The 72089-nt window shown below is 45.3% G+C and overlaps 2 protein-coding genes across 2 annotated transcripts; both read left to right on the top strand.

Annotated features, from left to right (window-relative positions):
• The first annotated feature begins 34424 nt into the window (after window positions 1-34424).
• Window positions 34425-34955, top strand: LOC138370132 (transcriptional regulatory protein AlgP-like). Its single transcript, XM_069334121.1, has 2 exons — window positions 34425-34436; window positions 34524-34955. The coding sequence occupies exons 1-2, from the start codon at window positions 34425-34427 to the stop codon at window positions 34953-34955; spliced, it is 444 nt and encodes a 147-aa protein (XP_069190222.1).
• Window positions 34956-35286: 331 nt separating this feature from the next.
• Window positions 35287-35679, top strand: LOC138370131 (transforming acidic coiled-coil-containing protein 3-like). Its single transcript, XM_069334120.1, has one exon. The coding sequence runs from the start codon at window positions 35287-35289 to the stop codon at window positions 35677-35679; it is 393 nt and encodes a 130-aa protein (XP_069190221.1).
• Window positions 35680-72089: the final 36410 nt, after the last annotated feature.

The raw sequence follows: 72089 nt of genomic DNA, 5'->3' as shown, positions 1-72089 counted from the left end.
TGGTTGGTAGTGTAAACTGCTGCCCCAGCAGAACCTTTTTCTTGATCAACTGATCCGTCTGTGAAGATGTGAGTCGTTGTAGGTCTTGAGATGGTTTCCATTTGTTGTTGTATGACTGCTTTGAGCCTCTGCGAGTCACATGCTAATTTTTTAACTGGTAATCCTTCAGTGATTATCTTTAGACTCGATTCGTCCCATGGAGGAGGCTGTCGAAAGTGCCACCACTTACGGGCATGAATAGCCCGTAAGTGGTGGCCCTTTTGAGCCATTACCAGTATCAAGAGTTGATACTGAAGATCTGTGGAGGTGCGACTGCACCCTGCGTGACGGGAGATGTCTTCCGTGATTTACCATTCTTTTGCAAAGGCTTATATACTCATGGGGTAAGGTGGTACATGACGTGATTGAGATGAACAGGTAGATGAGACATAATGGATATGAATAGACTATTACATGCATGAACATAAGCTGCATATGTTCTTGCTTTTACTGTCCCTGTGTTGGTTCGGGGTCTTGAAGTAGATAGAATGTATTTATGTGTTAACTGGCTGTTGATTGCTGGTCTTGATTTTTGTATGTGTAGGAGCTCGCTAATGTCCAGTCTTCTGTTGTCGTTATACCTGTCGATTTTTTCAGTGTTGGTTGTTAAGATGTCTCTGGTGAAGGTCTGGTTGTGTGAGGAGATTATATGTTCATCTATGGAGTCCTGTTGTTTGTGCATTGTTAATCGCCCAGAGGGAGACGTTGAGGTCTTGCCTATATACTGAGATCTTTGGGGCTGACAGTCCCCAAGTGGGCATGTGAAAGCATAAACGACGTCGGCCTCTTTTAAGGCGTTCTGATTGGTGTCTGGAGACTTCTTTACGAGTACGTTGGCGGTGTTCTTGTTTTTGAACTAGATTGTTAATTGTATCTTCTGATCTGTGTCTGTAGGGATAACGTCCCTATCAATAATATCTTTTAGGACATTTTCCTCCGTTTTATGAGCCGTCGAAAAGAACTTCCTGTAAGACAATCTAACAATCTCCAATTATATGGTTTTACAAGAACTTCATTTCCACGGCTCATAAAACGGAGGACAGAGTTCATTCTAATGGAATTGTTGTGCACCATTATTATTTTTATTTATTTCAATATTATTATCATTACTTTTAGCAATAATATTAATATTATAATCATTAGTGCAGTGATTACTATAATTATTATTATTATTATAATGGTTATTAGTATTAATATTATTATTGTATTATAATTGTATACGTGAGAACCAGCATGGTCCACAGGCAGGAATTAAGGGAGGCTCCCCGCCACAATAGCAGATAATGGGCGCGTTGTTTACTGTTATTGTCAGAGCTGCCAGACGTACAACCAGATGTGTGAGAGAGAGAATTGATAGGGAGACACATAGAGAGAAACAGGGGGAGAGAAGGAGATAGAGAGATAGACATAAATAACGAACGAAAGAGTGAGGGAGGCAGAGGAAAGGAGAGAGAGAGATACAGAGAGACAGAGGCAGACAGAGTGAGAGAGAGAGAGAGAGAGAGAGAGAGAGAGAGAGAGAGAGAGAGAGAGAGAGAGAGAGAGAGAGAGAGAGAGAGAGAGAGAGAGAGAGAGAGTGAGAGAGAGAGAGAGAGAGAGAGAGAGAGAGAGAGAGAGAGAGAAAGAGAGAGAGAGAGAGAGAGAGAGAGAGAGAGAGAGAGAGAGAGAGAGAGAGAGAGAGAGAGAGAGAGAGAGAGAGAGAGAGAGAGAGACAGAGAGAGAGAGAGAGAGAGAGAGAGAGAGAGAGAGAGAGAGAGAGAGAGGGGGGGGGGAGAGCTAGAGAGACAAAGAGACAGAGAGACAGAGAGGCAGCTCAACAACTCACACACAACACAGCAGTTACATTGCCTTAACTGTCCACCACAAACAACAAAGAGAATGGGAGTATAACATTAAATTAGACAACCTTTGATACTATAAATTTCCTCCGGAATGAAGGTCTTGGGTCGATAATGCTCGGTAGGATTACACCCCATGTACAAGGGTGTTCATGGGGCGAGGGTGAGGTTTATGGGGCGAGGGTGTGGTTTATGGGGCGAGGGTGAGGTTTATGGGGCGAGGGTGTGGTTTATGGGGAGAAGGGTGAGGTTTATGGGGCGAGGGTGTGGTTTATGGGGAGAAGGGTGAGGTTTATGGGGCGAGGGTGTGGTTTATGGGGCGAGGGTGTGGTTTATGGGGCGAGGGTGTGGTTTATGGGGCGAGGGTGAGGTTTATGGGGCGATGGTGTGGTTTATGGGGCGATGGGTGAGGTTTATGGGGCGAGGATGTGGTTTATGGGGAGAAGGGTGAGGTTTATAGGGCGAGGGTGTGGTTTATGGGGAGAAGGGTGAGGTTTATGGGGCGAGGGTGTGGTTTATGGGGCGAGGGTGTGGTTTATGGGGCGAGGGTGTGGTTTATGGGGCGAGGGTGTGGTTTATGGGGCGTAGGGTGAGGTTTATGGGGCGAGGGTGAGGTTTATGGGGCGATGGTGTGGTTTATGGGGCGATGGGTGAGGTTTATGGGGCGAGGATGTGGTTTATGGGGAGAAGGGTGAGGTTTATGGGGCGAGGGTGTGGTTTATGGGGAGAAGGGTGAGGTTTATGGGGCGAGGGTGTGGTTTATGGGGCGACGGTGTGGTTTATGGGGCGAGGGTGTGGTTTATGGGGCGAGGGTGAGGTTTATGGGGCGAGGCAGTGGTTTATGGGGCGAGGGTGTGGTTTATGGGGCGAGGGTGTGGTTTATGGGGCGAGGGTGTGGTTTATGGGGCGAGGGTGAGGTTTATGGGGCGAGGGTGTGGTTTATGGGGCGAGGGTGTGGTTTATGGGGCGAGGGTGTGGTTTATGGAGAGGGTGGAGGAAGAAAATAGAGGAGTGAGGAACGTAGACATCATTAGTATTAATTGAACGTTGACTGAACGTCCGTAATATTGACGGAACGTCGGAAACATTGACTGAACGTCGGTAACATTGACTGAACGTCGGTAATATTGACTGAACGTCAGTAATATTGACTGAACGTCGGTAATGTTGACTGAACGTCCGTAATATTGACGGAACGTCGGTAACATTGACTGAACGTCGGTAATAATGGCTGAACGTCGGTAATATTGACTGAACGTCGGTAATATTGACTGAACGTCGGTAATATTGACGGAACGTCAGTAATATTGACTGAACGTCAGTAATATTGACTGAACGTCGGTAATGTTGACTGAACGTCGGTAATGTTGACTGAACGTCGGTAATATTGACTGAACGTCGGTAACGTTGACTGAACGTTACTGCACCACGTTGCGTGGTGCAGTAACATGTTGTAGTAGCCTGGAGTTGTAGCGTGGTGTAGTAGCCTCTTGTAGTAGCCTGATATAGTGGCGTTTTGTAGAAGCCTGGTGTAGTAGCGTGGTGTAGTAGCCTGGTATAGTAGCGTGGTGTAGTAGCCTGGTGTAGTAGCCTGGTGAAGTTGCGTGGTGTAGTAGCGTGATATAGTGGCGTGGTGTAGTGGCGTGGTGTAGTAGCCTGGTGTAGTGGCGTGGTGTAGTAGCGTGGTGTAGTAGCCTGGTGTAGTGGCATGGTGTAGTATCCTTGTGTAGAGGAGTGGTGTAGTAGCCTGATGTTGTAGCTTGGTATAGTAGCCTCGTGTAGTGGCGTGGTGTAGTAGCATGGTGTAGTGGTGTGGTATAGTGGCGTGGTGTAGTAGCGTGGTGTAGTGGCATGGTGTAGTATCTTTGTGTAGAGGCGTGGTGTAGTAGCCTGGAGTAATAGCCTGGTGTAGTGGCATGGTGTAGTAGCGTGGTGTAGTAGCCTGGTGTAGTAGCCTGGTGTAGTAGCGTGGTGTAGTAGCCTGGTGTAGTAGCCTGGTGTAGTAGCCTGGTGTAGTAGCCTGGTGTAGTAGCGTGGTGTAGTAGCCCGGTGTAGTAGCCTGGTGTAGTAGCCTGGTGTAGTGGCGTGGTGTAGTAGCCTGGTGTAGTGGCATGGTGTAGTAGCGTGGTGTAGTAGCCTGGTGTAGTGGCGTGGTGTAGTAGCCTGGTGTACTAGCCTGGTGTAGTAGCGTGGTGTAGTAGCCTGGTGTAGTAGCCTGGTGTAGTAGCCTGGTGTAGTAGCGTGGTGTAGTGGCATGGTGAAGTAGCATGGTGTAGTAGCATGGTGTAGTAGCCTGGTGTAGTAGCCTGGTGTAGTAGCGTGGTGTAGTAGCCTGGTGTAGTAGCCTGGTGTAGTAGCCTGGTGTAGTAGCCTGGTGTAGTAGCCTGGTGTAGTAGCCTGGTGTAGTAGCATGGTGTAGTAGCGTGGTGTAGTAGCCTGGTGTAGTAGCCTGGTGTAGTAGCGTGGTGTAGTAGCCTGGTGTAGTAGCCTGGTGTAGTAGCCAGGTGTAGTAGCATGGTGTAGTAGCATGGTGAAGTAGCATGGTGTAGTAGCGTGGTGTAGTAGCCTGGTGTAGTAGCCTGGTGTAGTAGCGTGGTGTAGTAGCCTGGTGTAGTAGCCTGGTGTAGTAGCCTGGTGTAGTAGCATGGTGTAGTAGTATGGTTTAGTAGCCTGGTGTAGTTGCATGGTGTAGTAGCCTGGTGTAGTAGCCTGGTGTAGCAGCATGGTGTAGTAGCATGGTTTAGTAGCCTGGTGTAGTGGCATGGTGAAGTAGCATGGTGTAGTAGCATGGTGTAGTAGCCTGGTGTAGTAGCCTGGTGTAGTAGCGTGGTGTAGTAGCGTGGTGTAGTAGCCTGGTGTAGTAGCCTGGTGTAGTAGCCTGGTGTAGTAGCCTGGTGTAGTAGCCTGGTGTAGTAGCATGGTGTAGTAGCGTGGTGTAGTAGCCTGGTGTAGTAGCCTGGTGTAGTAGCGTGGTGTAGTAGCCTGGTGTAGTAGCCTGGTGTAGTAGCCTGGTGTAGTTGCATGGTGTAGTAGCATGGTGAAGTAGCATGGTGTAGTAGCGTGGTGTAGTAGCCTGGTGTAGTAGCCTGGTGTAGTAGCGTGGTGTAGTAGCCTGGTGTAGTAGCCTGGTGTAGTAGCCTGGTGTAGTAGCATGGTGTAGTAGTATGGTTTAGTAGCCTGGTGTAGTTGCATGGTGTAGTAGCCTGGTGTAGTAGCCTGGTGTAGCAGCATGGTGTAGTAGCATGGTTTAGTAGCCTGGTGTAGTGGCATGGTGAAGTAGCATGGTGTAGTAGCATGGTGTAGTAGCCTGGTGTAGTAGCCTGGTGTAGTAGCGTGGTGTAGTAGCGTGGTGTAGTAGCCTGGTGTAGTAGCCTGGTGTAGTAGCCTGGTGTAGTAGCCTGGTGTAGTAGCCTGGTGTAGTAGCATGGTGTAGTAGCGTGGTGTAGTAGCCTGGTGTAGTAGCCTGGTGTAGTAGCGTGGTGTAGTAGCCTGGTGTAGTAGCCTGGTGTAGTAGCCTGGTGTAGTTGCATGGTGTAGTAGCATGGTGAAGTAGCATGGTGTAGTAGCGTGGTGTAGTAGCCTGGTGTAGTAGCCTGGTGTAGTAGCGTGGTGTAGTAGCCTGGTGTAGTAGCCTGGTGTAGTAGCCTGGTGTAGTAGCATGGTGTAGTAGTATGGTTTAGTAGCCTGGTGTAGTTGCATGGTGTAGTAGCCTGATGTAGTTGCATGGTGTAGTAGCGTGGTGTAGTGGTGTGGTGTTGTAGCGTTCTGTAGTGGCATGGTGTAGTGGCATAGTGTAGTAGCCTGGTGTAGTAGCCTGGTGTAGTAGCGTGGTGTAGTAGCCTGGTGTAGTAGCATGGTGTAGTAGCCTGGTGTAGTAGCCTGGTGTAGTAGCCTGGTGTAGTAGCCTGGTGTAGTAGCATGGTGTAGTAGCGTGGTGTAGTGGCATAGTGAAGTAGCATGGTGTAGTGGCATGGTGAAGTAGCCTGGTGTAGTAGCGTGGTGTAGTAGCGTGGTGTAGTAGCCTGGTGTAGTAGCCTGGTGTAGTAGCATGGTGTAGTAGCGTGGTGTAGTAGCCTGGTGTAGTAGCCTGGTGTAGTAGCGTGGTGTAGTAGCCTGGTGTAGTAGCCTGGTGTAGTAGCCTGGTGTAGTAGCATGGTGTAGTAGCATGGTGAAGTAGCATGGTGTAGTAGCGTGGTGTAGTAGCCTGGTGTAGTAGCGTGGTGTAGTAGCCTGGTGTAGTAGCGTGGTGTAGTAGCCTGGTGTAGTAGCCTGGTGTAGTAGCCTGGTGTAGTAGCGTGGTGTAGTGGCATGGTGAAGTAGCATGGTGTTGTAGCATGGTGTAGTAGCCTGGTGTAGTAGCCTGGTGTAGTAGCGTGGTGTAGTAGCCTGGTGTAGTAGCCTGGTGTAGTAGCCTGGTGTAGTAGCCTGGTGTAGTAGCATGGTGTAGTAGCGTGGTGTAGTAGCCTGGTGTAGTAGCCTGGTGTAGTAGCGTGGTGTAGTAACCTGGTGTAGTAGCCTGGTGTAGTAGCCTGGTGTAGTAGCATGGTGTAGTAGCATGGTGAAGTAGCATGGTGTAGTAGCGTGGTGTAGTAGCCTGGTGTAGTAGCCTGGTGTAGTAGCGTGGTGTAGTAGCCTGGTGTAGTAGCCTGGTGTAGCAGCCTGGTGTAGTAGCATGGTGTAGTAGTATGGTTTAGTAGCCTGGTGTAGTTGCATGGTGTAGTAGCCTGGTGTAGTTGCATGGTGTAGTTGCGTGGTGTAGTGGCTTGGAATAGTAGCCTGGTGTAGTAGCCTGGTGTAGTGGCCTGGTGTAGTAGCTTGTCATAGCCTGGTGCAGTAGCATGTTATAGTAGCCTGGTGTAGTAGCGTGTAGCAGCCTGGTGTAGTAGTGTGATGTAGTAGCCTGGTGAAGTAGCCTGGTGTAATAGACTGGTGTAGTGGCGTGGTGAAGTAGCCTGGTGTAGTAGCCTGGTGCAGTGGCATGGTTTAGTAGCCTGGTTTAATAGCCTGGTGTGATAGCATGGTGTAGTGGCGTGGTGTAGTAGAGTGGTGTAGCTGCTTGTTGGAGTAGCTAGGTGTAGTTGCATGGTGTAGTAGCGTGGTGTAGTGGTGTGATGTTGTAGCGTTCTGTAGTGGCATGGTGTAGTAGCATGGTGTATTGGCGTGGTGTAGTAGCCTGGTGAAGTGGCGTGGTGTAGTGGCATGGTATAGTGGCATTGTGCAAAAGCCTGGTGTAGATGCGTGGTTTAGTGGCGTGGTGGCGTAGCCTGGTGTAGAAGCGTGATGTAGTAGCGTGGTGTAGAGGCATGTAGTAGTAGCGTGGTGTAGTAGCATGGTGCAGTAGCCTGGTGTAGTGGCATGGTGCAGTAGCCTGGTGTAGTGGCATGGTGTAGTAGCGGGGTGTAGTAGCCTGGTGTAGAAGCGTGATGCAGTAGCGTGGTGTAGTAGCATTGTGTAGTAGCCTGGTATAGTAGCGTGTTGTAGCCTGGTGCAGTGGAATGGTATAGTAGCCTAGTGTAGTAGCGTGTAGTAGCTTGGTATAGTAGCGTGGTGTAGTAGCCTGGTGTAGTAGCCTGGTGTAATAGACTGGTGTAGTGGCGTGGTGTAGTAACCAGGTGTAGTAGACTGGTGTAGTGGCGTAGTTTAGTAGCCTGGTGTAGAATCCTGGTGTGATAGCATGGTGTAGTAGCATGTTGTAGTGGCGTTGTGTAGTAGGGTGGTGTAGTGGCGTGGTGTAGTTGCGTGGTGTAGTAGCCTGGAGTAGTGGCGTGGTGTAGTTGCGTGGTGTAGTAGCCTGGTGTAGTGGCATGGTGAAGTAGCCTGGTGTAGTGGCATGGTGTAGTTGCGTGGTGCAGTAACATGTTGTAGTAGCCTGGAGTTGTAGCGTGGTGTAGTAGCCTCTTGTAGTAGCCTGATATAGTGGCGTTTTGTAGAAGCCTGGTGTAGTAGCGTGGTGTAGTAGCCTGGTGTAGTAGCCTGGTGTAGTAGCCTGGTATAGTAGCGTGGTGTAGTGGCCTGGTGTAGTAGCCTGGTGTAGTTGCGTGGTGTAGTAGCGAGATATAGTGGCGTGGTGTAGTGGCGTGGTGTAGTAGACTGGTGTAGTGGCGTGGTGTAGTAGCGTGGTGTAGTAGCCTGGTGTAGTGGCATGGTGTAGTATCCTTGTGTAGAGGCGTGGTGTAGTAGCCTGATGTTGTAGCTTGGTATAGTAGCCTCGTGTAGTGGCGTGGTGTAGTAGCATGGTGTAGTGGTGTGGTATAGTGGCGTGGTGTAGTAGCGTGGTGTAGTAGCGTGGTGTAGTGGCATGGTGTAGTATCTTTGTGTAGAGGCGTGGTGTAGTAGCCTGGAGTAGTAGCCTGGTGTAGTGGCATGGTGTAGTAGCGTGGTGTAGTAGCCTGGTGTAGTAGCCTGGTGTAGTAGCCTGGTGTAGTAGCGTGGTGTAGTAGCCTGGTGTAGTAGCATGGTGTAGTAGCGTGGTGTAGTAGCGTGGTGTAGTAGCCTGGTGTAGTAGCCTGGTGTAGTAGCCTGGTGTAGTAGCCTGGTGTAGTAGCATGGTGTAGTAGCATGGTGTAGTAGCGTGGTGTAGTAGCGTGGTGTAGTGGCATGGTGAAGTAGCATGGTGTAGTGGCATCGTGAAGTAGCGTGGTGTAGTAGCGTGGTGTAGTTGCGTGGTGTAGTAGCCTGGTGTAGTAGCATGGTGTAGTAGCGTGCTGTAGTAGCGTGGTGTAGTAGCCTGGTGTAGTTGCGTGGTGTAGTAGCGTGGTGTAGTAGCCTGGTGTAGTAGCCTGGTGTAGTAGCGTGGTGTAGTAGCGTGGTGTAGTAGCGTGGTGTAGTAGCCTGGTGTAGTAGCCTGGTGTAGTAGCCTGGTGTAGTAGCCTGGTGTAGTAGCATGGTGTAGTAGCGTGGTGTAGTAGCGTGGTGTAGTAGCGTGGTGTAGTAGCCTGGTGTAGTAGCCCGGTGTAGTAGCCTGGTGTAGTAGCGTGGTGTAGTAGCCTGGTGTAGTAGCCTGGTGTAGTAGCCTGGTGTAGTAGCATGGTGTAGTAGCATGGTGTGGTAGCCTGGTGCAGTGGCATGGTGAAGTAGCATGGTGTAGTGGCATGGTGAAGTAGCCTGGTGTAGTAGCGTGGTGTAGTAGCCTGGTGTAGTAGCCTGGTGTAGTAGCCTGGTGTAGTAGCATGGTGTAGTAGCATGGTGTAGTAGCCTGGTGCAGTGGCATGGTGAAGTAGCATGGTGTAGTGGTATGGTGAAGTAGCGTGGTGTAGTAGCGTGGTGTAGTAGCCTGGTGTAGTAGCCTGGTGTAGTAGCATGGTGTAGTAGCATGGTGTGGTAGCCTGGTGCAGTGGCATGGTGAAGTAGCATGGTGTAGTGGCATGGTGAAGTTGCCTGGTGTAGTAGCGTGGTGTAGTAGCGTGGTGTAGTAGCCTGGTGTAGTAGCCTGGTGTAGTAGCATGGTGTAGTAGCATGGTGTAGTAGCCTGGTGCAGTGGCATGGTGAAGTAGCATGGTGTAGTGGCATGGTGAAGTAGCCTGGTGTAGTAGCGTGGTGTAGTAGCCTTGTGTAGTAGCCTGGTGTAGTAGCCTGGTGTAGTAGCATGGTGTAGTAGCGTGGTGTAGTAGCCTGGTGTAGTAGCCTGGTGTAGTAGCATGGTGTAGTAGCGTGGTGTAGTGGCATGGTGAAGTAGCATGGTGTAGTGGCATGGTGAAGTTGCCTGGTGTAGTAGCGTGGTGTAGTAGCGTGGTGTAGTAGCCTGGTGTAGTAGCCTGGTGTAGTAGCATGGTGTAGTGGCGTGGTGTAGTGGCATGGTGAAGTAGCATGGTGTAGTAGCATGGTGTAGTAGCGTGGTGTAGTAGTCTTGTGTAGTCGCCGGGTGTAGTAGCGTGGTGTAGTGGCATGGTGAAGTAGCATTGTGTAGTGGCATGGTGAAGTAGCCTGGTGTAGTAGCGTGGTGTAGTAGCCTGCTGAAGTAGCCTGGTGTAGTGGCGTGGTGCAGTGGCGTGGTGTAGTAGCATGGTGTAGTGGCGTGGTGTAGTGGCATGGTGTAGTAGCGTTATATAGTAGACTAGTGTAGTTGCCTGGTATAGTGGCGTTGTGTTGTAGCGTGGTGTAGTAGCCTGGTGTAGTAGCCTGGTGTAGTAGCCTGGTGTAGTAGCATGGTGTAGTAGCATGGTGAAGTAGCATGGTGTAGTAGCGTGGTGTAGTAGCCTGGTGTAGTAGCGTGGTGTAGTAGCGTGGTGTAGTAGCGTGGTGTAGTAGCGTGGTGTAGTAGCGTGGTGTAGTAGCGTGGTGTAGTAGCCCGGTGTAGTAGCCTGGTGTAGTAGCGTGGTGTAGTAGCCTGGTGTAGTAGCGTGGTGTAGTAGCGTGGTGTAGTAGCCTGGTGTAGTAGCCTGGTGTAGTAGCCTGGTGTAGTAGCATGGTGTAGTAGCATGGTGTAGTAGCATGGTGTAGTAGCGTGGTGTAGTGGCATGGTGTAGTAGCATGGTGTAGTAGCCTGGTGCAGTGGCATGGTGAAGTAGCATGGTGTAGTGGCATGGTGAAGTAGCCTAGTGTAGTAGCGTGGTGTAGTAGCCTGGTGTAGTAGCCCGGTGTAGTAGCCTGGTGTAGTAGCGTGGTGTAGTAGCCTGGTGTAGTAGCGTGGTGTAGTAGCGTGGTGTAGTAGCGTGGTGTAGTAGCCTGGTGTAGTAGCCTGGTGTAGTAGCCTGGTGTAGTAGCATGGTGTAGTAGCATGGTGTGGTAGCATGGTGTAGTAGCCTGGTGCAGTGGCATGGTGAAGTAGCATGGTGTAGTGGTATGGTGAAGTAGCCTGGTGTAGTAGCGTGGTGTAGTAGCCTGGTGTAGTAGCCTGGTGTAGTAGCCTGGTGTAGTAGCATGGTGTAGTAGCGTGGTGTAGTGGCATGGTGAAGTAGCATGGTGTAGTGGCATGGTGAAGTTGCCTGGTGTAGTAGCGTGGTGTAGTAGCGTGGTGTAGTAGCCTGGTGTAGTAGCCTGGTGTAGTAGCATGGTGTAGTGGCGTGGTGTAGTGGCATGGTGAAGTAGCATGGTGTAGTAGCATGGTGTAGTAGCGTGGTGTAGTAGTCTTGTGTAGTCGCCGGGTGTAGTAGCATGGTGTAGTGGCATGGTGAAGTAGCATGGTGTAGTGGCATGGTGAAGTAGCCTGGTGTAGTAGCGTGGTGTAGTAGCCTGCTGAAGTAGCCTGGTGTAGTGGCGTGGTGCAGTGGCGTGGTGTAGTAGCATGGTGTAGTGGCGTGGTGTAGTGGCATGGTGTAGTAGCGCTATATAGTAGCCTAGTGTAGTTGCCTGGTATAGTGGCGTTGTGTTGTAGCGTGGTGTAGTGGCGTGTTGTAGTAGCGTGGTTTAGTAGCCTCGTGTTGTAGCATGGTGTAGTAGCCCTATGTAGTAGCGTGGTGTTGTAGCAATGTGTTGTAGCCCGGTGTAGTAGCGTGGTGTAGTAGCCTGGTGTAGTGGCCTAGTGTAGTAGCCTGGTGTAGTGGCCTAGTGTAGTGGCATGGTGTAGTAGCGTTATATAGTAGCCTGGTGTATTGGCGTGGTGTAGTGGCATGGTGAAGTAGCCTGGTGTAGTAGCCTTGTGTAGTAGCGTGGTGTAGTGACCTGTTGTAGTGTCGTGGTGTAGTAGCTCGGTGTAGTAACCTGGTGTAGTAGCTCGGTGTAGTAGCGTGGTGTAGTAGCCTGGTGTAGAAACCTGGTGTAGTAGCATGGTGTAGTGTCGTGGTGTTGTAGCCTGGTGTAGTAGTGTGGTGTAACAGCCTGGAGTAGTAGCCTGGTGTAGTAGCCTGTAGTAGCCTGGTGTACAAGCCTGTAGTAGCCTGGTGTTGTAGCCTGGTGTAGTGCCATTGTGTTGAGATGTTGTGTAGTAGTGTGATGTAGTAGCCTGGTGTAGCATCTTGGTGTATTCGCTTGGTGTAGTAGTGTAGTGTAGTAGCCTGGTGTAGTAGTGTGGTCTAGCAGCCTGGTTAAGTAGCATGTAGTAGCCTTGTGTAGTAGCGTCATTTAGTAGCCTGGTGTAGTAACCTGGTTTAGTTGCATGTAGTAGCCTTGTGTAGTAGCGTGGTGTAGTAGTGTGGATTTTTTGCCTGGTGTAGTAGCGTGGTGTATTGGCGTGGTGTAGTAGACTGGTGTAGTAGCGTGGTGTAGTACCCAGGTGTAGTGGCCTGGTGTAGTGGCGTGGTGTAGTAGTCTGGTGTAGTGGCCTGGTTTATTAGCCTTGTGTATGTGTTTGAACACACATTATTGTTCCTCACGTGTGCCCCAAAGAATGAGGTGATTTGTTAAAATACCTTGCCCAAGATTGCCAACCGAGTGCCGGCGGGGGGATGAAAATAGCCTCGGCTACCATTCTCTTTTGTCCGGTCGTGTTGGTCGAGCGGTTAAGGGATCCTGTAAGCCAGCAGAGTGCTCTTGGCAGTATGGGTTCGAGTCACTTCTGGGGTGTGAGTTTTCAGTTGCATATAGTCCTGGGGACCATTCTGGCTTGTTCGCATATATATATATAAATATATATATATATATATATATATATATATATATATATATATATATATATATATATATATATATATATATATATATATATATATAATGGATATAAACTTTTTTTATTAAAAATTAAATATATTAATACAATCTGGAACACAAAACAGTGCATATAAATCGGAGAAATTTAGATTCCGGGACGACTTGATTTGGAAATGGCGTGAGCAGACTACCTGGAGGTATAATAAACGTAGGATCATTTGGTCGTTCATGCGTACAGTAGGCTAGACTTATATGAATGAAGAGGAATGGAAAGGTTGAATCATTCTGAAGAGAATCAGAGTGATTCTGTTCCTCTAATCACTGCTGAAGAGGATGCCGGGTCGTGGCCGGTAATATACACTCTATATTTCATCGTGTGTTCAAAGGAATTGGTTATTTTGAAGAAAAAATAGAATGAACTCATTCATATATTTTCATATGTGAATGAGTTTGGTTGGATATGTTGTGATGGCCTGGCCTGATATCTCAGGGGCCTGACAACTGAGCGGATAGCGCTTCGAATTCGTAGTCCTGAGGTTCCGGGTTCGATCCCCAGTGGAGGCGGAAACAAATGGGCATAGTTTCTTTTACCCTGATGCACCTGTTACCTAGCAGTAAATAGGTACCTGGGAGTTACAGCTGCTACGGGCTGCTTCCTGGGGATGTGTAACAAAAAGGAGGCCTTGTCGAGGACGGGGCCGCGGGGACGCTAAGCCCCGAAATCATCTCAAGAAGAATCTCAACATGGTTATAGGCCAAGAACCCTTCGCCGATTTCCTTCAGTCATATGTTCATATGTTCTCTGAACCGTTATAGACGTGGACGAAGTATTTTGAGACCTCCAGGATAGTTAAGTTACTTACAGAATGGTTCAAATTGGTACAGTTATCCTGTGTTATTCTCTCTTAATATGCAACTATAGAGAGATAGTGTTATCCCTAATGCCAAGCCATTAGATAAATCCAGCGGAGAAAGTCGATGGACAAAGTCAGTGTACATATGCAGTGAACAGTCAATTTCCATTGCCAGTAGACACAGCCAAAGCTTTCCGACAAAGGCAGTGGACAATTACCAGTATACAAATGTAATGAATAAAGCCAGTGGAGAAAGTCAGTGGACAAAAATTAGTATATAACTCCAGTGGCCAAATCCGGTGGACAAAATCAGTGGATAAATTCAGTGTACAAAGTCAGTTGGTAAAGCCAGGGGTCAAAGTCAGAGTGTACCTATCCATCCATTTATTTTCCACTTTGTCAATATACGAAGTGTCAAAGGAAACACCGTGACTCCCGGGTCACTAACAGAGGCTCTACAGTAGCGCTGCACATCAACCTCTACACAGTCATGCCCTCGTGATGACATGACTGTCAGGAGGAAGAGCACTGCAGGAATGGTGAGAGAAACGAAACGTTTAAAAACCTAAATCAGGACGCGTTCAAAGCAGTCTTCGCGGCTATTGTTAGATCATTACATTGTGAAAAATAAAAATAAAATCGGAAAAGTGTAGAGGTTTGCTACTAGATTAGTGTCAGAGCTTACAGGGGTAAATTATGAGGATAGGCTGAAGGAACTGGGTCTCACAACCTTGGAAGACCAAAGAAATAGAGGAGATATGATAACAATGTACAAGATACTGGGGGAAATAAACAAAGTGGACAACAGCTTCATTAAGATGAGAGACAGTAGGACAAGAGGACACAAGTGGAAGCAAGAATCGCAAAAGAGTCGAAGGAAATTAAGGAAATACTGGTACCGTGTACCAACCCGTTCTCGCAAATTCGTAAAGTCAATATTGACTTATTAACTACGTGCATAGGTGATATACTAAACATAAAAGATACCCTTAAAAAGATTCATAGAAAACACCGACCTTACCTAACCTTGTTAGTATCTTAAGATAAGCATCTTATTGCTTCGTAATTACAATTATTACTTAACCTATACCTATTATAGGTTAGGTAATAATTGTAATTACGAAGCAATAAGATGCTTATCTTAAGATACTAACAAGGTTAGGTAAGGTCGGTGTTTTCTATGAATCTTTTTAAGGGTATCTATTATGTTAAGTATGTCACCTATGCACATATTTAATAAGTCAATATTGACTTATTAAATTTGCGAGAACGGGTTGCGTGCACTAGTGGTCAAGAAGTGGAAAGTACTGAGAGAAGAAGTTGTGTAAGCCACCTCCGGCCACAACTTTAAGGAGAGGTTCGACAAAAATATTAATTGTTAGAATATTGAAGCTTTAACGCAGCGAGAACAACAAGGCAAGTAGGCGGGGCATAAGGAGTCCTTAACCTCATTTACCCGTAGTCAGTAATAGGTTAGTACGCCACATTAGGGGTTGACATCACGCCATATTAGGGGTTGACATCACGCCACATTAGGGGTTGACATCACGCCACATTAGGGGTTGACATCACGCCATATTAGAGGTTGACATCACGCCATATTAGGGGTTGACATCACGCCATATTAGGGGTTGACATCACGCCACATTAGGGGTTGACATCACGCCATATTAGGGGTTGACATCACGCCATATTAGGGGTTGACATCACGCCACATTAAGGGTTGACATCACGCCATATTAGAGGTTGACATCACGCCATATTAGGGGTTGACATCACGCCATATTAGGGGTTGATATCACGCCACATTAGGGGTTGACATCACGCCATATTAGGGGTTGACATCACGCCATATTAGGGGTTGACATCACGCCATATTAGGGGTTGACATCACGCCATATTAGGGGTTGACATCACGCCATATTAGGGGTTTACATCACGCAATCTTAGGGGTTGACATCACGCCACATTAGGGGTTGACATCACGCCATATTAGGGGTTGACATCACGCCATATTAGGGGTTTACATCACGCAACCTTAGGGTTTGACATCACGCCACCTTACAGGGTTGACATCACGCCATCTTAGGGGGCTTGACATCACGCAACCTTAGGGGGTTGACATCACGCCACCTTAGGGGTTGACATCACGCCACCTTAGGGGTTGACATCACGCCACCTTAGGGGGTTGACATCACGCCGTCTTAGGGGGTTGACATCGCGCCGTCTTAGGGGGTTGACACCGCGCCGTCTTAGGGGGTTGACATCACGCCACCTTAAGGGTTGACATCACGCCACCTTAGGGGTCGACATCACGCCACCTTAGGGGTTAACATCACGCCATCTTAGGGGGGTTGACATCACGCCACCTTAGGGGTTGAAATCACGCCACCTTAAGGGTTGACATCACGCCACCTTAAGGGTTGACATCACGCCACCTTAGGGGTTGAAATCACGCCACCTTAAGGGTTGACATCACGCCACCTTAGGGGTTGACATCACGCCACCTTAAGGGTTGACATCACGCCACCTTAGGGGGATTGACATCACGCCACCTTAGGGGGTTGACATCACGCCACCTTAGGGGGTTGACATCACGCCACCTTAGGGGTTGACATCACGCCACTTTAGGGGTTGACATCATGCCACCTTAAGGGTTGACATCACGCCACCTTAGGGGTTGACATCACGCCACTTTAGGGGTTGACATCATGCCACCTTAAGGGTTGACATCACGCCACCTTAAGGGTTGACATCACGCCACTTTAGGGGTTGACATCATGCCACCTTAAGGGTTGACATCACGCCACTTTAGGGGTTGACATCATGCCACCTTAAGGGTTGACATCACGCCACCTTAGGGGGTTGACATCACGCCGTCTTAGGGGGTTGACACCGCGCCGTTTTAGGGGGTTGACATCGCGCCATCTTAGGGGTTGACATCACGCCACCTTAGGGGGTTGACATCAAGCCGTCTTAGGGGGTTGACACCGCGCCGTCTTAGGGGGTTGACATCGCGCCATCTTAGGGGTTGACATCACGCCACCTTAAGGGTTGACATCACGCCACCTTAGGGGGTTGACATCATGCCACCTTAAGGGTTGACATCACGCAACCTTAAGGGTTGACATCACGCCACCTTAGAGGGTTCACATCACGCCATCTTAGGGGGGTTGACATCACGCCACCTTAGGGGTTGACATCACGCCACCTTAGCGGTTGACATCACGCCACCTTAGGGGTTGACATCACACCATCTTAAGGGTTGAAATCACGCCACCTTAAGGGTTGACATCACGCCACCTTAGGGGGTTGACATCATGCCACCTTAAGGGTTGACATCACGCAACCTTAAGGGTTGACATCACGCCACCTTAGAGGGTTCACATCACGCCATCTTACGGGGGTTGACATCACGCCACCTTAGGGGTTGACATCACGCCACCTTAGCGGTTGACATCACGCCACCTTCGGGGTTGACATCACGCCATCTTAAGGGTTGAAATCACGCCACCTTAAGGGTTGACATCACGCCATCTTAGGGGGGTTGACATCACGCCACCTTAAGGGTTGAAATCACGCCATTTTAGGGGTTGACATCACGCCACCTTAGGGGTTGACATCACGCCATCTTAAGGGTTGAAATCACGCCACCTTAAGGGTTGAAATCACGCCACCTTAGGGGTTGACATCACGCCATCTTAAGGGTTGAAATCACGCCACCTTAAGGGTTGACATCACGCCACCTTAGGGGGGTTGACATCACGCCACCTTAAGGGTTGAAATCACGCCATTTTAGGGGTTGACATCACGCCACCTTAGGGGTTGACATCACGCCATCTTAAGGGTTGAAATCACGCCACCTTAAGGGTTGACATCACGCCACCTTAGGGGGGTTGACATCACCCCACCTTAAGGGTTGAAATCACGTCATTTTAGGGGTTGACATCACGCCACCTTAGGGGGGTTGACATCATGCCATCTTAGGGGGGTTGACATCACGTCACTTTAGGGGTTGACATCACGCCACCCTAGGGGTTGACATCACGCCACCTTAGGGGTTGACATCATGCCACCTTAAGGGTTGACATCACGCCACTTTAGGGGGTTGACATCACGCCACCTTAAGGGTTGACATCACGCCACCTTAGGGGTTGACATCACGCCCCCTTAAGGGTTGACATCACCCCACCTTAAGGGTTGAAATCACGCCATTTTAGGGGTTGACATCACGCCACCTTAGGGGGGTTGACATCATGCCATCTTAGGGGGGTTGACATCACGCCACTTTAGGGGTTGACATCACGCCACCTTAGGGGTTGACATCACGCCACCTTAAGGGTTGACATCACGCCACCTTAGAGGGTTGACATCACGCCACCTTAGAGGGTTGACATCACGCCACCTTAGAGGGTTGACATCACGCCATCTTAGGGGGTTGACATCATGCCACCTTAGAGGGTTGACATCACGCCACCTTAGGGGTTGACATCACGCCACCTTAAGGGTTGAAATCACGCCACCTTAAGGGTTGACATCACGCCACCTTAGGGGGTTGACATCATGCCATCTTTGGGGGGTTGACATCACGCCACTTTAGAGGTTGACATCACGCCACCTTAGGGGTTGACATCACGCCACTTTAGGGGTTGACATCACGCCACCTTAGGGGGTTGACATCACGCCACCTTTGGGTTCACATCACGCCACCTTACAGATTGACATCACGCCACCTTAGAGGCTGACATCACGCCACCTTAGGGGTTGACATCACGCCACCATAGGGGATGACATCACGCCATCTTAGGGGTTGACATCACGCTATCTTAGGGGCTGACATCACGCCACCTTAGGGGTTGACATCACGCCACCTCAGAGGGTGACATCACGCTACCTTAAGGGTTGACATCACGCCACCTTAAGGGTTGACATCACGCCACCTTAAGGGTTGACATCACGCCACCTTAAGGGTTGACATCACGCCACCTTAAGGGTTGACATCACGCCACCTTAAGGGTTGACATCACGCCACCTTAATGGATGACATTACGCCGCCTTAAGAGTTGACATTACGCCGCCTTAAGAGTTGACATTACGCCGCCTTAGTGGTTGACATCACGCCACCTTAAGGGTTGACATCACGCCATCTTAAGGGTTGACATCACGCCACCTTAAGGGTTGACATCACGCCACCTTAAGGGTTGACATCACGCCACCTTCAGGGTTGACATCACGCCACCTTAAGGGTTGACATCACCCCACCTTAAGGGTTGACATCACGCCACCTTAATGGATGACATTACGCCGCCTTAAGAGTTGACATCACGCCACCTTAAGGGTTGACATCACGCCACCTTCAGGGTTGACATCGCGCCACCTTAAGGGTTGACATCACGCCACCTTAATGGATGACATTACGCCGCATTAGGAGTTGACATCACGCCACCTTAAGGGTTGACATCACGCCACCTTCAGGGTTGACATCACGCCATCTCAGGGGTTGACATCACGCCACCTTAGGGGTTGACATCCCGCCACCTTAAGGGTTGAAATCACGCCACCTTAAGGGTTGACATCACGCCGCCTTCAGGGTTGACATCACGCCACCTTAAGGGTTGACATCACGCCACCTTAAGGGTCGACATCACGCCACCTTAAGGGTTGACATCACGCCACCTTAGGGGTTGACATCACGCCACCTTAAGGGTTGAAATCACGCCACCTTAAGGGTTGACATCACGCCACCTTAAGGGTTGAAATCACGCCATTTTAGGGGTTGACATCATGCCATCTTAGGGGGGTTGATATCACCCCACCTTAAGGGTTGACATCACGCCACCTTAAGGGTTGACATCACGCCACCTTAAGGGTTGACATCACGCAACCTTAAGGGTTGACATCACGCCACCTTAGGGGGGTTGACATCACGCCACCTTAGGGGGGTTGACATCACGCCACCTTAAGGGTTGAAATCACGCCACCTTAAGGATTGACATCACCCCACCTTAAGGGTTGAAATCACGCCATTTTAGGGGTTGACATCACGCCACCTTAGGGGGGTTGACATCATGCTTTCTTAGGGGGGTTGACATCACGCCACTTTAGGGGTTGACATCACGCCACTTTAGGGGTTGACATCTCGCCACCTTAGGTGGGTTGACATCACCCCACCTTAAGGGTTGACATCACGCCACCTTAAGGGTTGAAATCACGCCACCTTAAGGGTTGACATCACGCCACCTTAGGGGGTTGACATCACGCCACCTTAAGGGTTGACATCACGCCATCTCAGGGGTTGACATCACGCCACCTCAGGGGGTTGACATAATGGCATCTTAAGGGCTGACATCACGCCACCTCAGGGGATTGACATCACACAACCTTAAGTGTTGACATCACGCCACCTTAGGGGGTTTACATCATGCCACTTTAGGGGTTGACATCACGCCACTTTAGGGGTTGACATAATGCCACCTTAAGGGTTGACATCACGCCACCTTAGGGGTTGACATCATTCCACCTTAAGGGTTGATATCACGCCACCTTAGGGGGTTGACATCACGCCACTTTAAGGGTTGACATCACGCCACCTTAAGGGTTGACATCACGCAACATTAAGGGTTGACATCACGCCACCTTAGAGGGTTGACATCACGCCATCTTAGGGGGGTTGACATCACGTCACCTTAGGGGTTGACATCACGTCATCTTAGGGGTTGACATCACGCCACTTTAAGGGTTTAAATCATGCCACCTTAAGGGTTGACATCACGCCACCTTAAGGGTTGACATCACGCCACCTAAGGGTTTAAATCGCGCCACCTTAAGGGTTGACATCATACCATCTCAGGCGCTGACATCACGCCACCTTAGGGGCTGCCGTCACGCCAACTTAGAGGTTGACATCACGGCAATTTAGGGATTGATTTCAAGTCAGTTAGGGATTGACATCACGCTAACTTACTGACCGACAAAAATAACAACTTAGGAAATGTCTTCACGCCAAGCTGACATCAGACGAGCACACACACACACACACACACACACACACACACACACACACACACACACACACACACACACACACACACACACACACACACACACACACACACACACTCACACACTCACACACACACACACACACACACACACACACACACACACACACACACACACACACACACACACACACACACACACACACACACACACACACACACACTCACACACACACACACACACACACACACACACACACACACACACACACACACACTCACACACACACACACACACACACTCACACACACACACACACACACACACACACACACTTGTCTTGTGACCATCGTGTTGGGTGGACGTGGGTTGGGAGCTCCTGTCTCACTAGTTGAGTGGGAGGGGTAATCAGGCAACTTCGAAGTGAAAAAGTGTGTACAAGTGAATGAAAAAACCTTGAGTTTTGGCCAGAGCCATAAGGTAGTGAAGAAAAACAGTTTAAATAGCGTAATTCAAAATAGTTGAGGAAGTAATTGTGGCAGTGTGGGAGCAGACCTCACCGACCTCTGACCGCGTGACCTCACCCCGGCAGCAACCTTCTACCACCACGCGGGACGACGCTTGGAGATTCACTCACCTATTGTGTTAGCAGGACGGTAAGATACTTGGAACCCCTGTGGGTAAGGTTGCAGTATAGCAATGACTAGGTCAGGAAGGGTGTCTAGGTCCAACAGTATTATGATTGAGGAAGAAGATAGGTTTGTGGAGAAGATGATTGGGAAATTTGTAGAGAAGAGGGATGTTTGGGTAGGTGATCTAATCCAGGGGATTAAAAGTGAAGTCTTTAATAAGATACAGGGCGAGGTTCAAAGACTCAAACAAGAGTTTATGGATTATATTCAAGAGGAAATCAGGAAGAGCAGGGTAGAATGGCAAGGAGAAATATCTAGGCTTACTAATGAATTTGGCAGGAATAAGGGAAGCTTGGCAGGGGAGTGGGGAGTAGTAGTAGGTGGAGTAGCGGGAGTGGGAGGGGTGGGGGTCAGCCAAGGAGGGGGCCACCAGCATGACCCTGAACTGAGAAAGAGGACAATCATAATCCATGGATTACTTGAAGCCAGGGCACCATCGAGGCAGGAAAGGATGGAGATTGAGGATTTGGAACTACAGGGGATCTTGAGAGACATGAGAGCCCAGATGGCAGGGAATGAGGTGCAAGTCCACCGACGCATTGGACCATACAACTGTAACAGGAAACGACCTGTCCTGGTACAGTTCACTAACGAAGAGGCAGTGGATTACATACTGCATCACAAACACCTACTCAGAGGTAGCGAAAATTACTACAACGTATTTATTGACAAATTCATGACGAAGGAGGAACAGATTGCCCACAGAGCAAGCAAACAACAGTACGACTCTTCCCATTTGAGCGCAGCTACACACCCCAGTGCTAAACCACCCCATGCTAACCAGCTCACACGTGCTTCTCAGGTCACCCCTTTCCCAAATCAGCCGCCCCTGCTTATCTCCCCAGCACATCCCTTGACCCCTCTGACCCCACTGGAGTCAAATTCATCCCACATTCCAAGGACCCCCTCATCACCTCAGCCCCCAAAACCCGTCCAGCCCTCATCCCCTCAACCCCCAAAACCCACCCAGCTCTCATCCCCTCAACCCCCAAAACCCATCCAGACCTCATCCCCTCAACCCCAAGAACCCACCCAGACCTCATCCTCTCAACACCCAAAGCCTACCCAGCCCTCACCCCTCCTCATCCCCTCTCCTTCCATGTGACCCCCCACCCTTGCGAGGGAGGTGGGAGGTCCCCCCCACCCCCTCTATCCTTCCCCCTCCCAACCTCTCAACCTCTATCTGTCTCCCAACCTTACGCTATCTCCCAACCCCTCTATGCCCTCCCCAATCTTCAGACCCAGTATGCCCTTCCTACTCCAGACCTACCTACCCAGGCCCTACCCCAGACCCTCCTACCTACCTTCCTAGAAGCCCAGCCCCCAGTAGCCCCCCAAGCACTCTTTCTGAACACCCCCCTCCTGAACTCTTTCACCCCCCATACACCCCCCGGACCCCCCCAGACACCCCCCGGATCCCCCCGGACATCCCCCGGACCCTCCCCGCCCCCAGTCATCCCCCAGACACCCCCCAGATCCCCCAGATCCCCTCTGCCCCCAGTCACCCCCCAGACATCCCCCAGATCCCCCCAGACCCCCAGAGAAAGGGAGAACTCTGGTACAAGAGTTTCCATGAAGAATCTCAAGGTTTGGTACACCAATGCTGATGGGGTATCTAATAAAGCAGAAGAGATAAAAGAAAGAGTGAGTGAAGCAGATCCTGACATAGTTGCAATTGTGGAAACTAAAATTAATGACATGATCTCAGATGCAATCTTTCCTGAAGGGTACCAGGTGATACGAAAAGAGAGGACACAGAGACAGGGAGGGGGAGTAGCACTCCTAATAAAGCGGAAATGGAAGTTTGAAGACCTGGGAAATCGAGTTACCAATGAGTGCACAAGCTTCATACATGGAACTCTGACAGTAGATGGGAGGAAGATTGTGATCCTGGTAATCTACAATCCCCCACCAAACAGTAGAAGACCCAGGCAGGAGTATGATGACAACAACAAAGCATGTATAGATGAACTGCAGAAGGCAGCAACACTAGCCCACAGAATGAGAGCGAAGCTGCTGATCATGGGGGACCTAAATCATGGAGAGATAAATTGGGAATCAAGGAATCCCCATGGAGGGGACGAAACGTGGGGAGCAAAATTAGTAGATGTTATAGACAGGAATTTCCTGACACAACATGTGAAGGAAGACACAAGGGAAAGAGGAGGAGATGCACCGAGCCTATTAGACCTGATTTTCACCCAGAACGTAGAAGATATCGAGAATTTAGAGCATGAAATACCTCTAGGGGCCAGTGACCATTGTGTCCTAGTCTTTGACTACATGATGGAATTCAAACTTATGACCATGGGACAAGAGATCTGGGAAAGGAGAGCTGACTACAGGAAAGGGGACTATATGAGGATAAGGGACTATCTGGGTGAAGTGCAGTGGGAGGAAGAAATTAGAGGAAAAACAGTCCAAGATATGATGGACCTAGTCATACAGAAATGCCAGGAGGCCGAAGAGAGATTTATACCAACGGTAAAGGGAAAAAATAAGAAGGAATATAATAACCCATGGTTTAATAGACAGTGTCAGGAAGCAAAAATGGCCAGCAGACGGGAGTGGAGGAAGTACAGAAGACAAAGAACAGAGGACAACAGAAGCAGATACAACAGAGCTAGGAACGATTACATTAACATAAGACGAACATCGGAAAGGGACTATGAGAACGATATTGCAATCAAAGCGAAAAAACAACCCAAGTTACTACACAGTCATATAAGAAGAAAAATGTCGGTGAACGACCAAGTGACAAGACTAAGGAAGACAGAGGGGGCATATACTGAAAGTGACAAGGAAATCTGCGAGGCACTGAATGCCAGTTTCCATGGAGTGTTCACTACCGAGCCTGAGCAGCTCCCATTGTTGGAAGGGGTTACCCTAGATGAAAGACTATCAGATATAGAGGTGACAGCAGAGGAGGTAATGAAACAGTTGACAACTCTAGATGCAACTAAAGCAGTTGGACCAGACAAAGTATCACCGTGGATACTAAAAGAAGCAGCACAGGCCCTCAGCGTGCCTCTGGCAATGATCTTTAATGAGTCACTTATGTCAGGAGAATTGCCCAGTTGCTGGAAGAAGGCAAATGTCGTGCCGATCTTCAAGAAAGGAGATAGGGAGGAGGCACTTAACTACAGACCTGTATCACTGACAAGCATCCCCTGTAAAATACTGGAAAGAATAATTAGGCTGCGACTGGTTGCACACCTGGAGAACATTAGGTTTGTGAACAAACATCAACATGGGTTCTGGACAGGGAAATCGTGCCTAACAAACCTTCTGGAATTCTATGATAAAATAACGAGGATAAGACAGGACAGAGATGGTTGGGCAGACTGCATATTTCTGGACTGCCAAAAAGCCTTTGATACAGTACCGCACATGAGACTGCTGTTCAAGCTCGAGAGGCAGGCGGGGGTGGGGGGAAAGGTCCTAGAATGGATAAGGAACTACCTAACAGGAAGGAGCCAAAGAGTTACGGTAAGGGGCGAGAAGTCGGACTGGCGAACAGTAACAAGTGGAGTACCACAAGGATCGGTGCTGGGACCAATTCTATTTCTTGTATATGTTAACGACATGTTTACAGGCGTAGAGTCCTACATGTCGATGTTTGCGGATGATGCAAAGTTGATGAGAAGAGTTGTGACAGATGAGGATTGCAGGATCCTCCAAGAGGACCTGAACAGATTGCAGAGATGGTCAGAGAAATGGCTACTAGAATTCAACACGAGCAAATGTAAAGTTATGGAAATGGGACTAGGAGATAGGAGACCAAAGGGACAGTACACAATGAAGGGGAACAGCCTACCTGTAACGACGCGTGAAAGAGACCTGGGGGTGGACGTAACACCTAATCTATCTCCTGAGGCACATATTAATAGGATAACGACAGCAGCGTACTCTACACTGGCAAAAGTTAGAACATCATTCAGAAACCTAAGTAAGGAGGCATTTAGGGCGCTTTACACTGCCTACGTAAGGCCAGTCTTAGAGTATGCCGCCTCATCATGGAGTCCCCATCTGAAGAAACATATAATGAAACTGGAAAAGGTTCAGAGGTTTGCAACGAGACTCGTCCCAGAGCTACGAGGGATGGGGTATGAAGAGCGCCTGAGGGAATTGTGCCTTACGACACTAGAAAGAAGAAGGGAGAGGGGGGACATGATAGGAACGTATAAGATACTCAGAGGAATTGACAGAGTGGACATAGACGAAATGTTCACACGGAATAGTAACAGAACGAGAGGACATGGATGGAAGCTTGAAACTCAGATGAGTCACAGAGATGTTAGGAAGTTTTCTTTTAGCGTGAGAGTAGTGGGGAAATGGAATGCACTTCAGGAACAGGTTGTGGAAGCAAATACTATTCATAATTTTAAAACCAGGTATGATAGGGAAATAGGACAGGAGTCATTGCTGTAAACAACCGATGCTCGAAAGGCGGGATCCAAGAGTCAATGCTCGATCCTGCAGACACAACTAGGTGAGTACACACACACACACACACACACACACACACACACACACACACACACACACACACACACACACACACACACACACACACTCACACACACACACACTCACACACACACACACTCACACACACATACACACACACACACACACACACACACACACACACACACACACACACACACACACACACACACACACACACACACTCACACACACACACACACACACACACACACACACACACACACACACACACACACACACACACACACACACATACACACACACACACACACACACACACACACACACACACACACACACACACACACACACACACACACACACACACACACACACACACACACACACACACACACACACACACACACCCTCCTTAATACGTAAACCCTCACCCAAACGTACTGGTTTGTGCCTCGGAGAGGCTACAGGATCCAGTAAGTTCAGTAGAACTTCGGTTTCAACTCCTTTTGACCATGTCATAGCTCAGTCGATTAAGGCAGCGTTTGGGATGCTCTCGAACGCTGGTTCGAATCCTCGTCACAGCCCTTGTGGATTTATTCCTTAAATTACATTCGCTGGAAAGGCGAAGAAATAGGGGTAACATGATGTAGGTGTACAAGTGGATGAATGGACATAACAAGAGGGATATTAATAGGGTATTAAAAGTATCAACACAAGACCGAACACGAAACAATGGGGTATAAATTGAATGAATTTAGATTTAGGAAAGACCTGAGTAAATACTGGTTCGGTAACAGGGTTGTTGATAGGTGGAACCAATTACCGCGCAACGTGGTGGAGATGGGGTCCCTCGATTGTTTCAAGCGCGGGTTGGACATGTATATGAGTGGGATTGGGTGGTTATAAATAAGAGCTGCCTCGTATGGGCCAATAGGCCTTCTGCAGTTACCTTTATTCTTATGTTCTTATCCTCTTGTAACACCCAGACACCTGCCAGCCGCCAGCCCTGCTGACTCCTGTGACACTCAGCTGTGAGCGACGTGTGTCCCCCATCAACACTCTGGTCTGACCAGCACTATGGTCCAGGGTGTCCCCCATCAACACACAGGTCTGACCAGCACTATGGTCCAGGGTGTCCCTCATCAACACACAGGTCTGACCAGCACTATGGTCCAGGGTGTCCCTCATCAACACACAGGTCTGACCAGCACTATGGTCCAGGGTGTCCACCATCAACACTCTGGTCTGACCAGCACTATGGTCCAGGGTGTCCCTCATCAACACACAGGTCTGACCAGCACTATGGTCCAGGGTGTCCACCATCAACACTCTGGTCTGACCAGCACTATGGTCCAGGGTGTCCCCCATCAACACTCAGGTCTGACCAGCACTATGGTCCAGGGTGTCCACCATCAACACTCTGGTCTGACCAGCACTATGGTCCAGGGTGTCCACCACCAACACACAGGTCTGACCAACACTATGGTCCAGGGTGTCCACCATCAACACACAGGTCGGACTAGCACTATGGTCCAGGATTGGGTTGTCCCGTCCACGGACCCCATCCCCACATCTCCAGTACCAGCTATTGATGCTGATAATGGCTCCAAAGAGCCTCCACATACGGGTTCACCATAACCCATGCTATATATAAAATTTGATCCAGTAGCTGAATAAAAATAAAAGTAAGTCCAAGAGTTACAAGAAAGTGGGTCGAATTATAACAACTTAATTACAAGTAAACACAAAGGCAAAAACTGCTTAGTATCAGGTTGGGATAATTAACCTCTCCTAGACTATCTAATGGGTTTGTGGCCAGATCCCAAGAGCTAAGTCATTCGGTCGACAAGCAAGACTAGGCAAGTGCACACACTTCACACAACTTTAAAAAGAAATTTGAGTATGTAAATAAGAAGTCCCTCAGGACTTGCTGGTATAGGAAAACTTCCAATACTCGCCCTGACCTGTTTTCTTTTTAATACGTCTTCCCGAAAAGGGCTGGTTTAAGACCTAAACTTTTCTCGGCCCCTTTGTTGATAAGAAAGTGAGTACGCGATTAAATTGAAATATAAGAAGGTTGTGACTGAGAGGAGTAACAGAGATTAAGAAAGACTTGGCACAGTATCTGGCCGCCTCTGTCTGCCTCGCCTCTGACAAGTTTTTTAGTATGGATATTTGCATTTAATCTACCTACTACAGACATCAGGAGTTTCAGAAACATTCTCTCTGCTCGAGTTATACTGAAGTGTGATTTAATTGTATATTTTTTTATATGAAAATATTATTATTGTTATTATTGTTATTATTATTACTATTTTAATTGTTATTAAGAACATAAGAACAAATGCAACTGCAGAAGGCCTATTGGCCCATACGAGGCCGCTCCTATCTATAACCACCCAATCCGACTCATATACATGTCCAACCCGCGCTTGAAACAATCGAGGGACCCCACCTCCACCACGTTACACGGTAATTGGTTCCACCTATCAACAACCCTGTTACCGAACCCAAGTTTTTCCTAAATCTAAATTTATCCAATTTTATACCCATTGTTTCGTGTTCTGTCTTGTGTTGATACTTTTAATACCCTATTAATATCCCTTTTGTTGTGTCCATTCATCCACATGTAAACCTCTATCATGTCACCCCTAACTCTTCGCCTTTCCAGTGAATGCAATTTAAGCTTTGTTAATCTTTCTTCATATGAAAGATTTCTAATTTGGGGAATTAACTTAGTCATCCTAGGCTGGACACGCTCAAGTGAATTTATATCCATTCTATAGTACGGCCACCAAAACTGAACTGCATAATCTAAATGGGGCCTAACTAGAGCAAGATATAGCTGAAGAACCACACCAGGTGTCTTGTTACTAACGCTTCGATTAATAAATCCCAGTGTCCTATTTGCCTTATTACGAACATTCATGCATTGATCCTTTTGTTTTAAATTGTTACTAATCATAACTCCCAGATCCCTGTCACAATTCGACTTCACAATCTCAACACCATCTAGCTCGTATCTTTTAACTCTATCATCATTACCTAGCCTCAGAACTTTACATTTATCAGCATTAAACTGCATCTGTCAATCTTTTGACCATTTCAAAACCCTATTTAGATCAACTTGAAGTGATAGTGAGTCTTCTTCCGTGTTAATTTCCCTACCGATTTTCGTATCATCTGCAAATTTGCAGATGTTGCTGCTCAAACCTGAATCTAAATCAATTATATATATTATAAACAATAGAGGTTCCAGGACAGAGCCTTGAGGCACTCCACCTACAACATTATCCCACTCTGACTTAACCTCATTTATACTAACTCTCTGTTTCCTTTGGAATAGCCATGCCCTAATCCAACTTAATGTAGCACCCCCAATACCATGAGCTTCTATTTTTTTAATCAGTCTTTCATGTGGCACTGTATCAAAAGCTTTGCTAAAGTCAAGGTACACAACATCACAATGTTTACCACTATCAACTGCCTCAACTATGCTGAAATAAAAACATAGAAAATTTGTTAAACATGAACGGCCATTTGTAAAACCATGTTGCGACTCATTTATTAATTTATGTTTCTCAAGATGAAGACGAATTGTGTTTGCAATTATCGATTCAAGTAACTTTCCCACAATAGACGTTAGGCTAATTGGCCGATAGTTTGACGCAAGTGATCTATCTCTTTTCTTATAAATTGGTACCACATTAGCTACCTTCCATGACTCTGGCACTCTACCTAACTCTATTGAATTATTAAATATGGTAGACAGTGGCTCGGAAAGCTCCTCTTTGCATTCTTTAAGCACCCTGGCAAACACTTCATCCGGCCCTGGGGATTTGTTTGGTTTTAGTTTTACTATTTGTTTAATTACATCCTCCCTGGTAACTGCTAAACTAGTCAACCTGTCCTCGTCCTCACCCACATAGACTTGTTCGGCTGAAGGCATATCGTTAAGTTCCTCTTTAGTAAATACAGATATAAAATATTTATTAAAAATTCTACTCATCTCCTCGTCATTATCCGTTATTTGACCTGTCTCAGTTTTTAATGGACCTATCCTTTCCCTAGTCTTAGTTCAATATAACTGAAGAAAACCTTTAGGATTTGTCTTCGCTTGCCCTGATATGTGAACTTCGTAGTTTTTTTTGTTTTCCTTATCTCTTTTTAAACATTTCTAACCAGTTGTACGAATTCCTGTTCTAAACTAACTTCCCCATTCTTAATCCTTTTGTACCACGCTCTCTTTTTACCTATAAGGTTCTTCAGATCATTTGTTATCCACTTTGGATCATTAGTATTCGATCTATTCAATTTATATGGTAAACTACGTTCCTGGGCTTTGCTTAGAATATTTTTAAATAGGTTATATTTTGAATCCACATCGAAATCCCCTTTTACGTCACCTGTCGCTGGGTTCACGTCTAGCCCGCACCCCATCCCCAAGACATTCCAATCTATTTGACCCAAAAAATTTCTTAGGCTATTGAAATCAGCCTTTCGAAAATCAGGCACTTTAACAGAATTTTCTCCTACAGATCTATTCCATTCTATGCTAAATCTGATTTCTTTATGATCACTGTTCCCTAGCTCACTCCCTATTTCCATGTCCTTAATTTGTGTTTCCCTGTTAGTTAACACTAAATATAAAATATTAATTCCCCGCGTTGGTTCCTTAATATGTTGCGTAAGAAAGCAATCGTCAATTAATTCTAGAAAATCTTCTGCTTCATTATTCCCTGTTTTGTTCACCCAGTTTATTCCACTAAAATTAAAGTCACCCATGACATAATTACTGTTAGATCCAGATGCTCTAGATATTTCCTCCCATAGATGCTTTGCTTCCATTCTGTCTAAATTTGGTGGCCTATATATAACTCCTATTATAATAATATTTGCTTTTTCGTTTAATTTTATCCAAATAGTTTCTGTGTGTGGCTCAATTTTGATTCCCTCTTTGAGACTACATTTCAAATTGTCCCTAACATATATGGCTACTCCCCCTCCTCGTCTTATATATCTGTCTGTGTGGAATAGTTTAAATCCATTTATTTGATATTCAGCTAATAGTTCTCTATTTTCTACATTCATCCACGTTTCGGTAAGTGCAATAATATCTTTTTTCTGTACAGACAAGAGCATTTAACTCGTTTATTTTGTTTCTTAAACGTCTACTGTTAGTTTAATATACCCTAAGTGAATTGTTATTTTGAGGCCCTTCTCTTTCCCTGATCATTTTGCCAATTTGTTTCTCCAACAAACACATACTTTTATTACCACCTTCCTCCCTATCAATTCCCATACCACTATCAACTAACAGTTTAAACCCAAACAAACACCTCTAACCACTGGTTCCAACGAGTTCGCAACAGCAACAACCCCAGCCCTCGATAGATGCACCCCATCACGAGCATACATTTCATTTCTTCCATAGAAGTTTTACCAGTTGTCTATGAAAGATATTGCATTTGATTTGCAATATCTTTCCAGCCGGCAATTGACACCAAGTGCCCTCGACAACCATTCATTCCCAACGCTCTTTCTTGGAAGAATGACACATATGATCGGGATTCCTCCCTTGCTCCTAACTAATTCTATGACTTTGTTAAATTTCTTTATCAGTTCCTCACTCCTAACTCGTCCAACATCATTACCCCCTGCACTAATACAAATAATGGGTTTGTTCCCATTTCCCCTCATAATATCTTTTATGTTGTCAACAATATCTCCAATTCCAGCTCCCGGATAGCAGACCCTTAACCTGTTCCCCCTATCTCTGGCACAAAACGTCCTGTCTAAATACCTCACCTGGGAATCTCCCACAACCAAAATTTGTTTAGGTTCCTCCTTAACTTTCTGAGCACTTTGAAGGGCCTGTGCTTCGTTGCTCTTCGTTGATTTCCGTTTCGAGTGAACTGCAGGCTCACCACAGCACTCGTCTTCCAACACGGCAAATGAATTTGATGTGCTTAGGGCGTCTGTAGGCGGCCTAGTCAAGGTCTTCTTAAGACTCCTATCCTTAACGACTTTCCCCGACGAGGTCTTGTTAATATTGGTCTCCTCCTTCGTTTCTTCCTGATGTTTCAGCTGTCGTACCTCCTCCCGTACGGCATCCATCTCTGCTCTCAGACTTCCAACTAGATTCATCAATTCCTTCACTAATCCTTCCATTATTGCTATAATAATGTTACTACAATCGGAGCTCCAGCTAACACAACCTCTCACTCTAATAATTCTTATTAATAATAATAATAATAATAATAATAATTATTATTATTATTATTATTATTATTATTATTATTATTATTATATTTATTATTATTATTATATTTATTATTATTATTATTATTATTATTATTATTATTATTATTATTATTATTATTATTATTATTATTATATTTATTATTATTATTATTATTATTATTATTATTATTATTATTATTATTATTATTATTATTATTATTATTATTATACAGACAAATCACATTATCGTGATATATCTATTAGAAAATCCACACAATGTGGATTTTCTCATTGATATATCACAATAATGTGATTTCTCTGTATACTGTAAGAGGGGCGTCAGAGGTGAAACTACTGGAGGACAGAGCCAGAGTTCAGGGTGAAGAACCTTATAGGTAGAATGAGAGCTTGGTACAAATGTGTTAAGAATGGGGAAGTCAGTTTAAAACAGGAATTCGTCCAACTGGTTAGAAATGTTAAAAAAAGAGATAAGGAGAGCAAAAAGGAACTATGAAGTTCGCATAGCAGGGCAAGCAAAGGCAAATCATAAAGTTTCTTTTCATTTATATCGAACTAAGATTAGAGAAAGGATAGGACCACTAAAAACTGAGACAGGTCAGATAACTGATAATTGCGAAGAGATGAGTAGTATTTTTATTTAATATTTAATCTCTGTATTTACTAAAGAGGAAACTAACATTATGCCCTCAGTCAAACAAGTCTATGTGGGTGGGGACGAGGACAGGTTGACTAGTTTAACAGTTACCAAGGAGGATGTTATTAAATATATAGTGAAATTCAAACCAAACAAATCCCCAGAGCCAGACGACGTGTTTGCCAAGGTGCTTAAAGAATGCAAAGAAAAAGAATGCAAAGAAAAAGAATGCAAAGAGGAGTTTTGTGAGCCATTGTCTACATCTATATAAATAGAAATGAAAATGTTCGTTTGTTCAAAATCGCTAATCTCCGAAAGCTCTTCACTGATTGCTTTGAAATTTGGACACAACATTCCATTCGTATACGAGTGTGTTTTTATATTCATACTTCTGTGGCGCGGGTTCGATTCCCGCACTAGGCAGAAACAAATGGGCAAAGTTTCTTTCACCCTGAATGCCCCTGTTACCTAGCAGTAAATAGGTACCTGGGAGTTAGTCAGCTGTCACGGGCTGCTTCCTGGGGGCGGAGGCCTGGTCGAGGACCGTGCCGCGGGGACACTAAAGCCCCGAAATCATCTCAAGATAACCTCAAGATATACTATATAGATGTCTGGTAAAAACATGCTCTTTGAAAAACAGCGCCATCTGTTGCACGTAAGAGCAACAAACTCTTCTAAATATGTTACGATTCTATTTCAATGTTTCCGGTTTCATTGATAAATTGAATTTTCATAAATTTTGATTAATTTTCATTTTGATTTAATTATTTTGTGTGACACTGCATTGGAATTGAGCTGTGTTGTTTACCATACATTTATTTTCGTGGGTATAGTTTTTTATTTTTTTTTTTTTTTAACTGTTCTTATTTTTCAGTGATGGGAACATCAGGCCATTTGATGTTATCCCATTTTTTTCTGATTAGAACATCAGATCATTTAGGAAAGCATTGGACGAGGGAGTGGGGAATGGTGGAGAGGACGAGCGGACGGGGGGAGTAGGTGATAGTGAGGGAGGATGATGGGATTGGGGAATGGAGAATGTTGGGGAGGACAAGGGGACAAGGGAGGGGGGGATGGTGAGGAGGATGAGGGGACGGAGGAGGACGAGGGGATGGGGGATTGAGGGATTGTGGGGAGGAAGAGATTTAAAAGTGGATGAATGGGCCATTAGATCCACCAGTTCCCTCACTACACCTTCCATTATAACTATGAGAGTACAATTGGAGCTCCAATTTAACACACCCTCTCTCTGTGGATGCCAGTTCTTAATATTTTTACATATAAGGTTCTTGACAACAATAGGTGACTTGCTCCATAATCTGTGAAAAACTTGTACAGGTATTTCAACCTTTACAACAGATTGAGCAGTGACAGTATTTGCTAGTGAGTCTGCCTTTTCATTACCATCTATGCCAATGTGATTTGGTATACGATTTAGGGTGATTGACAGCCCTAGTTTGTGTTCCTCTTTTCCTATAAAAGAGCGATTTTTGTGAGGAGTTGTATACTATCTCTGTGCTGGCTGGATAACAATGCCTGGATCGAAGATTTAGAGTCGGTATGAATGACGACATCATGTAAATTATTCTCAATTGAATAATTTATGGCCTCCTTCAGGGTATATAATTCTGTTTGCAATGTTGAGCACCCACTATTCCACTATTCATATTTCAGTAGGCTTCATGGTTGTTAGTGTAAACTGCTGCCCCAGCAGAACCTCTTTGTTTATAAACTGATCCGCCTGTGAGGATGTGAGTCCTTGTCGGTCTTGAGATGATTCCCATTTTTTTGTTCTTTGACTGTTTTGAGCCTCTGCGAGTTACATGCTGATTTTTTAACTGGCAATCCTTCAGTTATTATTTTTTAACTCCATTCTTCCCATGGAGGAGGCTGCCGAAAGTGTTGATATGGTCTATCTTCACCTTTGTTTTTAATGGTCTGTTTGAAGCCCACTGTCTCTAGAATCTTGACCAGATTATCCGTCCATGCACTTGTTCTATACTGAAGGTTTCTGTGAAGCGATCTGTGTATGCTATCATTGACTGACAGTCTGGCGGTGGTTCCAATAAGTTTTGCTGTTATGGTGGCTATCCATCGTTTCATCATGTTTTCTAAGGTTGGTAAGTTGGTTTCCATTCTTAGATTCTCTCGACGCGTTCATATAGGTGCTCGCATGTAGTAGCCGCGTTGTGCTGCCATCTAGAGCTGCCTCACCACTACGTCCTGTAGGGAACACTTAATTAGCACCCGGGAGCCAGCCCTGGAGCCAGCCCTGGAGCCAGCCCTGGAGCCAGCCCTGAAGCCAGCCCTGGAGCCAGCCCTAGAGCCAGCCCAAGAGCCAGCCCTGGAGCCATCCCTGGAGCCAGCCCTGAAGCCAGCCCTGGAGCCAGCCCTGGAGCCAGCCCTAGAACCATCCCTGGAGCCAGCCCTGGAACCAGCCCTGGAGCCAGCCCTAGAACCATCCCTGGAGCCAGCCCTGGAGCCAGCCCTGGAACCAGCCCTAGAGCCAGCCCTGGAGACAGCCCCGGAGCCAGCCCTAGAACCATCCCAGGACCCAGCCCTGGAGCCAGCCCTGGAGCCAGCCCTAGAACCATCCCTGCAGCCAGCCCTAGAGCCATCCTTGAGCCAGTCCTAATGCCAGCCCTGGAGACAGCCCTGGAGCCAGCCCTAGAGCCAGCCCTGGAGACAGCCCTGGAGCCAGCCCTAGAGCCAGCCCTGGAACCAGCCCTAGAGCCATCCCTGGAGCCAGTCCTAGTGCCAGCCCTAGAACCAGCCCTAGAGCCAGTCCTGGACCAGCCCTAGAGCCAGCCCTAGAGCCAGCCCTGGAGACAGCCCAGGAGCCAGCCCTGGAGCCAGCCCTGGAGCCAGCCCTGGAGCCAGCCCTGGAACCAGCCCTTGAGCCAGCCCTGGAGACAGCTCAGGAGCCAGCCCTAGAGCCATCCCTGGAGCCAGCCCTAGAGTCAGCCATGGAGCCAGCCCTAGAGTCATCCCTGGAGCCAGCCCTAGAGCCATCCCTAGAGCCAGCCCTGGAGCCATCCCTGGAGCCAGTCTTGGAGCCAGCCCTAGATCCAGCCCTGGAGACAGCCCAGAAGCCAGCCCTGGAGCCAGCCCTGGAGCCAGCCCTGGAGCCAGCCCTGGAGACAGCCCTGGAGCCAGCCCTGGAGCCAGCCCTGGAGCCAGCCTTGGAGACAGCCCAGGAGCCAGCCCTGGAGCCATCCCTGGAGCCAGCCCTAGAGCCAGCCCTGGAGCCAGCCCTGGAGCCAGCCCTGGAGACAGCCCAGGAGCCAGCCCTAGAGCCATCCCTGGAGCCAGCCCTGGAGCCAGCCCTGGAGCCAGCACTGGAGCCAGCCCTGGTGTGAGAGTTTTTGAAGTTGGAATAAATTGTAATTGGTATAAGGAATTGAGCTCGGAAAATTTCTAAGAATTTTCTTTATTCTTTAACCTTTATTCCTGTCGTGATATTCAATTAGGTCGCCTGAGGAAGGACTTGCTTAGCTAACACACCAGTGTAGTAAGCAGCTCATTCCTCACTTTGGGACCATGTATGAACAATTGACTAGGCGCGAGCAAACGCCGAGACTCCAATGAAAATTGAAATCCCCTCCACTAGGCCGACGACCTTCGCTATTCGCCGAAGCGAATCTAGCGAGTAGGTCAAGGGCTCTCACAACAATAATTTATTGTTGTGTGGTGCCGTATATTTGGTCCAAAGCTCAGAATCAGTCTCAATTATAATAGTCGAGTGTGAAGAACATTTGCATGACAATAATACTGTGTGGGGGTGTAACGAAAAGACAGTGTTAACCATAACAACTTAGTTTATTCAATAAAGTACTAACTACTACAACAAAACAAAAAGAAATGTCAATGACGTTACTCGAAATCCTTCCTGTGACACTATCAATGACAGCTAGACACCAGCCCCTCGGACTGCATAATGAACTAACTCGAACATAAGCGTGACCACAGAGGAATCAACAAGAAACAAGAACTAACAGATCTATAATCACAATTACAACAATTGACACAGTGGGTTCTGAAACACGTCTCCAGTAACCTCCTAACTGTTCTACGCCTCAGTGCAGTCTACACCTGCAATAGCGGTTGCAATGCAATCAAATCAGTAGTCTTTCAATGACTAATGGGTTCACTGGCAACTCCAGCACCCTTCCTCAAATTAATCCTTACGTTAACACTCCGTCCCACGGACGATCAACAATCAATAACAATTGATTTACGTTAATAACACAACAACATTTACGTTAAATTAATAACACTTACAACTGTCACAAGTAACGCGGAAATTACACAACACTCTACCCGTCGAGCATTCAGTGAGTAAATCCCATTAATCCCTGTACTTCCAGACAGCTGATTAATCTCTTTACTAGTTACGTTAATTTACGTTAATCGGTTACTAATCCCTCAGCGATGGTAAACTCTGATTTACAATGTCCAAAGTGCTAAGAGAACGGTAATCACTCGCGATTACCTTTAGAGTAATTAATTACTATCCTCAAGATCAATAATTAAACAATTAAAAATACGCAACCTTTCACACTGGCTCAGCAATTTACATTAAGGTATGAATTCCATCTAAGCCTTCCATACTCAGACCAATTCAGGTGGCTAATAACAGTAATTAGCACCACGTTTACGTTATTCTAAAATGACGTTACTCCTCCCACGAGTCAATCAAGTGCCGGTACTTCCGGGCAGATAACGACGTTACGTTAATGTAACAATGGAGCCTTCGTGTGAGTCGATCAAACAAGGATCGAGGTTAATTACTTTGACTTCCTGAAACACGTCAATTACCCGGCCCACTGACCGTTAATTATGACAGACAATACTCTAATTCTTATCTGGCTGATGGCTAGGCTCCTTGAGACTACCGTAGCTGCTTGCAGGACAGTAAATTAACCCAAACGTATTCTACGTTACTCAAATTGTCAAAGAAGAAATTCTCTTAAAGCAATGGGCGTTCCCTTGGTTACATTATATTAATTGCCTCGCAATCACCTCACTGAATACTGGACTTCGATGTCCTACCAGATAACCAGGAGAATATATGTGTACCCAAGTACTCGTCTACAGCCGAGTTCATCCACGACAATGACAAATCACACTAACAAATCACAGTGATTTACGTTACAATCCGGTTGCAATGACAATACTGCAGAACCTAGTAAAATTACACACAGGAAATGAACCCTCTAGAACACTGCCCCACAATGACTTTACTGAACTGCAATCACATACGGTGATGCTCAACACTAGCAACAATCACCATCAAATAACAACCCCTTTGCAATAACACACACGGCAAGTACTCTAATTTCCAAGTATTAGAATACTGCACACACTTACTTACTGTTGCAAATGACCCCAGTGCTCTCAATAACCCCTAGAACATAGGTCAAAATATTGCAATCACCACACAGTAAATAACACAATAACACTGGGCACCGTGGCACTACGATTATATATATATATATATATATATATATATATATATATATATATATATATATATATATATATATATATATATATATATATGTATATATATATATATATATATATATATATATATATATATATATATATAATATATATATATATATAATATATATATATATATATATATATATATATATATATAATTACTGCTGACACATGTAGCCTACAGCTATCAAACGTTATTGGGAACACTAAGGAGATCTCGCACTCCTAAATCACAAGGGTGAGTGATTTATCGATCACGCATGCCGATAAACACTCTCGAGAGTTACCTTACTCGACAGAGCGGTGGCGGTCTCTCCAGACAGCCTCGTCACTCACCAAATTCTACCAAAATTACGTTAATACTGCAACCACAATACATATATATATATATAAATCACACTTGTCACGGCCCCGGGAACAATACAAGAAATTAAGACCACACTGTGGTACACTCCACAATAATCATTGCCAGGAATCACTGGCGTTACACATTCCTGAGCGCTCAGTGTTGGAATTCCACACCTGCAAGACTACACATGGAAATGATATCACTTCGTCCAACGGACGATCAAAATGATTTAGTTACCACAATGGAATAATATAATTATTACATGGACATCCTCTCAGTCCTTGGTTAATCTATGTATACTCTGTTCCCGTGTGCACCCACACACACACACACACACACACACTGTACTTCTGTGTACACAAGACGTAAGTCCCTCTGGACTGACAAGATGACAATAAAGGGTGATTATCTCCTCGCCCACACTTCACTTCCACCTCACAGGTGCTACGTGACAATGTGACGGAACACTTGACCTCGAATTCAAGCTTTTAGAGACTAACTGATCACCAGAAAAATACACACATAGGTACTTACTCATTCATACTGCCGGCTTATACACCATTCCCATACATCAGGCATCCCACTACGGGTGGCTGGCTCGCTCACGGCAGTAGTAGGTGGCGTAGGCTGGCGGTAATACCACACGTGGTATTTTACGTAAATTGGCGTGCACTCGAACCCCTCCCACTCACAACACGGCTCGATTCGCACCCTCGACCACCGGTGAAGTGAAGCGTTCGTACCCAGGTGACACGCACAATGATAGCGTCTCATACAAACATGGGAAATCTGCCTGACACGAATTTCCCTTTCCCATCGACTGCTACAGAGCACTAGCAAGTCTAATCATCACTGGTATGGGATCTACGAGTCTGTTACTGCTCGTATGCACATTACCCCACGATCCCAGATCACTGTACCTCTACCCACTGTACACAATGTCTTTCTCCCCTCCAAGCGACGACTTCGGCCGGATTCTGTGACGACCGCTGTCGTTGGTGAAGCAGGAAGTGAAGCAGTTGAGTAGTCCAGCCACCCACAACGCCCTATACTCGATTTGGCCGAATTGAGTACAGAGAGCGTCTTGACAACGGTGGCAGCTGGGTTCAGAATGATGCTTACACCGACGATTCCCGCGTCCTCCTCGAAATAACCACATGAGAGGAAGGCATACAGCGGCCTACCCCTCTCATCCAATCAGCGACGGGTAGCATAGCCCCTGGGGCAGCTCCAAGATGGCCGACCAACATGGCGGCTCAAGATGTTACTAAGATGGCGGCTGTTTCCATGACGACGACTCAAGTGGCCAGAGCAGGAGGCCCGCAGCTCACCCCACGCCTGCGGCCTAGCTGTTCCCTCGCAAAGTTGAGTCTCGCTCCAAGCTATACCAATGAGATGATGCTATCGGCTCTAGCACTGTCCACAGACGTGCTACCCCGGCCAGGATAACATTTATGGACTGCTGATGACTGGGGCTCTCACCATGAGCCCAAACACTAGATGTTTTGGTTGCTGGTTACCAAACTTAAGTCCGCCCACTTAAACAAGTGTACTGGCTCCCACAGGAATAAGAGCACTATTGTAAGTGAGCTGGTGAACCATCTCCTCACACCTGGAGCCAGCCGTGGAGCCAGCCCTGGAGACAGCCAGGAACCAGCCCTGTAGCCAGCCCTGGAGCCAGCCCTGGAGCCAGCCCTTGAGGTTACCTTACCTTGAGGTGCTTATCCAGTTCTCTCTTGAACACTGTGAGGGGTCGGCCAGTTATGCCCCTTATGTGTAGTGGAAGCGTTGTTGAACAGTCTCGGGCCTCTGATGTTGATAGAGTTCTCTCTCCAGAGTACCTGTTGCACCTCTGCTTTTCAACAGGGGTATTCTGCACATCCTGTCATGTCTTCTGGTCTCATGTGATGTTATTTTCGTGTGCAGGTTTGGGACCAGCCCCTCAATTATTTTCCACGTGTAAATTATTATGTATCTCTCCCGCCTGCGCTCAAGGAGTACAGATTTAGGCTCTTTTAGTCGGTCCAGTAATTTAGATGTTTTACTGAGTGGATTCTAGCAGTAAAGGTTCTCTGCACGCTCTCCAGGCAGCAATTTCTCCAGCTTTGAAAAGGGGCTGTCATTGTGCAGCAATACTCAGTACCTCTAGAGCCAGCCCTAGAGCCCTAGCCCTGGAGCTATCCCTGGAGCCATCCTGGAGCCATCCCTGAAGCCAGCCCTAGAGCCAGCCCTGGAGCCAGCCCTGGAACCAGCCCTAGAGCCATCCCTGGGGCCAGTCCTAGTGCCAGCCCTGGAGCCAGCCCTAGAGCCAGCTCTGGAGACCAGCCCTGCAGCCAGCCCTAGAGCCAGCCCTGGAACCAGCCCTAGAGCCATCCCTGGAGCCAGTCCTAGTGCCAGCCCTAGAGCCAGCCCTAGAGCCAGCCCTGAGGACAGCCCAGGAGCCCAGCCCTAGAGCCAGCCCGAGAGCCATCCCTGGAGCCAGCCCTGCGAGCTAGCCCTGGAGCCATGCCCTGGAGCCAGCCCTAGAGCCAGCCCTGGAGTAGCCCTAGAGGCAGCCCTGAGTCATCCCTGGAGCCATCCCTGGAGCCAGCCCTAGAGCCAGCCCTAGAGCCAGCCCTGGAGCCAGCCCTGGAGCCAGCCCTGGAACCAGCCCTGGAGCCAGCCCTAGAGCCATCCCTTGGAGCCAGCCCCTAGAGCCAACCCTGAAGCCAGCCCTGGAGCCAGCCCTGGAACCAGCCCTAGAGCCATCCCTTGGAGCCAGTCCTAGTGCCAGCCCTGGAGCCAGCCCTAGAGCCAGCTCTGGAGACAACCCTGGAGCCAGCCCTAGAGCCAGCCCTCGAGCCAGCCCTGGAACCAGCCCTAGAGCCATCCCTGGAGCCAGTCCTAGCTGCCAGCCCTAGGAGCCAGCCCTAGAGCCAGCCCCTGGAGACAGCCAGGAGCCAGCCCCTAGAGCCATCACTGGAGCCAGCCCTCGGAGACAGCCCTTGGAGCCAGCCCTAGAGCCAGCCCTGGAGCCAGCCCTGGAGCCAGCCCCTGCGAGTCATCCCTGGAGCCAGCCCTGGAGCCAGCCCCTGGAGCCAGCCCTGCGAGCCAGCCCTGGAGCCAGCCCTGGAGACAGCCCTGGAGCCAGCCCTAGAGCCAGCCCTGGAGCCAGCCCTGGAGCCAGCCCCCTAGCGAGTCATCCCTGGAGCCAGCCCTGGAGCCAGCCCTAGAGCCATCCCTTGGAGCCAGCCCTAAGAGCCAGCCCTGGAGCCAGCCCTGGAGACAGCCCCTAGAGCCAGCCCTGGAGCCATCCCTGCGAGCCAGCCCTAGAACCAGCCCAGAAACCAGCCCTAGAGCCATCCCCTGGAGCCAGCCCAGGAGCCAGCCCTAGAGCCAGCCCTGGAGCCATCCCCTGGAAGCCATCCCTGGAGCCAGCCCTGGAACCAGCCCTAAAGCCATCCCTGGAGCCAGCCCTAGAGCCTAGCCAAGAGCCAGCCCTAGAGCTAGCCCTAGAGCCAGAAACTGGAGCCAGCTCTGATGCCAGCCCTAAGAGCTAGCCCTAGAGTCAGCTCTGCGACCAGCCCTCTAGAGCTAGTCCTAGAGCCAGCCCTGCGAGCCAGCCCTAGAGCCAGCCCTGGAGCCAGCTCTGGAGCCAGCCTTAGAACCAGCCCTAGAGCCAGCCCTAGAGCCAGCTCTGAAGCCAGCCTTAGAGCCAGCCCTAGAGCTAGCCCTAGAGCCAGCCCTGGAGCCAGCCTCTGAAGCCAGCCCTAGAGCCAACCTAGAGCCAGCTCTGAAGCAGCTCCGAAAGCCAGCCCTAGAGCCAACCCTAGAGCCAGCCCATAGAGCCAGCCCTGGAGCCAGCCCTAGAGCCAGCCCAGGGAGCCCAGCCCAGGCAGCCAACCCTGGAGCCTGCCATGGATGCCAGCCATGGAGCCAGCCCTAGAGCCAGCCATGGTAGCCATGCCATGGAGCCAGCCCATCCAGGGAAACAGGATGGAATAACCATGCTGCAAATCTAGAAAATATGGAGTTTTCTGAGGAAACCTCAAATATAACTCCATTTATTTCCTAATTTTTTGAATGGCCAATACTTCTTCTATTACCCCATACTCATCCTGTGGGGCAGTGATTGACCCCATACTCATGCTGTGGGCAGTGGTTGACCCCATACTCATCCTGTGGGCGGTGGTAGACCCGATACTCATTCCTGTGGAGGTGGTTGACCCCATACTCATCCTGTGGGCGGTGGATGACCCCCATACTCATCCTGTGGGCGGTGGTTGATCCATATACTCCATTATGTAGGCGGTGGTTGACCCCATACTCATCCTGTCGTCGGTAGTTGACCCCCATACTCATCCTTTGGGCAGTGGTTGACCCCCATACTCATCCTGTGGGCGGTGGTTGATCCCATACTCATTATGTAGGCGGTGGTTGACCCCATACTCATCCTGTGGGCGGTGGTGGAACCCATACCCATCATGCTGGCGGTGGTGGACCCCAAACCCATCCTGTGGGCGGTAGTGAACCCCATACCCATCCTGTGGGCAGTGATTGACCCCATACCCATCCTTTGGGTAGTGGTGGACCCCACACCCATTATGTGGGCGGAGATGGACCCCATACCCATCCTGAGCTCGGTGGTGAGTAATGGGATTGACGTTTCAGCGGGAACTAAATATTTTTGAGGGCAGTTCCTGCTGAAACGTCGAGGGTTCCAAGGAAAAAACATTGTCAGAGAATTACTTATCCCTAAGCTGTGGGGGGGGGGGGGGGTCCGGGCAAATCTTTTGTCCGGGTTTTATCCCTAGCGCTATCACACCCTTTTAAGACAGTTATATTTCAGAGTTTATGACCGAAAATAATTAAAAAGCCATTTACTGAGAAAATTCTCATAACAGTTTTGTTAAGGAAAATGGACATCTTTTAAGTAATGTTTAGTTCTATATCCATTTTCTGCCGTTTTCACCCGTTTTGAGACCGAAATAAGTCACGAGACCAGTTGAAGACCAAAATTAGTCGTAGACCAGTTGAAGACCAAAATTAGTCAGAGACCAGTTGAAGACCAAAATTAGTCGGAGACCAGTTGAAGACCGAATTTTGACAGAGACCAGTTAGTCTAGGTCAGGATGCATAAGTTACATCAAGTAAGTTAGGTTATGTAAGTTACATCATGTAGAAGAGGATAGGTTAGTAAAGATTGGGTAAGCTATGTTCGCTAGGTTATGGAAGTTAGATCAGGTTATGTAAGTTAGCACAGATAGGAAGAATCGATAAGTTGGCCTAGGAAAGTTACATTAGGTTTGTCAGGTTAGGTTAGGTTGGGTTAGGTAGGATGATGCATTGTTGTTCAGAGAATAGTTTTAAGATAAATTGGTAAAGAAAATATATTTTAACAGAATCTATATAAATTAAAATGGAAATGTTCGTTTGTGCATAACCGCTAATCTCTGAAAGTTCTTCACCAATTGTTTTGAAATTTATACACAATGTTCCATTCTGATACGCACATGGTTTTATATACCTACTATATAGATTCCACACCTGTGACAGATAAAAAATGCTTTTTTAAAAAAAACAGTGCCATCTGTTGCACGTAAAAGCAACACACACTATACTATATATGTTACAATTCCTTTTCAATGTTTCCGATTGCATTCATAAATTGAATTTTCATAGATTTCAATATATTTTCATTTTGATTTAATTATTTTGTGTGACATTGCGTTGGAATTGAGCTGTGTTGTTTACCATACTGTTCATTTTGTGAGTACAGTTTATTTATTTTTTCATTTTTTTCATTTTGTTTTTTAACTGTTATTCTTATATTTTAGTGATGGAAATATCAGATAATTTGATGTTCCCAATTTTCTGATGGGAACCTCAGATCATTTGGGAATGCATCGGACGAGGGAGTGGGGGGGTAGTGGGAATGACGAGGGGGACGGGAGTGGGGGATGGTGGGGAGGACGAAGGGACTGGTTAGTTAAGGATGGTGGGGACGAAGGGACAGGGGAATGGAGAATGGTGGGGAGGACGAGGGGGACGGTGGAGTGGGGAATGTTGGGGGTGGACTGTGAGACAGGAATAGGTTGCTGTGACTGGGTACAACTAGTAATTAATAAACAGAAATGCATGTGTGTTATGAAATGGTGAACTAGTTACTTAAAGAGCTGTGTTTTGTGACATATTGCATGTTGTTAACGAGTTTTGACTCTAAATGTCTCAGTGAAAGCTGTTACTACATAAAAGATAGTTATTTTACTCATTTTTACACGATGCATAAGTTTATTAGTACAAAATGCCATGAAGTGTTAAAAAAAGTTATACATGTTTAGTATTATATAATACTTAAAGTTGTTTGCGACTACATAATGCTGTGTCTTAGTAAGTTAAGTACAAACATTAGTTTACATATCTTACAGAAGCGAAGTTCTTGATTACTTACATATTGAATGAAGAACAAGGTTTGATACAAGGAGAGTATTATTTGATGTATAACGATGTCTTAGAAACTACAAATGTTAATTAAAAAATATCTTAGAAAGTATTATTGTGGTCTTTGAGAGATTCTTTAATGCACGAAGTTGTCTTAGAATGTTCTAAGTTCTTTGATGTTCGAAGATGTCTTAGAAAATTTCTTCGATGACCGAAGGTGTTAGAGAATAACTTTGATGAACGAAGATGAGTTAGAGATTACCTATGATGACTCTGACATGTCTTAGAAAACCACTTTGATGCTCAAAGTTGTATAGAGATTGCCATTGATGGCTCTGAGAATAACTTAGGATGTTTCTCAGAATAACTTTGACCATTTTTACTTACTCCATGACGTATACTGTTAGTTACAAAAGTGCTGAAAGAAGTCATGCTTGACAATTTTTAGTTGAGTGTAGAATAATTTTAGTTAAGAACAGTGTTAAAAGGTCTTCTTGGCAATTTTCTTTACTCCACAAAACATAATTGTTGTTAAGAAAGTGCTAAAAGAAGTTACGCAGGACAATTTTCAGTTAAGAGAGATGTTAATTTAGTTATTGTTTTATTTTAAACAAATAAAATATTATATTATATAAAATAATATTTTAACCCATACTCATCCTGTGGGCGGTGGTGGACCCCATTCCCATCCTGTGGGCGGTGGTGGACCCCATTCCCATCCTGTGGGCGGTGGTGGACCCCATTCCCATCCTGTGGGCGGTGGTGGACCCTATACCCATCCTGTGGGCGGTGGTGGACCCCATACCCATCTTGTGGGCGGTGGTGGACCCCATACCCATCCTGTGGGCGGTGGTGGACCCCATTCCCATCCTGTGGGCGGTGGTGGACCCTATACCCATCCTGTGGGCGGTGGTGGACCCCATACCCATCTTGTGGGCGGTGGTGGACCCCATACCCATCCTGTGGGCGGTGGTGTACCCCATACCCATCCTGTGGGCGGTGGTGGACCCCATACCTGTCCTGTGGGCGGTAGTGTACCCCATACCTTCCTGTGGGCGGTAGTGTACCCCATACCTGTCCTGTGGGCGGTAGTGTACCCCATACCTGTCCTGTGGGCGGTAGTGTACCCCATTCCTGTCCTGTGGGTTTCATGAAGGAAAACTTCATGAAAATACATGAAATTAAATAATATCTCTATTACAAATGTTCAAGAAATCTGTACGCAATCAAAAATTACCTACTGCCAAATATCCCCAGTTTTGGTAGGTCGTGGGTGAATGGGGTAGTTACTGGCCGCCGCTGCCCGTTCCATGGGGCGCTTGATAGACACTCTAATGAAAAAATGAGTCGGGAGAATGCTGGGATTCGAACCAGCGTCCGGTGAGCCCCAGAGGCGCGCATTATCCCACCAGGGATCATCTCCGCTCTGCTCCAACTGATTGGCTAATTAATATCTCACGCCATGTGATTTGTTTGTAGACATTTTAATATTATTATAACTGTCTCAAGCTACAAACTTTCCAAGCTGAAACCAGTAGAACGTTTTGCATACTATTGTATTTAGTGCATTAAACTCAAGCTGTATCTATGCTTCTATATATAAAACAATATAACATCGGTGTGAATGACATTGTAAAATTGTCAATATTTTATATAATTTAAATATTTGAATTGAACAAGTATCTAACACTGAAATTCGTTTTAACGACATTTTAAGAGCCAAAATTATATATTTTACTGTGGAGTAATTCAACATATTGGTGAACGAAAGAGGGACTCAGCATATGTACTTATCTGGAGAAATTTCAACACAAAAGTAGGATACACTACACTCAGATGTTGCCTCACGCCGGCAACGTTCTTGACGCTGCCGGCGGAAAACCCAATTTATCTTAAGGTCAAATCAAGGCGTCTCAAGCTGGTGCTAATCTCTAATGCCCCGTTACTGTCTCTCAAGGAGCATTTCCACGTAATGTATGTTCTAATACGCCGCCTGGAGAGTATTTCTGGCTGCTCAATCATATCCAACGCCAGCCTTAAAATATTTAAATTGCGTATCCAGAATGATCAAGACAAAAACAGGGAGTGTGGGAAGTGTTGCTAAATATTCATGTTTGTCTGTTGCGGCCCGGCATACATATTTGTGGTACGCATCATGCAATATTTGGCTGTGGCAGTCTTGTTTCCCGCGTGAACCTGAGAGTAAATAAACATTCCGCTTCTGGCGGGAAACGACCGTCAGGGCCGCGTTGCACTGCCAGACGCGTGACGAAGCTCCCAATAACCCAACGGAAATAAATTTCTTCTCAGATCATCAAGTCAGCTAGTTTTGCCTTTGTTTTTCATATATAACTCAAACGGTAAACTCTGAGGAATTTAAGTATTTTATTAATTCTGAAAGAAGATATTACAGAGAATTTTGAGTCCCGTTAAGGTCTGATGGTTGCAGGTTTACGGTGTGAACACCCTTGACCGTCCATCCCATCAGAGAATAGAGCGGCTGTGCATCTCTATTCCCTCAGAGTGGCGAGTGTTCGAGCCTTCCACCGTGGTAGACTGACGCCTTACGAGCCTCTGAATGGCTCACTCGGCGCGGAAGCTTCTCAATAAGCAGAAAGAAGCGTATCTCTTCCGCCTGAATGCTAACCGTCCTCCCCGGAGCATTTTCTTCCTCTCCGTGCAGGGGAAACTCTAGTAATCGTGCCATTTGCAGGGATAACGTCGCACCCTCGACTTTACTCGGATATCGCAAGAGGTCCTCTTTTGTTCTACACACTCGCTATCTCAAATATCTTCATTATCAGGACCTTTCTTTTTTACTCAAACTTTTTGCTCTCTTTTTTTTAACCATTTTGGTATTTCAGTGAAGAATGAATGTGGTTTTAGTCCGTAATTCACATGTTTTGTTTCGTTTTAATGTGTGTTTGCTGTGTCCCAAGTTCCCTGGGTCGACGGTACCTATCGCTAATGCCTTGTCTATATTGCTTACAAACATGCGAATACCATTTCCTTTTGTATATGTAAACAACCTCAACTTGAAGGGTAACGAGAGTTTAATGTTATGGTTTTCCATTGTCGGGGACAGTAAGCCTGTACTTAGGCTTATTGAGGTCGCCCTTTGCCAACTACTGACCCTACCCCAGAATGTCACCCACAACAGTTGCCTAACTCGTGCTGCAGTCCCCGTGGCGTAGTGGTAACACACTCGCCCAGTATTTCGCGAGCACATTAGCCTGGGTTCGTATCCTGGCCGAGGGAGGATTGACTAGGCTTCAATCCTAAACTGAAGCCTCTGTTCACTCAACAGTGAATGGGTACTTGGTTATTAAGCGATTTGGCGGGTCGTATTGCGGGGAAAATTAGAATAAATGACCTCACTGAAACACGATGCACGCAAGTGGCTGTACGTGACTGTAACAACTCTTGTGCGGGTTAATATATAATTAAAACTATTTGTCATTCACTTAGCGGCAAGTAAGCAGTTTGTAAGTAAACATTGGAGTGGTCAGGTAAACAAGAAAACATTGGAGGGGTCAAGTAAACAAGAAAACATTGGAGGGTCAAGAAAACATTGGAGGGTCAAGTAAACAAGAAAAATTGGAGGGGTAAAGTAAACAAGAAAACATTGGAGGGTCAAGTAAACAAGAAAAATTGGAAGGGTAAAGTAAACAAGAAAACATTGAAGGGGTAAAATAAACAAGAAAACATTGGAGGGTCAAGTAAACAAGAAAAATTGGAAGGGTAAAGTAAACAAGAAAACATTGGAGGGGTAAAGTAAACAAGAAAACATTGGAGGGGTAAAGTAAACAAGAAAACATTGGAGTGGTCAGGTAAACAAGAAAACATTGGAGGGGTCAAGTAAACAAGAAAACATTGGAGGGTCAAGAAAACATTGGAGGGTCAAGTAAACAAGAAAAATTGGAGGGGTAAAGTAAACAAGAAAACATTGGAGGGTCAAGTAAACAAGAAAAAATGGAAGGGTAAAGTAAACAAGAAAACATTGGAGGGGTAAAGTAAACAAGAAAACATTGAAGGGGTAAAGTAAACAAGAAAACATTGGAGGGTCAAGTAAACAAGACAAATTGGAAGGGTAAAGTAAACAAGAAAACATTCGAGGGGTAAAGTAAACAAGAAAACATTGGAGGGGTAAAGTAAACAAGAAAACATTGGAGTGGTCAGGTAAACAAGAAAACATTGGAGGGGTCAAGTAAACAAGAAAACATTGGAGGGTCAAGAAAACATTGGAGGGTCAAGTAAACAAGAAAAATTGGAGGGGTAAAGTAAACAAGAAAACATTGGAGGGTCAAGTAAACAAGAAAAAATGGAAGGGTAAAGTAAACAAGAAAACATTGGAGGGGTAAAGTAAACAAGAAAACATTGGAGGGGTAAAGTAAACAAGAAAACATTGGAGGGGTGAAGTAAACAAGAAAACACTGGAGGGTAAAGTAAACAAGAAAACATTGGAGGGGTAAAGTAAACAAGAAAACACTGGAGGGTAGAGAAAACAAGAAAACATTGGAGGGTCAAGTAAACAAGAAAACAATGGAGGGTCAAGTAAACAAGAAAACATTGGAGGGTCATGTAAACAAGAAAACATTGGAAGGTCAAGAAAACAAGAAAACATTGAAGGGTGACGTAAACAAGTAAACATTGGAGGGTCAAGTAGACTATTAAACATTGGAGGGTCACGTAAACAAGTAAACATTGGAGGGTGACGTAAACAAGTAAACATTGGAGAGTGACGTAAACAAGTACCATTGGAAAGCGAAGTAAACAAGTAAACATCGGAGAGACATGTAAACAAGTAAATATTGGAGAGTCAAGTAAACAAGTAAATATTGGAGAGTCAAGTAATCAAGTAAACATTGAAGGATAAAATAAACAAGTAAACACTCGAGGATCAGGTAAGGAAGTAAATAGGTAAACATTGAAGGGTCATGTAAACAAGTAAACATTGGAGGGTCAAGTAAGCAAGTAAACATTGGAGAGTCAAGCAAACAAGTAAACGTTGAAGGGTTAAGTAAACATTGGAGGGTCAAGTAAACATTGAAGGGTTAAGTAAACAAGTAAACATTGGAGGGTCAAGTAAACAAGTAAACATTGGAGGGTCAAGTAAACAAGTAAACATTGAAGGGTTAAGTAAACAAGTAAACATTGGAGGGTCAAGTAAACAAGTAAACATTGGAGGGTCAAGTAAACAATTAAAAATTCAAGGGTCATGTAAACATTGGATGGTCAATTAAACAAGTAAAATTTGGAGGGTCAAGTAAACAAGTAAACATTGAAGGGTCAAGTAAACATGTAACTTTGGAGGGTCAATTAAACAAGTATCATTGGAGGGAAAGTAAACAAGTAAATATTGAAGGGTCATGTAAACAGGTTAACACTGGAGGGTCACTTAAAGAAGTAAACATTGGAGGGGTGAAGTAAACACGTAAACAATGGAGAGTCATGTAAACAAGTAAACATTAGAGGGTCACGTAAACATTCAAGGGTCAAGTAAACAAGTTATCACTGGAGGATCAAGTGACAAAGTAAACATTGGAGGGTCAAGTAAACAAATAACATCGGAGGGTAAAGTAAACTAGTAAACGTTGGAGGTTTATGTACACAAGTAAACTATGGAGGGTCAAGTGAACAAGTAAACATTGGAAGATCAAGTAAAAAAGTTAACAACGGAGGGTCAAGTAAACAAGTAAAGAAGTAACATTGAAGGTAAAGTAAACAAGTTAGCACTGGAGGGTCAAATAAACAAGTACCATTGGAGGGTCAAGTAAACAAGTAAACATTTGAGAGACAAGTAAACAGGTATATATTGAAGGATAAAATAAACAGGTAAACATTGGAGGTTCAAGTAAACAATTCAACATTGGAGGGTCAAGTAATCTTGTAAACATTTGAAGGTCAAGTAATCATTGCAGAGTCAAGTAAGTAAGTAAGTAATTATCAAAAGAAGCCACCAAACCGGGAAGACTATGTAGCACCACCAAATGTGCGGGATAGTCAGAGGGCGCTAAATATCACCAAGGATGCCAATACGAGAACAGAAACGTATAAGGCGAACAATATCAAAAGTCTCCGAGTCACCAAGAATACTATCGAGGGACAAGCGACCACGGAGGCCGGTCGGAAAACAAGACACACGCCCATCCCGTAAGTCAGGACATTCAACAGGGATATGCACGGCCGTAAGAGGGACAATGCAATTTGGACAATAAGGAGTAGGGCGGCGCTCCATCAAGTGGCCATGCGTTAAGCGAGTATGGCCAATACACAACCTCGCCAGAGCCGTTTCCCATCGCCGGTTACGGTGGTCGGAGGACGGCCACGAGGACACACAATTCGTAATTAAGAGTACGCAGTTTGTTTCCAGTAACAGAAGACCAACAAGCCTGCCAACGGGTAAGGATGGAGGAATGGATAATCGGTTAAAAATCTGAATAAGGAATACCTTTACGAGAGACGGGACAAGAGCAGACAGCTTCCTCAGCGGCAGATATCTGCACGCTCATTAAAAGACACACCAATATGGCTGGGAACCCAACAAAACTCAACCGACTTAAATTTACTGTGAATAAGAAACAGCCAATGCTGGATCTCGACAACTACTGGATGAACCGGATTAAAGGACCCGAGAGCCATGAGGGCACTATGAGAGTCAACAACAACTACAAAGGAAGATTGACAACGAGAAAGCTGGAGACGGAGAGCATAGAGAATAGCATAAAGTTCCGCTGTGAAGATGCTATTATCCGGAAATAAGCGACACATATAAGTGCAATCAGGAAAAACAACAGAGTAGCCTACACCTCTGCAGACTTAGACCCATCGGTGAAGACAGAAACGGAGCGGGAGTGAGAAGGAAAGTGCATGCTCAAGGAAAAGCTGTTTTAGAACCGTAGGAGGGTAAAAGCTTTAGTGATGCGGGTCAAGGATGTACAAAACTGCGGAACGGGGGACTCTCCATGGGGGTAAAGAAGGAACAACACGAGGAGAAATATTAGAAGTACGAACTGAAAAAGAATCCTGTAAGAGAGATAACCAGGCAGAAAGAGGGAGGTGGTGAAGAGGAACAGGAACCACAGGAGGGGCGAAAGTCAAAGCACGACAGAGGCAAGAGGAAGGATGCTGCAGGGACCGCGCAATATAGCGAAGACAGTAGCGATCACGGCGGTCCTGGAGAGACAGGAAGCTTTGTCAACATACAAGCTAAGGACGGGAGTCGAACGAAAGGCACCAGAACTGAGGCGCAACCCAGTATGGTGCAAAGCATCAAGACGGCGAAGAGTAGAAGGAGAAGCAGACGAGTAAGCAGGGCAATAATAACCGAGCTTAGACAGGACGAGAGAGGAATGTAAAGCAAGTAGAGTGCGCCTATCTGCTCCCCAAGAGGTATGGGACAACACCCGAAGGAGGGTAAGGGCCTTGAAGCATTCAACTCGGAGCTAAGAGGTATGGGGCGACCAAGACAAACGGGTGTAAAAAATCAACCCAAAAAACTTAGCAGAATCCTTGTACACAATGGGGTGACCATAAAGCGACAAAGAAGGACGAAGAACGACACGCTTCCGAGTAAAAGTCATAGCCAAAGTCTTTGATATAGAGAACCTAAAGCCATGATCAGTGGCCCAAGACGGATCGGCATCAATCGCAAGTTGAAGCCGGCGTTGAAGGAGAGGTGAATCATCACCCTGACAGCAAAGGGTAAGATCGTCGACATAGAGAGAGGAGAAGACGCCTGAAGGAAGAGAGGAAAGAAGCCCATTGAGGGCAACCAGAAAAAGAGTAGTGCTCAGAACACTACCCTGGGGCACACCTTCGTATTGCTGAAAAGAGGCAGAGAGAGCAGTACCAAGCCTCACCCAAAACCAACGATGAGAGAGAAAGCTGCGGAGAAGAGAGAGAGATGACCACGAAGGCCAAAAGAATGAAGTTAGGATGGAATATAATATCGCCATGTGGTGTCGTAAGCCTTCTCCAGGTCAAAAAGGACGGCAGTAACAAAGGTCTTCGCAGCAAAAGCAGTACGAATATAGACCTCCAAGTTCACCAGGATATCTGTTGTGCTGGAGCACTTGCGGAAACCAAATTGAGAAGGGGAGAAGTGGTGATGGTGTTCTAAGAACCACATCAGACGAATGTTAACCATACGTTCAAAAAGTTTGCAGACACAACTTTTGAGGGCAAAAGGGCGAAAGTCCTTAGGGGATGTTCCCAGAGACCCTGGTTTGCGAACAGGGAGGACAACGGCATCGAGCCAGTCCTCAGGGACTGACGACGACTCCCAGATCCGATTATACAGACTCAGTAAATACTGAGACGTGCATGAAGGGAGACGGCAAAGCATCTCATAATGAATGCCAACAGAGCCCGCCACTGTAGAACCGCAGAGGCCCAGGGCAGACCGAAGTTCAGAGAGAGAGAAGGGATCGATATAGGAAAGGCGAAGATGAGTACAGAAATCCAAAGGACAAGATTCAAGGACACGTTTACAAAGAAGAAAAGATTGGGGAAGATGAAAACCAGAGCTAACAGAAAAGTGGGAACCCAGTTCGGTAGCGACCTGCAACATGTCCGCCACAAGAGTACCATGGAGGTGAAGGACCGGTGAGACATCGGGAACGAACTTACCCGCTATCTTGTGGATATGCTTCCAGAGCTGCGGCAGAGGAGTTTCGAACGTAATGGTGGAGACATAAGATGCCCTGACATTCACGTTTAGCCATACGGATGGCACTACGGCCACTGCACTCGCCTTCTAAAATAAAAGAAAAGAATCGGCCGTCTGTCGGCAGCGGTGTCTCTTCCAGGCTGCACGCTTACAGCGGACAGCCCGAGCAGTCTGTATTCCACCAGGGAACGCACTTCCATGGGCCCCGAGGGAAAGAGCGAGGAATAGAGCGGAGGGCAGCGTCGAAGACGGTGTCATGAAAAAGGAGAGAGGGAGGGAGAGGCAGAAAGGAGAGGCCAGAGAGAGAGCAGCACTGAGGGTAAATAGGTTCCAGTCTGCCTTAGCATACTGCCACCTAGCGAAGGAGAGTGGAGGGTGAAAAGAGAAAAAGGTAACAAGGATGGGGAAATGGTCACTGCCATGGAGGTTATCAAGAACCTGCCACGTGAAATCTAAATAAAGAGAAGACGAGCAAAGAGAAAGATCAAGACAGGAAAGGGTGCGAGTCCGAGAGTCCAAATGCGTGGCCTCACCAGAATTCAGAGGAGACAAGGAAGAAGAGAGGATGAACGGCTCAAGAAGGTGACCCCGGGTGTTCGTCAGAACATCACCTCTAAGGGAATGACGACAATTGAAATCACCTAGCAGGGGCACAGGCTCCGACAAGGAGTCCAGTAGGTGTTTCAGATCGAGAAGAGAAACCGGGACACTCGGGGGGAGATAAATGGAACAAACAGTGTACCATTTCCACACAAAGATACGAGCAGAGGAACAATGGAGAGGCAAAGGAAAAATTAAGGGGACAAAGAGAACATCAGAGCGAATCAAGAGAGCAGAAGAGTTAGGAGCCCCAGCAACAGCTAGAGAAAGGAATAGCCACGAAAGCGGCCAGGACGAGCACCAAGCATCGGCTCCCGGAGACAGACACAAGGGGGCGAAAACCGAGAAATCAGAAGCTGGAGTTCAAGGAAATTGGTGTAATAACCACGAACGTTCCATTGAAGAATAGACATCGATGAGAAGAGGAAGGACAGCAACAGAGAACAACGAAGAAACAAAGGCGAAAAGGGAACACAGCACGTTAAAGAAGCACACGATTAGGGTCAGGGTCAGCGAAGTCACGGTTAGGGGGCATGGGTAAACTGAGTAAAGAAGGAGGGAAGGTAGCTAGAGGACCGACCAGGGGCGAACGAGTATGGTCCGGAGGAGGTAGAGGGGGAGATAACCGAGGGTCAAGGACAGCAGCAGGAGGGGGCAGAAACCAGGGGATGCACCTCAGCAAGGGCACCAACCGAGAGGTAAGCGAGGGTCAAAGAGACCTCCATAGTAGGAACAGGGGGCGTAACCACCGAAACGAGAGGGGACAGAGCGAGAGAGTCAGAAGTAGGGGGGCGAGGAAGAAGGCGAAACGTTTTTACCCGCTGGGGAGGAGAAAGGAGAGGAGCCAGGCTTACGCTTCTGACTCAAAGAGACAGGTGTCCCAGCAACTACGTACTGGGCAACGGATTCCAGCGTCTCAACAGGAGAAGCTAAACGAGAACATACACGACGGCCATTGGGAGAGCGATCGACATCAGCCCAGACTGACAGGCGACGTGGAGAGCCAATAGATGGAGGAGAAGGATGAGAAGGAGGATCAGAGGGAGACGAGGAAGAAGACACAGCAGACATGGCAGACCGGGCAGAAAGAATGGGGAACCACAGACAGAGGACCAGGAAGGGGACCCTTCGGGACAGAACTCAAAGGAACAGAGTAGGGGTCGGTGGACGTATCAGGGTCCAAGGCCTGGAAATGGTTTTGAGTCTGAGGAAGGTGGGAAGGACGAGGAGAGGAAGAGCACAACACGCGAGCATAAGAGACGTTGGCATAAAACGGGAGCCAGCGAATCAGGCGCCTCCCCTCAGGAAAAGATAAACACTCCCGGTGCTTCAAGTTGAGGACGGCTTCCTCAAGCTTGTAATGTATACATGCACAGGAGAAGGTAGGGTGGGCCTCACCGCAATTGAGGCACTGAGTATGGGGAGAAGTGCACTCCGACTTAGAGTGACCTTTGTTACGTACCCTTATAAGATACGTAAGTAAATATATTAATATGTACATTTATAATTGTATGTAAATTACAAGCATGTATATTGTATACTTATATGTTCTATGCAAATGCACATTCATGTTACAGTGTTGGCGTTAGGCCCAACGTATCGTGGGAATGATTGTTTATTTCTTTGTGTGATCAGTTTTCCCACGGGAACTAATGATTTATATGTGATCATAAGTGGGTAACAGAGGTGAATAATAATTGAGTGAACTGTATCTGGCAAATTGTCGTGGGATCGTCCGTTGCTGGGTGTGCATGCCATTATTCTCTTCTGTATGCATATTTTAATTACTATGTAAAGAAACACTTATTACTTTATTTGTGTATATCAATATGTATTAATTATTCATTAAGTTAGTTTAAGATTACTCTTGTCACAATGTATTGCTCCATTGTTGAAATAATAATATTGTAACTTTGGCAATTTATTCGCGGGGCAAGGCAATCTGTTTTGACTCTCGCGTTATTTATTCAGTAGCTGAACGGAACCAGGGAGATAACATCTTGGAGTTAAGTTACATTTTTGTTCTGTCATAGCCATATATATTTTATTGATTTAATGTCTGGAAGTACAGTGATATTTTTAATGTGATATATTGTGACCATATAATCATCTGTTTGCTTTGAGATTTATTTAATATAATTTTATATATATTGTTTTATCTCTTCTTCAGTCCTATGAAGATTTATTTTGTGCTCATTACTTATCAAGGGGTTATACTGGTGATTCGCTATTGAGAACAGCAGTTGTGTCGTATCCCTAGACGTAATTAAAGTTTGGCTGCTGTAGATCACGAGCCGTAACGTACGATAGGTAACAAAGAGTTATGGGGGCCTGTGCCGGGAAATATTGTCCCACTTTAACTTAACTATGCTAATCTAACCTTGCCTTCCTAGGTACCAGTGTGTCAAGTGTCTCTGTGTGTTTCTTAAGAACTATTCCATGTGCCAAGCAAGCCTTCCTGTGTGTCAAGTAACAACGTTTCACGATTTTGAGGTAAGTCATCCTATATATTTTGTTTGTGCAGTGAGGCCAAGCGAATTTTCAGTGTGGTGACAATTTTACAGTGAAGTGTAGTGCAGTGCCATTGTTTTAATTATTTTGTGAATCAAGTGCCAAGTGTTAGTAACGATGGAGGAGAAAGTTGCAGCGTTGGTGGCTCACCCAGACTTTGAAGGGATTCAGAACCTTAAAAAGACTGAGTTAATACAAATGGCAAATCAGTTGGATTTGACCGCCAGCAATAGAATGGTTAAAGCCCAAATATTGAAAGTCATTGTGACGCATTTTGTTGAGAATGGGGAGTTAGAGGAAGAAATTCTAGAGGAGTTAAGAGAGGAGTCGAGTGATCAGATGACGTTAAAGCGTCTTGAGTTAGAAGCGCAAATAGCCAATGCTAAGCTTGAAGCTCAAAGGAACAGAAAATATTAGAGGCTGAAGCTCGTCAAAGAGAGATTGAAGCTCAACAGCAACAGCAAATATTAGAGGCTGAAGCTCAGCAAAGGGAGCTGAGACTAGGCGTTTAGAAATTGCGGCAGTTGCAAATAGAAGCCACAAAGAAGCAACAATTAGAGATTCAACAACAAATGGCTGACACTAACTTCAGGCTTGAATCACAGCGTATGGCAGCTGGGCATGGAAATACTAGTAATGTTTCAACAAATAGTGATAATAATCCCATCAGGATGAATAAGTATATAGAGTTGCCCAAGTTCAATGAGGAGGATCCTGAGGTTTTCTTTGCACATTTTTATAAAATTGCCATCAGTATGAACTGGCCAAGGGATCAGTGGGTAGCCATTATGCAGTCTCAATTTAAGGGGCGTAGTCAGGAGGTTTTCACATCCCTACCTGACGCTCATAGTTTTGATTATGACTTTGTAAAGAAAAGCATCCTCAATGCGTACCAGTTAAATCCAGAGGCACACAGGCAAAAGTTCAGAAACCTAAGGAGATCAAGGGATCAGACAATAGCAGATTTTACTCGTCAGAAGACGAATTTTTGCAACAGATGGTTAAAGTCACTTGCAGTCACTGATTTTGATGCTCTAAAGAATCTTCTTAAATGGAAGAAGTATTGTCATGTCTTCCAGACCAGTTGTCTACTTTTATGGCAGAACAAAAGAATGTAACAGATATTGATGAGCTGTCAAAGCTCGCGGATGAGCATGAGTTGCTGACTAAGGCCCCGTTTACGGCCACTTCACCTAAGTCTAGTCGTAGAGTAAATTTCAATGCTCACCGTACTCCTTATCAGTATAAGTCTCCTCCTGGTGCGACAGTTACTCCCGTGAACTCTTCTCTTACTAACCCTAAGATGGTTACTCCATTGCCAGGATCATCTAAGCCTAGTAATGCTAATTCTAAACCGGCAGTTGGTTCTACCAGTGTGTCCACTGTCAAACATTGTACCCATTGTAAGAGAAGGGGGCATGTGATTTCTTCATGTTTTAGTTTGCATCCTGAACTACGACCAACTGGTCTTATTATGAGTAAAGGAGTGCAACCTATTAATTCTTCATGTATTACAGTCAGTCCCAATTGGATGGCTGAATTCAAACCCTATATTTCCACAGGTACCTTATTATGTAATAATGGTAGACATAAGACTGTTCAATTACTCCGTGATACTGGAGCTTCACAGTCTCTTATTACCCAGAAGGTACTTGATGATGTTGACACCCGAGATCTGGGTGAAGTTGTGCTTCTCCAAGGTATTGCCGGTAGTGTGCAACCAGTGTCCTTATTGCAAGTTAACCTTGATTCTAAATATACTTCAGGATGGTGTAATGTTGGTGTAAGTAAACAACTGCCCATTCCTGGGGTAGACATTATTCTAGGTAATGATTTTGGCAACCAAATGGTTGTAGGGCCCAAGTGTCCCATCATGTTAACTAAACCCCATAATGTATTAGCTCAACCAGAAGCAGATGATGATATTATTTACCCTGCTTGTGTTGTTACTAGATCAATGGGAAAAACAGGTGAGAGTAATCCTGTCTTCACTGAGGTTGCTGTTCCCAAGACCAGGACCCCTTCAGTAAAGGAGTGGGAGGTGGATCTTGAGGATTCTTTTATGACTCGACTGGATGATGAGAGTGAGGCCGTAGTAGAAGCCCCGCCGAACCTAAATCACAAGGAAAGTGAAGGTGAGGAGGCTGAACTATCTGTACCTTGCCCGCTTGTCTCCAGTGCGCCAGTTGTCGAGAGTGAGGCCGAAGTAGCTATGACTCCATTTTATTCTGATCAATCGGGAAAAGAGATCAAGCTACTAGGTTCTTGCCCGCTCGCTGCTGAGTCTGAGTCATTGCCCTTAAGTGTTGTACAGACTACTGATCCTAGTTTAAGTAAGTGTATTTCTGAGGCTCCTGATAATATTGATGCATTGGAGGAAGGGACGGGTTTCTTCTTCAAGGATCGACTTCTGATGAGAAGGTGGAGACCCAAGGGAACTCCCTCTTCAGAGGATTGTGAGATTAGAACCCAACTCGTTGTCCCCAATGATTATCGTAGGCAGGTCCTGCAGGCTGCACATGATGACCCCATGGGAGGTCATCAAGGTATCACGAATATGTACCATAAGATAAGTAAATATTTTTTCTGGCCAAAGTTAAAGAAAGACGTGGTCAGATATTGTCATAACTGTATACCCTGTCAAATTGTTGGTAAACCAAATCAATCTGTACCTAGAGCACCATTGCAACCTATTGTAGTTCCTGATGAACCATTTACTCATGTTGTAATTGATTGTGTGGGTCCTTTACCTAAGACTAAATCGGGTAACATGTTTTTGTTCACTCTCATGTGTATGACTACTAGATTTCCTGAAGCTTATGCTCTACGGAATACCAAGGCTCATAATCTCATCAAGTGTCTTGAAAGATTCTTTTCGTTGTTTGGAATGCCTAGAGTTATTCAGAGTGATAATGGGGGAAATTTTGTTTCTAAAGTTTTCAGAACTTTTTGCGAATCCCGAGGGATTCGGCACAAATTATCCAGTCCATATCATCCACAAAGCCAAGGTGGACTTGAACGTTTCCACCAGACTTTGAAACAAATGCTGAAGACAACCGGAGAAACTCATCCACGTAATTGGGATGAGAATCTCCCCTTTGTGTTGTTTGCTGCTAGAGAAGGGCTACAAGAGTCATTGGGCTGTTCACCCTTTGAACTAGTGTTTGGTCACCAAGTAAGAGGTCCTCTTAAAATGCTACAAGAAAAGTTGTTGGGAGATGTCTCTGTTCATCAGAGTGGATTGTACTTGAGTGAGGTCAAGGCTAAGTTGTGTCGGGCTCGTGAGTTGGCGAAAGAACATCTGGGAAGGACTCAACAAGCCATGAAAGTAAGATATGACAAGAAGTTCAAAGCTAAGCTAAGGTCGTTTGATGTCGGAGATTTGGTGTTGGTGTTGAAACCTCGTATGGGGACTTCCATGTCCCATAAGTTCGCAGGACCCTACCAAGTGGTAGACAAGGTGGGAGACCTAACTTATAAACTAATTAACCCTAATCTTTCAGAACCCCAAATGACTGTACACATTAACAGATTAAAAGCTTATGTTGGTGGTGTAGTTTTTTTAGTGGTTTTTTGTTTTTTGGGTTTTAAAGTTGACCTGGTGTAGTAGCTTGTTTTAGTCGGGAAGAGTTACCACCTGAGGATAATTGTAGTGAGAGACATGATGTTAATATCCCACTTCTCAGTTCCAGTTCCAATGGCAGGGAGATGCTATGTCATTTACAGGAGGAACAACGTGATGAGTTCCAGGTTCTGCTGGACAACCATACATCTCTGTTTGGGGAGGTTCCTACCCAGACCCACCTCATCACACACGACATTCAGCTCCTGGACAGCACCCCCATTCGACAACATCCGTACCGAGTGAATCCCGAAAAGAGGAAAATTATGCAAGCAGAAGTGGAATATCTGCTCCAGCATGATTTCATTCGGCCAAGTCAAAGTACTTGGAGCTCTCCGTGTTTGTTAGTGCCAAAACCAGATGGAACCTGGAAATTGTGCGTGGATTACAGGAAACTGAACAAGAACACTACAGTGGACGTTTTTCCTTTACCCTTGTTGGAAGAATGTATAGAGTCCATAGGTCATGCCGAATATGTAAGTAAGCTTGATTTGTCAAAAGGGTATTATCAAATTCCATTAACAGAGTATGCTAGAGAGGTTACTGCTTTTGTTACACCTGATGGTGCGTATGAATTTAATGTCATGCCATTCGGTTTGAGAAATGCACCTGCTACTTTTCAAAGATTCATGAATTTCTTACTCAAGGATGTGCCAGATTGTAGGGCCTACCTTGATGACATTGTTTTGTACAGTAAGAATTGGGCCGATCATCTCTTAGGCCTTAAGAACTTGTTTACAGTGTTGAAAAACGCAAAGTTAACCATAAACATGAATAAGTGTAGTTGGGCAAAAGGTACGATAACTTATCTTGGACACGAGGTAGGACAAGGTAAGATTATCCCCTTACAAGATAAGATTCAAGCCATTGTGGACTACCCAGTGTTAACCAATAAGAAAGGAGTCCAACGGTTATTGGTATGTGTGCATACTATAGGCGTTATTGTAGAAATTTTTCAACAGTAGCTGCTCCTTTGACTAACTTGTTACGCAAGCAAGTAAAGTTTCAGTGGACACAAGATTGTCAGAATGCTTTTCAGAACCTAAAGGGCATATTGTCCACCTCACCTATTCTTGCTAGTCCCCAATTTGATAAACCATTTATATTACACATTGATGCGTCAGATGTTGGAATAGGTGCTGTGCTTATTCAAGTTGGTTTAGACCAGATTGAGCATCCTGTGTATTATTATTCTAGAAAATTTAATGCAGCTCAGAGAAATTATTCCGTGGTAGAAAAGGAGGCGTTGGGTCTTATATTGTCAATCAAGAAGTTTGAGATTTACTTATCAGGAAATAAAGTGTTAGTATTTACAGACCACAACCCCCTTATCTTTATAAATATGATGAAAGTCAAGAACCAACGAATTCTGCGCTGGTCATTGTTTTTGCAGGAATTTAATGTAGAAATCAAACATATTCCAGGCAGGCAAAATGTTATTGCTGATGCTTTGTCAAGAAGTTTTGATGTACCATAAATGAAATGTTTCTTTTTACTTAACATTTTTACTTCGAAAAAAATGCCATTGATCTTCAATCCATTGCATTTTTTTTCTTGGAGGTGGAAGTGTTACGTACCCTTATAAGATACGTAAGTAAATATATTAATATGTACATTTATAATTGTATGTAAATTACAAGCATGTATATTGATATACTTATGTTCTATGCAAATGCACATTCATGTTACAGTGTTGGCGTTAGGCCCAACGTATCGTGGGAATGATTGTTTTATTTCTTTGTGTGATCAGTTTTCCCACGGGAACTAATGATTTATATGTGATCATAAGTGGGTAACAGAGGTGAATAATAATTGAGTGAACTGTATCTGGCAAATTGTCGTGGGATCGTCCGTTGCTGGGTGTGCATGCCATTATTCTCTTCTGTATGCATATTTTAATTACTATGTAAAGAAACACTTACTTTATTTGTGTATATCAATATGTATTAATTATTCATTAAGTTAGTTTAAGATTACTCTTGTCACAATGTATTGCTCCATTGTTGAAATAAATAATATTGTAACTTTGGCAATTTATTCGCAGGGCAAGGCAATCTGTTTTGACTCTCGCGTTATTTTATTCAGTAGCTGAACGGGAACCAGGGAGATAACATCTTGGAGTTAAGTTACATTTTTGTTCTGTCATAGCCATATATATATTAATTGTAATTTAATGTCTGGAAGATACAGTGATTTTTTTTAATGTGATATATTGTGACCATATAATCATCTGTTTGCTATTGAGATTTATTTAATATAATTTTATATACGATTGTTTTATCTATTCTTCAGTCCTAAAGAAGATTTATTATTGTGCTCATTACTTATCAAGGGGTTATACTGGTGATTCGCTATTGAGAACAGCAGTTGTGTCGTATCCCTAGACGTAATTAAAGTTTGGCTGCTGTAGAGTCACGAGCCTTAACGTACGATAGGTAACAACCTTCACCCCCACACAAAGGACAGAGAGAGACAGTTCCAGAGCAGTGGAGAGCACCATGCCCAGACCTCCAGCACCTATTACAGAGCCGAGGAGAGGTAATGTACTCCTGGACAGAGCACCTGGCACCAGCAAGAATGACAGAGGGTGGAAGGGTACTACCATCAAAGGTAATAATCTTCACAACCCGAAGGGGCTGACGGCGACGACCACGAGGGGGACGAGTAAACGTGTCTACCTAGAGGACAGAATGGCCCTGGGCTTCGAGGATATGCCGAATATCATTGTGGCAGTCCTGCAGATTCAGAACACCGGTTGCAACATGGGGTGCAAGGAGAATAGTGCCATCACTGCCATTCAACCGAGCATCCTTGGAGACCCGAACAGGGGTCTCGCCAAGGCAGGATAAGGCTGCCAAGCGGGAGGCTGCATCCTGAGAAGGAGGAGCAAAGACATGTGTACCGAGATGGGTGGGACTGAAGGTAATAGAGGCATCCACGGAATCAACAAGATGCCTATGGAGGGAGAAATCGTCAGGAGGCGTAGAATCAAGAAGGAGGAGATCAAAGTATTTGGCCCACAAAACGAGATCAAACAAGGATTGATACGCATCAGTACGGGAAGGAATCGAGCGAGTGCGGCCGTGGCGTGAACGGCATTGAGAACCCCCAGAGAGAGGGGTTAAAAGGCACAAGGTGGTCACCACTGCGAGGTTGTAGCTCGACCCAACCACAGAGGAGGGAGGGGAGCCGAGGGGGATATCAGGAGGGTCAAAGGAGGAGCAAGGTCGGGGCCAACACAGCGGGGACTACAGAGCCTGGTCTTCCAATACAGTCCGACTCAGGGGCTTGGTCGCCCACCCCCCACGAGCCTGAGAGGGTACAAGAGGAACATTCATAGACATGAATACGAAAAGAAACACTTTCATTCACGAATGTGCCCCCACACCCACCATGGAGCCACAATTAGAGGCAGAACACCCAACAAGAAGCTATTGCCGATTATGCCGGGGCCCCCTAGGGGTGCGTCGTGAGTATACGCCCCACAAACCCCACCTTAAGAACCGTCAGTCCGTCGAGATTGGGTTCAATGACGAAAGGGGAACTGACAATAAAAGGTTTCCCTCGCTCGAGAACGTTGGGTACGACAGTTAGATGGGTGCAAGAGCATGCCTCCTCAAACACCTGGGCGTCAAAACAAAAGAAGGCCTAAAGAATGATCAAAACAGGCAAAAGGTTAGCAGGAAATGACAATGAGAAAGGAGAAGAGGGGAGGGGAGAAAAACGAAACAAAAGGAAAAGGAAAAGGCGTCCAGGAAAATTTGTGAGGACAGCAGCAGGAGTACAAGGCTACAAAAGGACAGGGGACCGACCCAAGGAGCATCACACTCTGGCAGCCGCGCACCAAACCCCCTCACGGTAGCAACGAGCTGGACAGGGAGGGGGGGGGAGAGTCAAGTAAGCAAGTAAACGTTGGAGGGGTCAAGTAAACATTGGAGGGTCAAGTAAACATTGGATGGTCAAGTAAGCAGGTAAACATTGGAGGGTTAAGAAAACATTGGAGAGTCAAGTAAATATTTAAGGAGAAAATAAACAAGTAAACACTGGAGGGTCAAGTAAGCAATTAAACAAGTAAACATTGACGGGTCACGTAAACAAGTAAACATTGTAGGGTCAAGTAAACAAGTAAACATTGGAGGGTTAAGTAAACAAGTACACTTTGAAAGGTCAAGAAAAATTGGAGGATCAAGTAAACATAGGAGGATCAAATAAACAAGTAAACAAGAGGGTCAAGTAAACAAGTAAACATTGGAGCATCAAGTAAACAATGGAGGGTCAAGTAAACAATAGAGGGTCAAGTAAACATTGGATGTCTGAGTAAACAAGCTAACACTGGAGGGTCAGGTAAACAAGTAAATATTGGAGGGACAAGTAAACATTGAAGGGTCAAGAAAAAGTAAACATTTTAGGGTCAAGTAAACAGGAAAACATTAGAGGGTCAATTAAACATTGAGGGGTCAAGTAAACAAGTTAACATTGGAGAATCAAGTAAACAAGTTAACATTAAAGAATCAAGTAAACAAGTAAACATTGGAGGGTCAAGTAAACAAGTAAAAATTGAAGGGTTATGTAAACATTGGATGGTCAATTAAACAAGTAAAAACTGGAGAGTCATGTAAACATTGGAGGGTAAAGTAAACAAGTAAACATTGAAGGGTCAAGCGAACAATGGAGGGTGAAGTAAACAAGCAACATTAGAGGGTGAAGTAAACAAGTAACATTGGAGGGTAAAGTAAACAAGTAAACATTGAAGGGGTCAGGTAAACAGGTTAACACTGGAGAGTCACATAAAGAAGTAAACATTGGAAAGTCAAGTAAAGAAGTAAACATTGGAGACTCAAGTAAACAAATAACATCGGATGGTAAAGTAAACAAGTAAATATTGGAGAGTCAAGGAAATAAGTAACATTGGAGGGTCAAGTAAACAAGTAAACATTGGAAGGGCAAGTAAACCTGTAAACGTTGGAGGGTGAAGTAAACAAGTAAAAATTGGAGGGTCAAGAAAACATTGGAGGGTCAAATAAAGATGTAAACATTGGAGGGTCAAGTAAACAAGTAAACATTGGAGGGTTAAGAAAACATTGGAACGTCAAGTAAACAAGTGAACCTTTAACGATAAAATAAACAAGTAAACACTGGACATCATGTAAGCAATTAAATAAGTAAAATGTTGAAGGGTCACGTAAACAAGTAAACATTTGAGGGTCAAGTAAACAAGTACACTTTGAAAGGTCAAGATACATTGGAGGGTCAAGTAAACTAGTAAAAATTGGAGGGTCAAGAAAACATTGGAGGGTCAAATAAACATGTAAACATTGGAGGGTCAAGAAAGCAAGTTAACATTGGAGAATCAAGTAAGCAAGAAAACATTAGAGGGTCAAGTAAACAATTAAAAGTTAGAGGGTTATGTAAACATTGGATGGTCAATTAAACAAGTAAAAACTGGAGAGTCATGTAAGCATTGAAGGGTAAAGTAAACAAATAAACATTGAAGGGTGAAGTAAACATTGGAGGATGAAGTAAACAAGTAACATTGGAGCGTAAAGTAAACAAGTAAACATTGGAGGGTCAAATAAACATTGGATGGTCAAGTAAACAAGTATTATTGAAGGGTAAAGTAAACAAGTAAACATTGAAGGGTCAAGTAAACAGGTTAACACTGGAGGATCATGTAAAGAAGTAAACATTGGAGCGGTTAAGTAAAAAAGTAAACATTGGAGGGTAGAGTAAAGAAATAAACATTGGAGAGTCAAGTAAACAAGTAAACATTGGAGGTCCAAGTAAACAAGTAAGGGTCAAGTAAACATTGGAGGGTCAAGTAAACATTGGAGGGTCAAGTAAACATTGGAGGGTCAAGTAATAAAGTTATCACTGGAGGGTGAAGTAAACAAGTTAACACTGGAAGATCAAGTAAATAAGTAACATTGAAAGGTTAAGTAAAAAAGTTAGCACTGGTGGGTCACGTAAACTAGTAAACAATTAAACATTTGAGTAACAAGTATGCATGTATATATTCAAGGCTAAAATAAACAAGTAAACATTGGAGGGTCATGTAAACAATTGATCATTGGATGGTCAAGTAAACAAGTAAACATTGAAAAGTCAAGTAAACAAGTATATATTGGAGGATCAAGTAAACAATTAAACATTGAAGGGTCCAGTAAACAAGTAAAAATTGAGGGTCAAGCAAACAGGTAAAGTTTGAAATGTCAAGAAACATTGGCGGGTCAAGTAAACAATTAAACATTGGAGGGTCAAGTAAACATTTGAGGGTCAAATAAACAGGTAAACATAGGAGGGCCAAGTAAAAAAGTAAACATTAGAGAATCAAGTAAAAATTTAAGGGTGAAGTAAACAAGTTAACACAGGAGGGTCAAGTAAACACGTGAACATTGAAGGGTCAAGTAAACAAGTAAACAAGTAAACATTGAAGGGTCAAGTAAACATTGGAGTGTCTATTAAACAAGTAAACATTGGAGGACAAGTAAACAACTAAACATTGAAGGGTCAAGTAAACAAGTAAACATTGGAGGGTCAAGTAAACAAGTATACATTAGAGGGTCAATTAAACATTGAAGGGTCAAGTAAACAAGTTAACACTGGAGGGTCAAGTAAACAAGTAATCATTGGAAGGTCAAGTAATTATTGTATCGTCAAGTAAACAAGTAAACGTTGGAGGGGTCAAGTAAACAAGTATACATTGGAGGGTCAAGTAAACAAGTAAACAATGGATGGTCAAATAAGCAGGTAAACATTGGAGGGTCAAGTAAACAAGTTACATTGGAGAGTCAAGTAAACAAGTAAACATTGGAGAGTCACGTAAACAAGTAAACATTTAAGGATAAAATAAACAAGTAACACAAGTAACCGTGTGATGATGACCTCGTTAGTGAATATTTACTTTGCTGTGTAAACAAGAGTATTGAAGGAGAGGTTATGTTCGCTTTAATAAGGTAAGGGGTGAGAGTTACTTTCTTGTTCTGTAATAATATGTTTGACGAACGGAGAACTAAGACGGAGGACGGGAATTAGAGGTCAGTATGAGTTTTTAATTATTTTACAGGGTCTGAAATATAGGGGGGTTCAATTTTATGGAAATTGATCAATTATTAACGAAGAAACTAAGACGGTGACGGGAGCCCAAACTCGGTCATTGCTTTGATTTATTTTAAATGGATCTCTAATAGAGCGAGTTTTAAAATCTCAGGGGTTTGCCCTGGCAATAATTAACTTACAGGAGAGAACTAAGAAAGAGGACAAGAGCTCAAACTCTGAAACTGTGTATATCTTATTTGATACATGTGAAATAACTATTGTTTCAATCTCATGGGGATTTGGAATGGTAATAACTAACTTGCAGAAGCAAACTGAGGCGGGGACAAGAGCTAGAGGTTCGGTAAATGGGTTTTCTTTATTTTAATCAGTTAGAAGTATGTTTGCTTTAAATTTTGGAAAATTAGCCCTGGTACTAAAGAGGGATACGCAAGAGAACTCAGATGGGAAACATGAACTTGGAACTCGGTAATTAAATTGTTGTAATTAGCTATGTCTGAAATACAGCAGGTTTAAATTTCAGGGAAATTGATCTTGTATTAAACGAAGATACGCGGCAGGGTTTTAAGGCGGGGACAGGAGCTAGAGTTCGGTAATTGTTTGGATTTATTGTACTATGTCTGAAATATTGCGGTCTTAAATTTCAGGGGGATTGAACTGTTAGTAAAATAAGTTACTGGGGTAAAGTAAGGTGGGGGACGGGAGCAAGAACTCGCTTATCTGACTTGATCTGATTTACTACGTCTGAAATATGACTGTTTAAAATTGGGCTAAAATTGTGCTATTAGTAACGAAGTTACATTATACAATGAATAGAGTTGGGTCCAAGAGCTAATATCTGATGAACTTTTAAAAAAATATCTGCTCATTTATTATATCCATAAGAACTCTAAAGAACTCAGCGAGGATTAAACTCTGACAAAATTCAGTCTTAATTCCTGTGACGCAGCTGAAAACAAAATGAGACTACATATATTTGATCTTGAATGAGACTGAAAATACTTGATCTTGAATAAGACTTTTAATTTTGACCTTGAAACGAGACTGAAATTATTTGACCTTGAACAAGACTCTGACTAATTTTGGTCTTAAAATGGACTCTGTCAAATTTGGTCTTTTACTGGTCTTTGAATAATGTTCGGTCTTTAACTGGAACTTTGAAAAAATTTCAGTCTTCAACTGGTCTCTGAAATTATTTGGGCTTAAACTGAACTCTGAAGTATTTCGGTTTTCAACTGGTCTCTGATAATTTCGGTCTTCAACTACTCTCTGAATAATTTAGGTCTTAAACCAAATGTGATACAGCAGTAAACGGATATAAAGTAAAAACTTCTATGACAGTATTCTCTGAAAATGGTCTTTTGAAAAACTTGATCAGGTGTGACAGCAACCAATAAGAGTCTGAAAAAATTGGGTTTTAAACGGTTGTGACAATAAAACTGCAAATTTCGGGCTAAAAGGGGTGAGGCACCAACCCGTTCTCTCGCAAATTCGTAAAGTCAATATTGACTTATTAACTACGTGCATAGGTGATATACTAAACATAATAGATACCCTTAAAAAGATTCAATAGAAAACACCGACCTTACCTAACCTTGTTAGTATCTTAAGATAAGCATCTTATTGCTTCGTAATTACAATTATTACTTAACCCGTACCTATTATAGGTTAGGTAATAATTGTAATTATGAAGCAATAAGATGCTTATCTTAACATACTAAGTAGGTTAGGTAAGGTCGGTGTTTTCTATGAATCTTTTTAAGGGTATCTATTATGTTAAGTATGTCACCTATGCACATATTTAATAAGTCAATATTGACTTATTAAATTTGCGAGAACGGGTTGGAGGCACAAGCGACGCTATTCCTAAGTTCGCTGAATCCAGTGAAACATGAGCAATGTTTTGGAAACAATTCCAAAAAATCCTATGGCGCCGCTGATGCTTCATCCCTATTACTTGCGTTCAGGGCGCTCAGTGTGCTCAGGACGCTCAGTGAGCTCAGTGTGCTAAGTGCTCTCAGAACGCTCAGTGTGCTAAGTGCGCTCAGGATGCTCAGTGAGCTCAGTGTGCTAAGTGTGCTGAGGATGCTCAGTGTGCAAAGGACGCTCAGTGTGCTAAGTGCGCTCAGGACGCTCAGTGTGCTAAGTGCGCTCAGGACGCTCAGTGTGCTAAGTGCACTCAGGACACTCAGTGTGCTAAGTGCGCTCTGGACGCTCAGTGAGCAAAGTGCGCTCAGTGTGCTTAGTAAGCTTGGTGCATTCAGGATGCTCAGTGTGCTAACTGCGCTCAGGATGCTCAGTGAGCTCAGTGTGCTAAGTGCGCTCAGTGTGCAAAGTGCGGTCAGGACGCTCAGTGTGCTAAGTGCGCTCTGGACGCTCAGTGAGCAAAGTGCGCTCCGGACGCTCAGTGTGCTTAGTAAACTCGGTGCGCTAAGTGCGCTCAGGATGCTCAGTGTGCTAAATGAGCTCAGGACGCTCAGTTGAGCTCAGTGTGCTAAGTGCGCTTAGGACGCTCAGCGTGCAAAGTGTGCTCAGGACGCTCAGTGTGCTAAGTGCGCTCAGTGAGCTCATTGTGCTAAGTGCGCTCAGGATGTTCAGTGCGCTAAGGATGCTTAGGAAGCTCAGTGTGCTAAGTGCGATCAAAGCGCTCAATGAGCTCAGTGTGCTCAGGACGCTCAGTGTGCTCAGGACGCTCAGTATGCTAAGTGCGCTCAGGATGCTCAGTATGCTATGTGGAGGGAACCACATTCAAAGTGCTCGCCAATTGGTATATCTCTCATGTTATGTACTCACCTAATTGTTGTACTCACCTAATTGTGCTTGCGGGAGTTGAGCTTCGGCTCAACCCCCGCAAGCACAATATGTGCTCACAATATTGTGTACAATATTGTGTACAATATGTGCACAATATTGTGCCCCGCAAGCACAATATTGTGCCCGCAAGCACAATATTGTGCCCGCAAGCACAATATGTGCTCCAGATTGGTGGACGGTAGTCCTGCGCCATACGTCTGCGCACCACTCACATGCATGCCCGGAGGAGGCGGAGAGGGGCAGAGTAGAACCGCACCTAATCGCAGATACACCTGTTAGTAACGCCTCCTGGACTGTGGTTATCCGGCACCCCGTATTGGCCAGCTACCATTGAACCTCACCCATCCTCACCCTGAGAAGGCGTCGCATTGCTTCAGCCCGCCCCTAGAAGACTTCAGCTCGAGGTGAGCAACTGTCTTCCTTCTTATTACGCCCATTCATATGTATGTCGGTTACCACGTGGTCGGTCGTCCCATACCCCATAGGCGACCGCCTCCACACTGGCGCAGTGAGTAATCGGCCTACACGGTGATCAAGAGGACCTCGCCACGCTGTCTGCATCATTATCCTGCTGAATCTGATTGAAACTTCGTGTTCAACAGCACAGTAACATTTACTGTCGTCGGTTGCAAACCGGAGAACATAGATGTTCTCCGGTTTGCTAGGAATTGATATATGCTTTTCAGCTGCGTTGTCTCAGATATTGTGGTCCCTGATTTCGATATCTGTGCTTTATTCCCCATTGCTTGCATTTTATGTGATTTTATATTTCGTCATATCTGTGCTCCTGAACTTGCCCTACTCGCAGTATCAGTTTTCTCCATTTTGGGCAATCTTGTCTATTTTTTTTTAAATTTGGCAAATATTTATTCATTGTTCTCAAGACGATGCCATCACCTGGCCCAGCCGCGGCCATACTTGTTCCTACATGCTGCCGGCCCGCTCCATCTGTTGGCGTCCGCCCCACCAGTTGGCGTTCCTACTTATCACTAAAAATTATATCTTTGGTTTCATCTGCATTTCTTATTTTTCATAGTATTCTACCTCACAATTTCAAGTTTTCTGCAATCTTTATTTTATTTTATCAAGAAGAGGGGAAGAGGTTACCAACTCACGGATTCAGCCCCGCCGTTCACGAGCGTATCCGGGCTGGGTTATTGTTTCTTCACGGTCACAGAGGAGCAAGTGGCTTCATCTCTACAAAAGTGTTTGTTGCACCTCGTTGTGCTGTATTATAAATTTTCTGCACGAATTTTCCTTATATATATGACTCCAGGGAGACTTTGTGTCAAGAAAACATGTAAGAAAACTAGTGCTGGTGTATCTAGAACTGATTAAAGGAGCGCTGATTTCTACCCTGTGTGTACCATCAAGTTCTCCATTCACCTGAAATACATGTTTTGGGTAATTAATAGGTGCATGAACTTTGAAATATATATACATTGGTAGATATCGATATAAGTACATAAATCTAGTTTTAAATGAAGCTAAATACATTTACCTGAAATATATGAGACATACTGATGTATCTAGAGTTAATTGAGTGATACTAATGAATATATATAATTTAAATACAGAAATATTAAAACCTGAAACATTGTGGTTTACAAATTTCCACTTTTTAGGGAAACATAAATGCATGTGATATTCCTACAATGACCAGAGAAGTACTTAGAAATAAGTGATAAATATCCTTGCCTAACTTGTGTTTTTAAGAGTGCCACACATTGACACGTCCTAGATTTAAGTGCATGACCCTAGACTTAAGCACATGATCAAGTTGAGTGTAGGAACTTACGATTATCCAGTCATAATGAGTGTTCAAGGCCATACCAAGTGTGATCCAAGTTTTAAACGTTCTGGGCGGGAGTAACATTGGGTTCAGGTAATCCTAAATATTGGGGCCCACCCTATTTTTTCTCCATTCTCTCCGTTTTTTTTAATTGACACAGTGAATGGTTACCTCAAACATACTGGATAATTTCTAAGCGTCACCTGCAACTATTAGTTACATTCTTGGATGTGGAATACTATTCTTGACCATTCCTAGAATTTAGGTCTATTCCCTGGCGTGTCTTACTTTTATTTTTGTGTGATTAATCTGGCTGTGAATGTACACTCTGTCCGAAAATATTTCTGAGCTTCGGCTTTTCGATTTCTGCAAGATGTCCTGCATATGTATTAACTCGCCGTCAGTGACCTAATAATGCCTAATACACTG

Source organism: Procambarus clarkii, chromosome 31 (genome assembly GCF_040958095.1).
Source record: "Procambarus clarkii isolate CNS0578487 chromosome 31, FALCON_Pclarkii_2.0, whole genome shotgun sequence".
NCBI lineage: Eukaryota > Metazoa > Arthropoda > Malacostraca > Decapoda > Cambaridae > Procambarus > Procambarus clarkii.
The sequence above is the reverse complement of the archived record's forward strand: the minus strand, read 5'-3'. Positions and strand labels throughout refer to the sequence as shown.

Excerpts from the sequence above, each read along its gene's own strand:
- LOC138370131 (XM_069334120.1), top strand. The coding sequence starts at position 35,287 with ATGGAGCCAGCCCTAGAGTCATCCCTGGAGCCAGCCCTAGAGCCATCC.